This window comes from Phocoena phocoena, chromosome 8 (assembly GCF_963924675.1).
Source record: "Phocoena phocoena chromosome 8, mPhoPho1.1, whole genome shotgun sequence".
Lineage (NCBI taxonomy): Eukaryota > Metazoa > Chordata > Mammalia > Artiodactyla > Phocoenidae > Phocoena > Phocoena phocoena.
Genome location: NC_089226.1, coordinates 46,931,551 through 46,992,479, shown reverse-complemented (window position 1 = coordinate 46,992,479; position 60,929 = coordinate 46,931,551). Strand labels below are relative to the sequence as shown.

The following is a 60,929-nucleotide window of genomic DNA, read 5'->3' as shown; positions in this document are numbered from 1 at the left end:
CCTGGTGGCACAGTGGTTGAGGGTCCGCCTGCCGATGCAGGGGACACAGGTTCGTGCCCCAGTCCGGGAGGATCCCACGTGCCGCGGAGCGGCTGGGCCCGTGAGCCATGACCACTGGGCCTGCGCGTCCGGAGCCTATGCTCTTCAGCGGGAGAGGCCACAGCGGTGAGGCCTGCGTACCGCAAAAAAAAAAAAAATTTTTTTTAAATTAAAAAATATATATATATATATTATTGCCATTCAATTTACAACTTGGTCATTAGTAATCTTAGTGGAAATACTATCAGTAGAGCAAGGGAGGAGAGGACAAAGAAGCTTAAATGCAGTGGGTTGAAAAAATGAAAGAAATGGGGAGTATGTTTGTATATTGAGTTATTGCCCCCTTTTCTAGAAGGGTATTGGTTAAGAGAAACAAGTAAATTGAGGATATCATAGGGTTGAAAGTAGTTGGTGGGTTTTCCTGGTGGCACAGTGGTTAAGAATCTGCCTGCCGGTGCAGGGGACATGGGTTTGAGTCCTGGGCCGGGAAGATCCCACATGCCGTGGATCAACTAAGCCCGTGCACCACAACTACTGAGCCTGAACTCTAGAGCCTCTGAGCCACAACTACCGAGCCTGCGTGTCACAACTACTGAAGCCCGTGCGCCTAGAGCCCACGCTCCGCAACAAGAGAAGCCACCATAATGAGAAGCCCACGCACAACAACGAAGAGGAGTAGCCCCCGCTCACCACAACTAGAGGAAGCCCACACGCAGCAACAAAGACCCAGTGCAGCCATCAATCAATCAATAAAAATTTATTTTAAAAAAAGTAGTTGGTGATTTTTGTCCCAAACATAGGGTGCTTTGTGCAGAGTGGCAAGAACAGAATTAAAGGGACTTCCCTGGTGGCGCAGTGGTTAACCTGTTGTGATTTGTAGAAAATGACTATCATTTTGGAATTGAACTGGTGGATTTCTAAAGAGATTCTTGGTGTTTTGTGGTTATTTTCTGATGCAGAGCAAGACTTCAGATGAATAAAAGCAGACTCATTTCACCTTCCTTGCTTCAGTTACTCCAGGCTGATGTGAAATGTAAAACAGGTGATTTCTGTTATGTTTTGTGTAACGAGTGAGTGTGTATTTGTGTTTAATTCTAAAACCATTTAATCATGGGTTGTCAGAAAATCATTGTGAGTAATGTATAGCACTCTATTGGCCATTATTTGATTATTTTGATGCAAAATTACTTTTTAAACCACGAAAATTTTGTGTCAAAAAATGTTTATCATTCTGAAAGACTGATTGCAAATCAAGGTTTTAATAATCCCAGTTCTGAGTAGCTACCTATGTTGCTGTATTGTTTCCCTCAAATCCCTGAAAATAGCTGGCTGCAACAGGGTTTGTAACTCTTGGAAGTCAAAAAACCCTTTGTGAAGGGCCTTCTAAAATAATTTATTACCTTTACCTTAAAATGTGAGCTCCTAGTAGACAGGAGACAATCACTCATTTATACACTTAATTGGCCAGGTGTGCAAAGCATAGCATTCATTAGGTCCCTGTATAAACCTGTGCTTGCAGTGGTTCCCAGATGCTGGTCAGTGGAAAGAGTGAGTGCACCAGAATCGTGAGCATATGACTGATCTCTGGGCCCCACCCTGAGAGATTTGAATTCGGTATTTTTTTAAAAACTCACCCAGATGATTCTGCCGCACAGATGATGCTTATCTTAACCCAGCCCCATACAACTTTCCACAGTCATTTGAAACTTCCTCTCTGTGGCTAACTAGTACCTCTCAAACTCATGTTCAAGGCTACTGGTGGGAGTGGTGGAGAATTCTTAATACTTCTGTCTGTTGGGTCACCTCTGTGTCTGGGATTTAGCATTGTTTCTGTCCCAGTTCTCAGACTGGGGCCTGATTCAGCTTCCTGCCAGGCCTCCCCTCTTTCTACGGCCTTTCTCTGTAGTCTTCTCGGCCACAACCAAGATAAGGACATCCAAGAGAGACAGCTGTGAACAGACTGGGACTTGACAGGGACTGTTCAAGACCCGACATAGACTGGAGTCTCTTCTTCCTGGCCAGGGCCCCTCACTTAGCCAATGCCCTTTCTCTTTTCTTCTGGTGGCCTTGCCAGGCTTTGGCAGAGGCTTTCCAGGTAGCTGAGCTGTTTTCTGTATTCACATTGTAGGGGCTCAGTTAAATGTCCTCCGGAAAGAGTTTCTACGTTTCCCAGTTACTGCCTTTCTTCCACTTCCCTTCATAATATCTCTGGTAGAAACTCATTTTGGTATCCCACTGAAATGCGTGCACTGTTGTGTTTTCCTGTTATGAAATCAGTGCCAGAGTAAGAGCTATTGAAACACAGAAGTGTTTCCTTCTGTTTTTAATCTCAATCTCAACACACTGGCTCACAGTAGGCACTCAGTGGGATGTTGAATGAATGAAAAATGAGCTAAGAAATCTTTGCTTAGATGAATTTCTGATGGGTTTTGGGCATATGGACTACAAACACACACACACTATGAATAGAGAGATGAACACCACTAAGCCTTATGTAAAGTCCTGGGAAAAGGGAAGATTTGTGCCTTATTGGCCTTGATATTCTTAACCCCAGCACATACAGTTCCTGGCTTCTTATATTTTCTTTAGTAGTGTTTTCCAAATTCTAACATGCATCAGAATCATCTGGAAGGTTTGTTAAATCATGCATCGCTGTGCCCCATCCCAGAGTATCTGATTCAGTAGGTTTGGGGTGGGGCACAGAGAATCTGCATTTTTAACAAGTTCATGGGTCTGTTGATGACACTGGCCCAAGGACCATACTTTGAAGACCACTGAATTTTCAGTAGTAGTAGCTATACTATTAGTTGAGTACTGACCATTTTATTCCCTACCAAGGAACTATGCTAAGTTCCTTATATGAGTGATTTTATTTACCATTCAAGAACCTCATGAAGTATAAATTATTGTCCCAATTTTACAGAGGAGGAATCTGAGGACTAAAGCTGTTAAATGCCTTGCCCAGTGTCGTAAGTGGCAGGGCTGAGATTTGAACTAATTTCTAACTGCAGGGTCCCTGTTTATAGCCATGGTGATAGACGAAATAGTTTATGTGTCTTAAGTAAATACCTGACAATGTGCAGGCCAGTAACTTCTCAGATGGATGACCAGTCATATCTACCCCAGACAGCCACTAAACATAAGCTCTGAGAACAAGGGGCCTGATCATCCTTATTTCTTGTTTTATCTCTAGAGCCTAGAAACAAGCTCTCACATAGTAAGTACACAATAAATGGATAATTGTTAAAAAAAAATAGTGCATATTTAAAGTATCTAGTTTTGGCAAAAAACCCTTTTGTGAATGAAGGAGGAACATGTTCACATGTACAGACTGAGTGTTGAGATTCTTGAGTTGAGCTGGTGGGTATTCTTTCCAGCTTAAGACCTCTGAACTAGCAGAGCTCCAGTATGTAAGAGATTATACAGGTCAGTGTTTCTCAAAGTGGTTCCTGGACCAGCAGCATCAGCATCTCTTGGCAACTTGCCTAAGAGCTGTCAGACTTAAAGTACAGGATACCAAATTAAATTTGAATTTCAGATAATAATGCAATACTTGGGACATACTTAAAACTAAAAATTATTCACCATTTAACTGAAATTCACATTTAAGATATACGGGGCATCGTGTATTTTATTTGGCAACCCTAACTTCTTAGAAATTAAAATTCTCAGCCCTACTCCAGACCTACTGAAAAACTCAGGTGAGGCCCAGCCATAAGTGTTTTAACATACCCTACAGGTGATTCTGACAAAGTTTGAAAACCACTGCCTTAGGCAGTGCCTGTTTACCTAAAGCAGGGCTCAGCCAACTCTGGCCAGCTGTCTGTTCTTGTGGTTTTCTTTTTTTGGCTGCGTTGGGTCTTAGTTGTGGCACGTGGGATCTTCACTGCAGGATCTTTCGTTGCAGCACACGGGCTCTTTGTTGCAGTGCGCGGGCTTCTCTCTAGTTGTGGCGCACGGGCTCCAGAGCACGTGGGCTCAGTAGTTGCAGTGCACGGGGTCAGTGGTTGTGGTGTGTGGGCTCTCTAGCTGCGGCACACGGGCTCAGTAGTTGTGACACACGGGCTCTCGAGTTGTGGCTCGTGGGCTCAGTAATTGTGGCACATGGGCTTAGTTGCCCAGCAGCATGTGGGATCTTAGTTTCCTGACCAGGGATTGAACCCATGTCCCCTGTGTTGGAAGGTGGATTCTTAACCACTGGACTACCAGAGAAGTCCCCGTCTGTTCTTGTTAATAAAGTTTTTAGGACAGAGCCACAGCCATTCCTTTTACTTATTTTACTTATTCTTTTATGTATGTACTTATTAAGTTTCCTGCCCTCTTGGAATTTTTATTCTAGTTGTGGGTGGTTAATTATATCTTCAGCTATAATTAACAATGAAGCCAGCTAAAACTGGCTTAAACAATAAAGGAATATATTATCTTGCATAACCAGAAGTACAGAAGTAGGGCAGTCTCCCAGGCTGGTTGGTTCCACAATTCTTGGTGTTATAAAGGCATGTCAGCACAGAGACCTTATGGCTTAGGAAGCCCAAAACATGTACTATTTGGCCTTTTACAGAAAACATTTGCTTGACCCTGACCTAAAGAGAACTTTCTCTGTTTATAGAACATGTTCTCAGCTTTCTCTAACAGGTGCTGGAAGCTGGGACAGGACAGACACAGAGGTTCTGAATATGGAAAAGCCCCTTCTCCTGGGCTTCCCCATAGGCATTGCTGTGGTCTTTAGCTCCTTGTGGGGAAGGTGGAGGGGAAGGTGGCAGAGGAGAGACTGATGAGCCGATAAAGGAGAGTGCCTAGCGCCCAGAACACCTAGTTGTGTGCACCCCCTGCTGGAAAGTTGGCAGAATTCAGTATCATAGAACATTTATTCAACAAACGTGTAGAGAGGATCTACTGTATGCCAGGTACTTGGGAGCAAACAGAGTCCCGTTCTTGAAGGGCTCACAATCAAGAAGAGTCAGGCTCCCTAATTAGATGTTTATACTATCTAGTCAAGTGTCAACCGCAGATATATTTAATGATCATTGATATCCTTTCATTCATTCAGTAAATAACTATGAAATGCTTACTAGGGGGTAGATGCTGGGCTTGGCACTGGAGATACAGTAGCAAACAAAACAGACATGGTCCCTGACCTCTCGGAGCTTTTATTCTAGTAAGAGTTGTGTTAATTATAACATCAGCCATAAGTAACAACAAAGTCAATTAAAATTGGCTTAAGCAATAGAAAAAAATATATTATTTTGCATGACCGTAAGTACAGAGGTAGGACATTGGCTCCAGGGCTGGTTGGTTTAACAGCATAAGACATTAATAAAGACTCAAGTTATTTTCATCTCTTTGCTCTTCCTGAGTGTGCTTTTTTTCTTAGGTTGTTCTCAAGATGATTGCTACAACTCTAGGTGTCACTTTCAGATATATCAATGTAGAGGGAGAAAGTGACCATCTTTTCGTGTGACTTTCTTAAGACCAAGAAACCTTTCTCAGAAGCCCCCAGCAGACTTCCTCCCAAGTGCCACTGACCAGAATTGGGTTATGGGACTGATCCTAAACCAATCACTACCAAGGGAATGGAAATTTGTTGATTAGATTAAGCAGGGTCTTCTTCTGGGGCTCCTGAGTCTCATGGAGGAGGGGTGCCTTCCTGAACAAAATTGGGGTTAACAAGGAAGAAGGGGGGAAATGGATATTAAATAGATAACTACCGGTATTTGTTACAGGGAAGGAAAATTAATAAAATGTAATCACAGACAGTGAAAGAACTACACAGAAGTTAGCTTTTGCTGCATAACAAAACATCTCAAATTTATTTATCTCATGATTCTATTTGGGCTGAGCTCAGCTGAGTGGTTCTTCTGGTCTTGACTGGGTTCATTCATTCATGTGTCTGGTAAGCTTGCAGTCAGGTAGCTCCGCTCCGGGGGTTTGACTGGTTGTTGGCTGAGGCAACGGGGCCAGGTGTCTCTCATGATCCAGCAAGCTATCCTTGGCTTGTTCCTGTGGTAGACTGGCAAAGTTCCAAGGACTAGAGAAGCCACTTGCAAATATTTTTGAGGCCTGGGCATGGAAATGGCACAACATCACTTCTGTTGCATTCTTTTGGTCAAATCAAGTAAGAAGGCCACGAGGGTAAAGAAACAGAGTCCATCTGGAAAGTCACACTGCAAGGTCATGGACACAGGGAGAGGAAGGATTTGTGCTATTTCTGCAATCTACCACAAATGATAAGATGAGTAACAGGAGAAAGCCATTCAGATCTCCCTTCAGGACAGAACTATCATTTGGAAAGTTTCAAATCACCAATACGTCTTTTTCTGAGCTGAAATTCTTGTACCGTATGATTGTTATTGATGATTTTCTGACAGCATTGGTTAGAAGAGGATTTTAGCTATCTACACTTCCTCTTCCTTTTTTCCCATCTTCCTCTTTTTAAATTTATTTTATTGAAGTATAGTTGATTTACAATGTTGTGTTAATTTCTGCTGTACAGCAAAGTGATTAAGTTATACATACATGCATACATATATATGTATATTCTTTTTCATACTCTTTTCCATTGTTGTTCCATCTTCTTAATGTAGTTAAATAATTTCTAGTTAACCCACATTTGGAGTTTTTATTAAGATAGTGTTGGGAGGCTAAATAATGCCCTCCCCAAATAGTCAGGACCTGTGAATGTTACTTCATATGGCAAAAGAGATTTTACCAATATGATTAAGCTAAGGATCTTGAGATATGGAGATTATTTTTAATTATTTCGTTGGACTTTAAATGCAATTACAAATATCCTTATAAGAGGGAAGGAGAGTGATATCTGACAGAGAAGAAGGCAAAGTGAGGACTCAAGCAAGATGCTACACTGCTGACTTTGAAGATGGAATAAGCAAAGAACTCAGCTCTAGAATCTGGAAGAGGCAAGAAAACAGATTCTCCCCTAGAGCATCTGGAAGAAGTGCAGCCCTCATGGCAACTTGTTTGCAGCCAGGGGAAACTGATTTCAGACTTCTGAATGTGTACTGTTTTAAGCCACCAAATTTGTGGCATTTTGTTACAGCAGCCATACGGAACAAATACATTCATGTAAATATTGTTCTGTACTACGTCATTTTATTGGCACTGGCCTAAGTAATGGCCCCTTTTTTGGCTTTAGTTTGAATATCTGACTTAGGCTAAGTCTTCATCCATCCACCAGCTCCATGAAACACCTCTCTGTATAACTTTTGCATGTTGTCAGACACGTCAAATAATCTATTCGTTTTTTTTGAGGATTCCTGAATTGGGTGCTCTTTGCATTATTTCCTGGGACTTCTTTTTGCCATTACCTTTGAAATTCTATCACTCTCCTTAGTGGAATCTCTTGTGTTCTGAATCTTGTCTCATGTCTTCCTCTTTATTCCCTTGTTTGGAAGGAGCACATCCAGTAACTTACTGAGAAAGGACATATGGGAGGTAATTTTTTTTTCTTAGACTTTGCAGGTCTGAAAATATCTTTAGTTTGCCCTTTACTTGATTGTAATTTTGGCTGGATATTTAATTCGATATAGGAAATAATTTACACTCAGAATTTTGAAGGCACCTTTCCTTTGTCTTTCAGTGTTCAGTGTTGCTACACAGAGGTCAATTCACTTTGGCCTGCAATCATTGTACATAATTTTTTCTTTTAGCTTCATGGAATCTCTATTTAGTTCCATATTCTGAAATTGCATAAGGATGAGCCTTGGTGTGGGTTTTTTATTCATATTGCTGGGTAGTCCGTGAGCCTCTTCTTTCTAGAGACTCATGTTCTACAGTTCTGGGATTTTTTTTTAAAGAAAATAGTATTTATTTGACAATTTATTGTCCAGTGTTTTCTTTATTCTCTCAGGAATTCCCACTAGGTCAAATATTGACACTCTTGTATTGATCTTCTAATTTTATCATTTTTCTCTTCATTTCCCTTTCTTTCTTTCCCTCACTTCTCTGGGAGAGTTCCTTGACCTTATCTTACAACACTGTGGGATATTTATCTTACAACACTTCTAAACTCTAAAAACTGTCTTTTCAGCCCTCATGTTTTCAAGTTCCATGGGTTCTTTCTTGTTCTCTGATTTTCCTTTTATAGCATTCAATTTTTGTTTCAATGACACACTCTATTTCTCTCTCTGGATAATACCTACAGCGTTTTATTTTTTTTGCTCCTTGTACTGTTTTGTTTCTACTGAATTCATTCCCCTGCCCCTGCTGCCCCGACTATTTATTTGCCTTGGTCTTTCTCTTTCACGATAGTGACTTTCCTCAAATGTGTGTTGATCCTTAGTAGCATGTTCCATTTACAAGCAAACAATGTGGGGAATTCCATGATGGTCCAGCGGTTAGGACTCTGCACCCCCATTGCAGGGGACATGGGTTCGATCCCTGGGCGGGGAACTAAGATCCCATAAGCTGCACAGCACGGCCAAAAAAAAAGCAAACAAACTGTGAGGAGGCTGTTACTTGTGAATAGCATGTTTCACTATTATTAGGCAGCCTGTCAGTTTTGTCACTGGAGATTTCAAGATATCTGTAGCTCTGGGGTGTTCACTTTTTCCTGAGAAGGATGCTTCAGTCTCCTACCTGGCAAATATGAGCCTTGATGTCGTTGTTGTGGAGGAGGGGGAAGACTTTCATGTAATCTCCCTGTCCCCACTCCAGCACTACCCACTTGCTCATAGGTACTTTTGCATGAGTTGTTTTTTTTTTTTGATACTATTGTAAATGGTACTGATTTTAATTAATTAATTAATTAATTTCTTTTAACGTGAAAGAAGGTTTATTCAGGGAGATACATACTCCACAGACAGAGTGTGGGCCATCTCAGAAGGTGAGAGGCCAAATGGTACTGATTTTAAAAAGAGTTTTCTTGAAATATAATTCACATACCATACAATTCATCGAAGATGTATAATTCAATGGGTTTTAGTATATTCACAGATATGTGCAAACATCACTAGTGTCAATTTCAGATCATTTTCATCACCTCAAAAAAGTCTAGGGGTGGGGGAACAGGGCAATTGTTCAACAGGCGTAGAGTTTCATTTTACAAGATGAGAAAATCCTAGAGATCTGCTGCACGACAAGGTGATATTGTTAATACTACTGTACTGTACACTTAAAAAATAGTTAAGATGGTTAAAAACAACCATGCTCTTTAGCTATCTATCACCCCCACCTCCACATCCTCACCTACCCCAGCCCGAAGCAATCACTAATCTACTTTCCGTCTCTATAGATTTCTCTATTCTAAATATTTCATATGGGTGGAATCATATATAATAACATATGAATAATTTTCCATTGTACGATATACCACATTCTGTTTATCCATTCATCCATTGATGGACATTTGTCTCCACCTTTCGGTATTATGAATAATGTCGCTATAATCATTCATATACAAGTTTTTGTGTGAACATCTGTTTTCATTTCTCTTGAGTATATACCTAGGAGTAGAATCACAGGGTCATATGGTGGCTTTATGTTTATCTTATTTATTTTTTTATAATCTTTATTGGAGTATAATTGCTTCACAATGCTGTGTTAGTTTCTGTTGTTCTGGATACAAGTCCCTTATCAGATCTATGGTTTGCACATATTTTCTCCCATTCTGTGGTTGTCTCTTCGCTTTTTTGATGGTTTCCTTGGAAGAGTTTTTAATTTTTATGAAGTTCAGATGATCTATTTTTTTCTCTTTTTTGCTTATGTTTTTGGTGTCATATCTAAGAATCCTTTGCCAAATCCAAAGTCATGAAGATTTACCCATATGTTTTCTTCAAAGAGTTTTATAGTTTTAGTTTTTACATTTAGACCTTTGATCAATTTTGAGCTAATTTTTATATATGGCATGAGGCTTTTCTTTTGCACGTGGTTATCCAGTTGTCTCGGAATCTTTGTTGAAAAGACTCTTCTTTCCCCCATTGAATTGTCTTGGCACCCATGTTGAAAATTCAGCGGACTGTAGACGATATAATTTATTTCTGGACTCTCAATTCTATTCCATTGATTTACATATTTATTTCTGTCTCAATACTTCACTGTCTTCATTATCATTGCTTTGCAATAACTTTTGAAATTGAGAAGTGTTAATCATCTTAGTTTCTTCTTTTCTTTTCATTTTTTTCCCAAGATTGTTTTGGCTATTCTGGGTCTCCCTTCTTATACATTTTAGAATCAAGTTGTCAATTTCTACAGAAAAGTCAGCTGAGATTCTGATAGTGCATTGAATTGATAGACCAATTTAGGGAATAATGCCATCTTAACAATGTTAAGTCTGCAGACCCATGAACATGGGATGTTTTTCCATTTACTCAGATCTTTAATTTCTTATTTTTTATAGTTTCCAGAGTATGAGTTTTATGCTTTCCTTCTTAAATTTATTCCTAAGTATTTATTTTTTGGGTGCTATTATTAATGGAATTGTCTTCATATTTTTATTTTTGGATTGTTCATTCTAAGTGTTTAGAAATACAACTGAACTTTGTATATTGATCTGGTATCTTACAACCTTGCTGAACTTGTTTATTACTTCTAATAGTTTTTAGTGGATTCCCTAGGATTTTCTATATGCAAGCTCATGTCACAAATAGAGATAGTTTTATTTCTTAATTTCCAATCTGGATGCCTTCTCTTTTTCTTGCCTCATTGCTTTGGCTGGAAGCTCCAGTACAATGTTGAATAGAAGTGCCTGGAGAAGACATCTTTGTTTTGTTACTGATCTTAGGAGGAAAGCATACAACTTTCACCATTAAGTATGATGTTAGCTGTGGGATTTTTATAGATGCTCTTTATCAGGTTGAGGAAGTTCCCTTTTATTCTTGGTTAATAGAATTTTTTTTTAATCATGAAAGGGTTTTGTATTATTACATGAGTTTTTAAAAAGTGACCCTTATCCCTTGTGGATGACTTAATAAGAGATAACCCTCTCTGCATGGATGATATAGAAAAAGGCACCTCCATCCTCCAAGTGGATGTTTTAGAAAAGCCACCCCCACTTTGGGTGGCACAGTACTGTTAGTGTGTTTGAGCAGGTGAGCAAAATGCTCCTCTCTCACCCCAGCACTCTTATTCAGGACCTAATCTGTACATGGAGGCCTTGCCCCACAACCATTTTCTTTTTCAGTATCTGGTTTCCTAGTGCCTGGGGCCTCTCTGATTCACTTTTTTTCCAGAGATTTCATACCAATGGCTGAGGTGTTGATGAGAGTCAGACACAAAATCTTACATCAGTTTTAAGCAATCTACATGTTTCAGTCTACTGCCTTACCCCTGCCTTCTGTGGCTCCTGGTGTCTCCAATTCCTGAACTTCTCCGGTACTTATTATCTTTCTCTATAGGTACTTGAGTTTGACCTTCCTCTGCTCTGCTAAGTCACTTGTCTTTCTTCTATCCACTTTCCACTGATATCTTTGTGATTTGGAGTTATAGATATCACTTAGGTCAAAGAAGATAGAGTTTGTGCTCTTATTTCTTCTTTTTCTTAATTGTATTTAAAAATTTTTTTTAATTTAATTTTATACAGCAGGTTCTTGTTAGTTATCATTTTATACACATCAGTTGCCCAATTGCCCAATTCATCACACCCCCACTCCCCCAACCCCCCCCCACGGCTTTCCCCCTTGGTGTCCATATGTTTGTCCTCTACATCTGTTTCTCAATTTCTGCCCTGCAAACCGGTTCATCTGTACCATTTTTCTAGGTTCCACATATATGCGTTAATATATGATATTTGTTTTTCTCTTTCTGACTTACTTCACTCTGTATGACAGTCTCCAGATCCATCCACGTCTCAACAAATGACCCAATTTCGTTCCTTTTTATGGCTGAATAATATTCCATTGTATATATATACCACATCTTCCTTATCCATTCGTCCGTCGATGGGCATTTAGGTTGCTTCCATGACCTGGCTATGGTAAATAGTGCTGCAGTGAACATTGGGGTGCATGTGTCTTTTTGAATTATGTTTTTCTCTGGGTATATGCCCAGTAGTGGGATTGCTGGATCATATGGTAATTCTATTTTTAGTTTTTTAAGGAACCTCCACACTGTTCTGCATAGTGACTGTAACAATTTAAATTCCCACCAACAGTGCAAGAGGGTTCCTTTTTCTCCACACCCTCTCCAGCATTTGTTGTTTTTCTGATGATGCCCATTCTAACTGGTGTGAGGTGATACCTCATTGTAGTTTTGATTTGCATTTCTCTAATAATTAGTGATGTTGAGCAGTTTTTCATGTACTTCTTGGCCATCTGTATGTCTTTTTTTTTTTTTTTTTGTGGTACGCGGGCCTCTCACTATTGTGGCCTCTCCCGTTGTGGAGCACAGGCTCTGGATGTGCAGGCTCAGCGGCCATGGCTCACAGGCCCAGCCAGTCCACAGCATGTGGATCTTCCCGGACCGGGGCATGAACCCGTGTCCCCTGCATCGGCAGGCGGACTCTCAACCACTGCGCCACCAGGGAAGCCCCTGTATGTCTCCTTTGGAGAAATGTCTATTTAGGTCTTCTGCCCATTTTTGGATTGGGTTGTTTGTTTTTTTAATATTGAGCTGCATGAGCTGTTTTTATATTTTGGAGATTAATCCTTTGTTTGTTGATTTGTTTCCAAATATCCTCTTCTGTTCTGAGGGCTGTCTTTTCATCTTGTTTATGGTTTCCTTTGCTGTGCAAAAGCTTTTAAGTTTCATTAGGTCACATTTGTTTATTTTTATTTCCATTACTTTAGGAGGTGCATCAAAAAAGATCTTGCTGTGATTTATGTCAAAGAATGTTCTTCCTATGTTTTCCTCTAAAAGTTTTGTAGTGTCTGGTCTTACATTTAGGTCCGTAATCCATTTTGAGTTTATTTTTGTGTATGATGTTAGGGAGTGTTCTAATTTCATTATTTTACATGTAGCTGTTCATTTTTCCCAGCGCCACTTATTGAAGAGACTGTCTTTTCTCCATTGTATATCCTTGCCTCCTTTGTCATAGATTAGTTGACCATAGGTGCTTGGGTTTATCGCTGGGCTTTCTATCTTGTTCCATTGATCTATGTTTCTGTTTTTGTGCCAGTACCTTATTGTCTTGATTACTGTGGCTTTGTAGTATAGTCTGAAGTCAGGGAGTCTGATTCCTCCAGCTCCGTTTTTCTCCCTCAAGACTGCTTTGGCTATTTGGGGTCTTTTGTGTCTCCATACATTGTAAGATTTTTTTGTTCTAGTTCTGTACAAAATGCCATTGGTAATTTGACAGGGATTGCATTGAATCTGTAGATTGCTTTGGGTAGTATAGCCATTTTCACAATATTTATTCTTCCAATCCAAGAACATGGTATATCTCTCCATCTGTTGGTATCATCTTTAACTTCTTTCATCAGTGTCTTATAGTTTTTTGCATACAGGTCTTTTGTCTCCCTAGGTAGATTTATTCCTAGGTATTTTATTCTTTTTGTTGCAATGGTAAATGGGAGTGTTTCCTTAATTTCTCTTTCAGATTTTTCATCATTAGTGTATAGGAATGCAAGAGATTCCTGTGCATTAATTTTGTATCCTGCAACTTTACCAAATTCATTGATTAGTTCTAGTAGTTTTCTGGTGGCATCTTTAGGATTCTCTATATATAGTATCATGTCATCTGCAAACAGTGCCAGTTTTACTTCTTCTTTTCCAATTTGTATTCCTTTTATTTCTTTTTCTTCTCTGATTGCCATGGCTAGGACTTCCAAAACTATGTTGAATAATAGTGGTGAGAGTGGACATCCTTGTCTTTTTCCTGACCTTAGAAGAAATGCTTTCAGTTTTTCACTATTGAGAGTGATGTTTGCTGTGCGTTTGTCATACATGGCCTTTATTATGTTGAGGTAGATTCCCTCTATGCCCACTTTCTGGAGAGTTTTTATCATAAATGGTGTTGAATTGTGTCAAAAGCTTTTTCTGCATCTATTGAGATGCTCATATGGTTTTTATTCTTCAATTTGGTAATATGATGTATCACATTGATTGATTTGCGTATATTGAAGAATCCTTGCATCCCTGGGATAAATCCCACTTGATCATAGGGTATGATCCTTTTAATGTGTTGTTGGATTCTGTTTGCTAGTATTTTGTTGAGGATTTTTGCATGTGTATTCATGACTGATATTGCTCTGTAATTTTCTTTTTTATAGTATCTTTGTCTGGTTTTGGTATCTTTTTAATTGTATTTGTCTCACCTTTTAAAAATTTATTTGTTTGTTTATTTATTTATTTATTGGCTGTGTTGGGTCTTTGTTGCTGTACGTGGGCTTTTCTCTAGTTTTGGAGAGTGGGGGCTACTCTTTGTCGCGGTGCGCAGGCTTCTCATTGCAGTGGCTTCTCTTGTTGCTGAACATGGGCTCTGGGTGCGTGGGCTTCAGTAGTTTTGGCGCGCAGGCTCTAGACTGCAGGCTCAGTCGTTGTGGCTCACGGGCTTAGTTGCTCTGAGGCATGTGGGATCTTCCTGGACCAGGGATAGGAACTGTGTCCCCTGCATTGGCAGGTGGATTTTTAACCACTGCACCACCAGGGATGTCCCTGTGCTTTTATTTCTTGTTCTCCTTGTTTTGAAGAGAAAAAATATTTCTGCTCTTGAAATCAGAATTCAATGCCCTCATTCTAGAATGTGAAAACCTAATGCCTAACAGGATAAAATAAATTACTTCATCCCTAGGCTAGTTAATGGAAGAGTTAAAACCAGTATTCAGTTCGTGATTCCCTGGCCAAAACTGAACTATGATTTGTTCTTTCTCCACAGAAGCAAACGTAGTCTGAGAGCTGGTAGGTACCTTTGAGGTCCTAGGTAAATTTTCCCAAGTTTTCCATGAATCTCCTTAACAATATAAGTGGATTTCAGCTTTGGTTAAAATATCAATGTGAATGGGAGAATTCACTATTCTATATCTACCTATTCTTATTTCAGAGAGCTCTGATTATCGGAGACATATTTTCCTCTGAAACGCTTTTCTTCACTTCCATACATTGTATCTATTTCTGCTCTCTTTAGTTACAAAGAACTTTTGTATTTAAAAATAATATAGTTTGGTGAATAGAAGTCTGGCTTTCATAGTCTGGAGAAAGGTTACTAAACTCACCGCCTCCAATTCTTTGTCCAACCTGAAGAAAATATTTGAGCCAGTTGGGAGAATGTAAAAATTTCCAGGTGAATATTACAGGCAGATAAAACAAGTTGCATAAGCACAGAAAGGTGGAAAAATACAAGTTGCTCAGAGAATACAAATACATAGAATACATAGTTACAGTATGTAAAGGAAAAATCCCTGTCTTCTTCCCATGTTTCTCCTTTACTCTCACACTACTACTGTACTCACAGTACTTCTAAAACCAGATGTGTGTGGGTTTTCCCTACACTGAGCAATTCTGTGACACCAGCTTGGTGTCCTACAATTGAACTCAATCCTGACACTGTCAACCTGGAGACAGCACCTGGAGATAGCATCAGATCCCACAGGTTAAGGGCTCAGTCCCACAAGACTGCCCCTACTTCAGATGCCAATTGAAAGTAGTTAAGTGCCCAGGTTACCTACAACTTCTGTCCAACACAGCTATAATTGGAGGTTCCCATGACCTCCCCCCTTAGATTTGATTATTGGCTAGAACAACTCACAGAACTCAGGGAAACATGTTTACCAATTTATTAAAGGATATGATAAAGGATACAGATGAACAGATACATAGGCAAGGTCTGCGAGTGCAGGAGCTTCTCTCCTGGTGGAGTTGGGGTGCATCATCCTTCTGGTACGTGGATGTGTTCATCAACCTGGAAGCTCTCAGGTTGGGATTTTATGGATGCTTCCTCATGTAGTCGTGATCAATTAACTCCATCTCTAGCCCCTCTCCCCTCTCTATAGAATGTGGGGAGGGGCTGAAAATCCCAAGCTTCTAATCAGGCTTCATCTTTCTGGTGACCAGCCCCCATCTAGGAGCCACCCAGAAGCCCACCAGAGTCCCCTCATTAGAACAAAAGATGCTCTTAGTGCTCTTATCACTTGGGAATGTACAGGGGTTTCAGGAGCCCTGTGTCAGGTACATGAGGCAGAGACCAATATATTTATTTACTATTTCATAGTAAGGTGGGTATGAAGACATGAAAAGTTAGTCAGGAAAAGTAATAATGCTAAATGCTAACAGTTTATTAAGCTATATTCTGGCTACTACTTAGTACTTTACATGTAATAACCTTCATTACAACCTTATTATTATCCTGTTTTACAGAGGGGGAAAAGGAGGCATGGTAGTGTTAGGGTAACTGGCCTAATGTTATACAGCTAATAAATGACGGAGATGGGCTCTGAATCCAGGCAGTTTGTATGCCCCTCATGAAATGGTCTCATAATGAGTGGCCTTTTTATTTTGAAGATTCTGGCACTTCTTAGGTAGAAAGTTGGAGACATTGGTAGGAAGATCCTCTTCTATCTATTCATCTTTGGCTTTCTCAAAGGAGAATCTAAGACAAGATAAGTGGTCCAAGTTTATGGAGCCAGAGTGGAGACCAGAGGACTGTTCCAACATTCTGATCTTCCACATATAACCTGGGGTTAGGAGGACAGACTTGCTGGTGGCTGGTGGACTAAGCTCAGATATTTCAAGTTGGGCAGAGACCTTCAGGGAGGAGATATCTTACCTTCCTATCAAGAGGAAAGCGAACTGAAGCTGTGAAAGGGAAAATGAGTAGTGTTGGCAGTCAGTACTTGATGCCAGTTCTTCTTTTCTGCAAATGCAAAGAGGGAAAAAAAGACATTTTACAATTAAACAGCCATTAGTTAAGTACTGCCAGGTTCTAAGTGGTTGTTTATAAATTCATCTGAGCCTCACAGCAACCCTAGGGGACAGGCACAATTATTATTCTTATTTTACAAAAGGCGCCATTAAAGCACGAAGATATTATATAACTTGCTTAGTGTTGTTTTCGGCAAATAAATGGAGGTGTGAGGCTGGAAAGAACTACAATAAAGTTGTCATTAAGTACAAAACCAATGATTAAAAATCAGTACTTTTCAGCTACTGTGTAGCAGAAAGAACCCTGGATTTGAATCAGGATTTGGATTCAAGCCCCATCCCTGAGTGCTGTGTAAAGATTTGGGGCTGGTCACTCTGGGCAATTTTATCGCCTACAAAATGCAGATAATAATACCTACCTCCTAGAGTTTTTGTAAGGATCTAGCGAAATGACTGTAAAAGTGCACTGTAATCTCTAAAATGTTAGACAAACGTGAGAAACCTTTCCTCCGGGCTCTGGATTCGTAAATTTGGGCTACGGACTACCAGTCCCAACAGGCAAATCCTCCGCGTTCCCTTCCCGGAAACCCGCGCAGGCCCCTCTGGGACTTGTAGTTTTATACGGGATCTGGCCCGCCTTTCCCGTTTAGTAAGGGCGGTGCGGCGTGAGACCCGGAAGTACTCGTCGCCTGAGAGGCGTTCTGGTTAGGAAGGCGAGGTTAGAGGTCGCGGGTGCAGAAGGCGTTCCTGCCGCTGTCCTAGTCGCTATGTAGCGGAGGGGTAGGCACCCTCCGCCACGTTCTGGAAGGTTCTTGGGCTCGACTAGGGCAGTAGCCCCAGGATTTCTAGTCCCCGGCTTCGGGTCCTTGCCGGCTGAGCGGAGCCGCCGCCGCCATGTTTGGCTGCTTGGTGGCGGGGAGGCTGGTGAGGATGGGGCCGGGTGGTCTCGGGGAGGGGGCAGGATGCCGAGGGCGAGGCCCCGGGAAGGGGAGGGTGCGTCGGTGCGCGGGATGCGGGGAAACCTCCTCACCTCTAGTTGACTGCTGAGAGTGTGAGGGTGGGCAGTGGGACGCTGGGATGTTCGCTCTCCTTTCCCCACAGCTCTTTTCAGAGTAGCAGTCACACCATTAGCTGCCATTTATCGAGTGTGCATTATCCTAGGCAATGCACGCCTTTTGTCTGTTCCTAGTCATCTCAGCCATCTATGTAGCGCTTATTTGGCACTGCACACTTGACCGTAACTCGTGAGATGGTGGTTCTCATTCTCATTTTGCAGTTGAGGAACTAAAGCTCAGTTGGTAGTATAAATACTCGCCTGAGCTCATAAAGTGAGTTCGAGGTAAATGTGGTGTTTGAATCTAGTCTGTAGCGTCCTGTTTGTCGAAGATGAAGGTACTCGGGCAAAGTATAACTGCTGGGTCCTTTTGGAAGGGCCCTAATAAAAATATGCTTAACGTAATTGGAAATGGGCTGATAGAAACGCCTGAAACTTAAAGCGTGAGCGATATCTGTGATGACCCCAGAAGGAGGTGAGCAGTGAATTTCCTTATTGGTAAAAAGAGATTACCTTCCTTGATGAATTGTTAGGTAAATGAGTTAAGTACCTGGGATTGTCCGAAGAATCTGGAGGGTGAATCTTGCTTGCCTCCGTAGAAGCCACTCAGAAATACATTTCAGACCTGATTCCTTTCACCTAGAATTCTTTCTCTTTATTTTTTTCTCCCTCCTTTATTAAATGTTGCAGCCCCTTTGCTGAATTTTTTCATCAATTTTTGATAATGTAGATATCAAAAATTGTAGATATCAAAAATGTAGATATCAAAAAAGATAATGTAGATATCAAAAAACAGAGATAAATTGGAGATGGCTATCCTCAGAAGATTTATTGTCTGTCCCTTGAATGACTGGGAGGCCCCTTTTGGTGATGGTGGTAATTGATAATACTGGTGGGATAACTTTGTATTGCTTCTGCTCCGGATAGGAAGAATGAAAGGACCAGCCTGGGATTGAGTGTGGGACGAATTTCGTTAACGAACAACATTTAAAATGTGTGTGTTTTTCTAAAGAATAGAAAGGCCCTATGGAATCCGTGTTGTCTACTAATTTGGAAGGAATTTAGTTATAGCAGTGCCTGTGTCTATTTACCTAACACCTAACCTACATAATGGATATACAGTAGGGGTTCCTTCATGACAAGATTTTCTTTGACGGTGTTTGACTTTTTAATTCTGGAGTATTTGAACATGTTAACCAAATGAAGGGCAAATAGACCTAGCGATGCCTCAACGTTTAACTACATTATTCTTTGACTAGAAAAATTCACCAAATCTAAAGTTATGGACTCAGTAAGATGTACCCTTTTTCCTAAGGTCGAGGATTAGGGTGTCATAATACAGATTAACAAAATGTCTGGTGCCTTTGACAGTTGACATTTAAGAAATATTTATTTTACCTGATGATTATTTCAAGACTTGTAGATACCATGATTTTATGTGCCTTTTAAGATTATGCATGCCAAAAACTGGTAAAATTGAATTTAATACTAATAGGCATTTTGGTTTATATTTATGTTCTTCCTTCCTTTGTTTTATTCTCTGTATTTAAACTGGAGGGTTTAATAATTTGGGGGTTACAAATATTTTTCAGTGAGTAGGCAAAATGACAAATAATGAATCTGCAAATAATGAGGATTGACTGTAATAACTTCTGAACTGCTTACCCATTTTAATTACCCGAGGTTCTTTACCTTCAAACTAGAAGATAAAGCTTTGGTGGCATGGTGTTTTGAACAACCTTTCATTTTTATAACATTCTGAAACTGTAGTGATTTATTTATGTAAGTAAAATCCTTTCAGGGCACTTCTGAAATAATTTAGTTATGTTTTTGAAAGATTACATTCATTAAGTCATTTTAAGGCTAAATGTATATTTTTAGATTTTTCTATTAAAATAAGCACTCTTTTTGGTGTATTTGGTAATTCCATAATTAGAGTATCAGACTGATCCATTGTTATACTTGATATAATGACTATAATTGACTATATTTGGTAACAGAGCTTACAGCAATACTAAAAGGGCTATAGAAACTTACCAAACCATTTCACTAAGGCGAGTTTCTTATATTCTAGGTGCAAACAGCTGCACAGCAAGTGGCAGAGGATAAGTTTGTTTTTGACTTGCCTGATTATGAAAATATCAACCATGTTGTGGTTTTTATGCTGGGAACAGTCCCATTTCCTGAGGGAATGGGAGGATCTGTCTACTTTTCCTATCCTGATTCAAATGGAATGCCAGTATGGCAACTCCTAGGATTTGTCACAAATGGGAAACCAAGTGCCATCTTCAAAATTTCAGGTCTTAAATCTGGTAAGAATAATATATTAAAACAGTTTCATAATTAAACTTTTTTCTTAAATAGCATAACACAGAATGTGGCTTTTTAACTTTTCATTATATTTTTCTGATTGCTGAAGTAATATGTAACATTATTCAAAAAAAAAAAAAAAATCAGGGACTTCCCTGGCAGTCCAGTAGTTAAGACTCCATGCTTCCACTGCAGAGGGCACAGGTTCCATCCCTGGTCAGGGAACTAAGATCCTGCATGCTGTGAGCATGGCACGGCCGGAAAAAAAAAAATCAAATGGTACTGACACATTTGAAAAATGGTAAGTGAAGAGACTTACACTCCCATCCATCCTCTGCCTCTGGAGAGAACCACTCACTGTGGTTTTCTTTGTATGCTATATACCTTTGTAAAGGGATTTTTCTGAATTAGTGGGTGTTTTAATAAAAATGAGAGGAATCTTCTCATAATTTGTAATATGCACATCAGTGTTTAAATAAACAGATAAACCAAGGAGACTTGTATAGGAAATACAATGAGAGTCCTTTTTTTCTACGAAGATCTTTTGAGCTCTTAGATTTGATTACCCCTTCAGTGTTCTTCTGTTTGTTGTATTGACATTGCAGGTGTTATATCTTACAGGGACAGTCCTTGCTTTGATGCTTGAGGTATTTTGTTTAGAAATTGAGAATGATACTAGGTAGCATTTACTCCCATTGAATATCTGGTTCCTTTGAAAGTCTAGATAAAAGCAGACATGAAAAGTCTTAGATTATAAATATGTGTTCTCCTGGAAATAGTCTGTAAAGTCCAAGGCAAAGTTATATTTAGGTAACATGTTTATATATTTAACAAACATTTTGGTATCTACTATAATGATTAAGTTCTTGCCTGAGATCACTCATATTGTTACAAAGGAAGATAGTTCTATGGACCAATATTTAGAAGGGTGAAAAGTAATTGCGGATGTTTGTACAAAGTGCTGAGAGAGACTAAGTAAGGGACAATTAACTCTTAAGTAGGTTGGGGAAATTTTCTGGGAGATGATATTGGACCTTTTGAGAAGATAAGTAGGAGTTTGTCAGGCCTGTGAGAGGCCTATTGGGCAGTCTTTTCTAGGTAGAGGTAATATGGGTATAATGATTAAAGTTTGAAATCGTGGTATGCTCAGAACGGCACAAGGTATGGTGTATAAGATAGGCAGGCACGTATCATGAAAAGCTGAAAAGCTTATGTATCACACTGACTCATTTGAATTTAATAGGCTAGCAATTTTTAACATGCTTAAATCACAGACCTATTTGATAGTGTCATAAAAAGTATGTGTAATATAATATAAACATAATGTAAATACTAAAAAATTTGCATGTACTCTGAAGCCCATCCATGTGTCCCTCCCCATAAAGAACTGTCCCTGTATGTATAGAGGAGCCAGTGAACAATTTCACGTAAGGGAATGATATGATCAAATTTAATTTTTGTCCTGAGGACTGTGAAGAATGAACTGGAGCAGTTCTGGCCAGATGATGAACTGTTAGCTGCTGTTATTTATGTAGTTGGAATTCTACAAGAAGAAATGGGAAAGAGTAATATTTAAAGCTAAAAATTGTTGAGATTGATGATAAATACTAATCTCTAGATTTAAGAACCAGGACAGATTCTTACAGTCCTTCTCAGTGGGGGTTCCCTGAGTTAATTATCCCTAATCCCTAAGGCAGTGGTTCTTAAAGCCAGAGTCCCTGACCAGCAGCATCAGCATTACCTGGAAACTTGTTAGAAATGCAAATTTGTGGTAGGACCCCAGACCTACTGAATCAGAAAACTTGAATGGAATCCAAGTATTTAAATAGGTTCCCTAGGTGTTTTTGTTGCCTTCTGAAGTTTGAGAATCATTGTCCTAGGGCATCCACCGTATGTAATGAATTAATACTTGTACATATAGCATAGTATTAGTTCTGAATAGTTTTTGGGAGAATTAAGAAAACAGTCATTATCAAATCACTTTTTCTCTTTTCTGTAGCTGCGCCTAAATAGAAAAAATAAGTAGAAAAAAAATGTGGACAACTCAATACACTTTAATGAAATTAAATATAAAGAGAAAGTAATAAAGACACCGGAGAGGGAAGACAAGTCATTAATAACTGAACAGCAATGAGTCAGTTTAGCATATTTATCAACAGCATGAATAGAGGTCAAAAGTCAATAGATGAGTATCTTCAAAGTGCCAAGGAAAAATAAGATAATCCTCAAAGCTATCATTGTAAAGTGAAGGAGAAATAAATGTGTTTTCATGTGGAGATGTAGAGTTTACTACTAATAGCCCATTACTGAAAGAACTACTGAAGGTAGTTGTACTTTAATAGGAAGGAACTGAATCCCTGAATGTAGAAGGGTATGCCAGATTCAAAGTTAGCAAAGAAATTGGTAAACATATAGACAAATCAGGACAACCTGATTACATAAAACAATACAACAAATAAATGCACAAGAATTAAATACTGTACTGGAAAACAGTGCATATGACAGGAGGGGTAGTGATCTGAGTAAGCTTTCTGAGGTCCTGTGGTTTAGAAAGAGTAATAAAATTGATTCTACTTTCAAGTAATCCTGTTAAAATTTTAAGGAAAACTTAAAAAAAAGAAAGAAAAAGACGGAAAAATACATGGTATGTGAAAAACAAAATGAGATGGTAGAAATAATTTCACATATATCAGTTATCAAAATAAATCTAAACCAACTAAACTTACCAGAGAAAGCATGGAGACTCCAGGATGGGATTTTGTTTTTTAAAGGCAGCAAACTAATAATTATAGTGATGTTTATCAGTAACATGTCTAACACAAGGAACTCCCCAAAAAGCTGTCATAGGTGTGTTTTAGAAAAATGGGACTAAGGCAAAAGCATTATCAAGGATTAAGAGGTTCATTCACTAGGAATGAAATAATTCACTAGGAAGACTTAAATATTTCTCGGAAAAAGTGAATGTCATGAATTTGTGTGTATATAAAACATAACTTCAAATATATAAAAAAAATGACTTTACAATGATAAGTGGACAACCTTACAATCAATATTTTTTTTTTTTTGCGATATGCGGGCCTCTCACTGTTGTGGCCTCTCCTGTTGCGGAGCACAGGCTCCGGCTGCGCAGGCTCAGCGGCCATGGCTCACGGGCCTAGCCGCTCCGCGGCATGTAGGATCCTCCCGGACCAGGGCACGAACCCGTGTCCTCTGCATCGGCAGGCGGACTCTCAACCACTGCACCACCAGGGAAGCCCACAGTTAATATTTTAATATACCTCTTGATAATTAATACATCAAGTAAATAAAATACTAGTAAAGAAGGAAAATTTGAATAAAGAATTAACAAGCTTGAGCTAATGGACACTGTAGAACCCTGAAACTAATAATTAGATCATACACACTTTTTAAGTACACAGAACATTTATGAAATTTGACCACATGCCAAGTCATGAAGCAAGCTGTAGCAAATGGAAGATTATCAGTATGCAACCCACAATGCAGTGTAATTACAAATCAAAAGATAAAACATTGCCATGTTTAGAAATTCAAAAATATTTTAACTAATGGTTCATAGAAGAAATGACTGTGGAAATTAAACTTCCACAGAAACCAAAGCAAAATAAAACATCACATATCAAACCTTTTGAAGGCAGGTAAGGTAGTACTAAAGAGACTAACTCTTAGCCTTAAATGTGTGTATATGAAAAGAGATTGAAATGAGTGGGTTAAGTATTGAACATAGCAATGCAAAGAGAGTAGATGAAAAATGGTAATGCTAAGAATAGAAATTAGTGACAAAGCAAAGAAATGATAGAGGGCCTTAATGAAATAAAAATTTGATTCTTTGAAAAGACTAATAAAATGATGAGCTATTGAAAAGATATATTTAGGAAAAAGAGAAGACAATGTTATTGAAAATGTGAAAATGGAGACATGACTATAACTGTAGTAGAGACTAAGTAAAATTTACAAGAAGTTTTATGCCAATACATTTGAGAACAACAAAGGAACTGATGAAATTGGCTATTTCCTGGAAAAATATACTAAAGAAAACTGACTCAAGTAAATTTAGGGCTTCCCTGGTGGCACAGTGGTTGAGAGTCCGCCTGCTGATGCAGGGGACACGGGTTCGTGCCCCGGTCCGGGAAGATCCCACATGCAGCGGAGCGGCTGGGCCCGTGAGTCATGGCCGCTGAGCCTGCGCGTCCGGAGCCTGTGCTCCGCAACAGGAGAGGCCACAACAGTGAGAGGCCCACGTACTGCAAAAAAAAAAAATTAAAAAAAATAAATTTAAATCATGAATAGATACAATATCAATAAAGAAATTAAAATGAGTAATTAAAAATATACCTCTCCCGATGTGAATGGACCTAGAGTCTGTCATATAGAGTGAGGTAAGCTGGAAAGAGAAAAACAAATATATATTAATGCATATATGTGGAATCTAGAAAAACGGTACAGATGAAACTATTTGTAGGGCAGGAATAGAGATGTAGACGTAGAGAACGGACATGTGGACACAGTGGGGGAAGGGGAGAGTGGGACGAATTGGGAGACTAGGTTTGACATAAATACACTACCATGTGTAAAATAGATAGCTAGTGGGAACCTGCTGTATAGCACAGGGAGCTCAGCGTGTGCTCTGTGATGACCTAGATGGGTGGGATTGGGGGTCTTGGGAGGGAGATCCAAGAGGGAGGGGATATACATATACATATAGCTGATTCACTTCATTGTACAGCAGAAACAAACACAACATTGTAAAGCAGTTTTACTCGAATTAAAAAAAAAAAAAAACCTCTCCCTTTCACATACAACTATTAGACCCAGATGGTTTACAAATTTCCACTATACCTTTATGAAACAGATTGTTCATATCTCATATAAAGTGTCAGAGAATAGGGAAAGAGGCAGAGTTACCCTAAGTTTAGATTTTGAAGCTAATATAACCTTATCAGAAAGGACAAGGACAATATGAAAGAGGAAATTTGGCCTAAGCTAGTTTTATTTATTTTGGATTTTTATATCTTTGTACATATACAAGTTAAAAAGTGAATTTAATAAGATATCTTTATTTTTAAAAACTTCATTATAGAAAATTCAAGATGTACAAAAGCAGACCAAATGGAATATTGAACCCTTCTCTAGTCATCACGCAGCTTCAAAAATGACCAACTCATAACTGAATCACTTTGTTGTACACCTGAACACTTAAAAACAAATAATTTCTTAATATCGGATTGAACATTTAATCAGTGTTCAGATTTCCAGTGGTCTCAGAAGTCTTAATGTTTATATATTTTAAAGTTTTAAAATATTTTCAGTCAGCACCTGAATAGTAAAGTCCCTACATTGCAATTAATTGGTTGATAGATCTCTCAAGTATCTTTTATAAAAATCAAAGATTTAATGTATTCTGTCTGTATTTCCAGTAAATTATCTGGATTTAGAGGTTTGATCAGATTTCATTCGAATGCATTTTAAAAATTTTTTGGCAAGTTTATTATAGGCAATGAATGGTGTGTTCTTTGATCAGGAAGTGTATTTTATATATATGTATACACACACACATATAGTTATCTCTTTGGGAAATTAGCAGCCATTTATATGCAATGCTTAGATTCGCTAATTCAAAATGATAATATTCTAATTGTCATTTATTAGCTGTAAAGAGACATTTGCTATGGGTAGCGTCATTATAAGGCAGGATAAATGCTTGATTGTTAATATATCAGTGTTCAAAAAAATGAGTTGATACTCTAACGTACTCTGGAAGTAATAAGGTTTTTTTTAAAGAATTATATCATTGATGTGTGTGTGTATTTATTTATATTTGACGTGTTCTAACCATTTGTGTATCATCAGAATCCATTGGACCTAATTTTAATTTTTCAGTTTCTCTTTTAGGCAGATATTGGTATTTCATGACTTTTGTTCTTTCTAAAGAAATCCCCCAAAGAACAGAGAAAGTTAAGGTTTTTTTTGTGACTAACAATTTTAATAGCTTTATTGAGTTATAATTTACATACAGTAATCTGCATATATTTAAAGTATACAGTTTGGTAAATTTTGGTATATGTATACATCTGTAAAACCATTACCGCAATCAAGATAATGAACATATCCATCATCCCTAAAAGTTTCCTAGTGCTCCTTTGTAATCCCCTCTCCTATCTCTTCCTCCACCCCAGGAAACTACTGATCTGCTTTCTGTCACTATAAAACAGTTTGCATTTTCTAGGGTTTTCTTTAACTCAGCATGATAACTTTTACAGTCATCCATGTTGTAGTATGACTCACTACAATAGTAATTATTTCCTATTTATTGTTGGGTAGTTGTGTGGTATACCACCATTTGTGTATCCATTCACCTGTTGATGGACATTTGGATTGTTTCAGTTTTGGGCTCATAAAAATAAAGCCGCTGTGAACATTTGTGTATAAGTCTGTATGGACATATGGTTTCATTTCTCTTAGATAAATATTTGAGAGTGGAATGGCTGGTACTTCTGTGTTAAACTTTTTAAGAAACTGCCAAACTATTTTGCAACGTGGTGGTTCCATTTTACATTTCAGTCTGCAGTATATGAAAGTTCCACTTCCTCCCTGTCCTTGTCAACACACGGTCAGTTTTACATGTTCTAATAGATGTATAGTGGTATCCCATTAGGTTTTAAATTTGCATTTCCCTAATGACTAATGATACTGAGCATTTTAGTTTTTGAAGTGCTTATTTGCTTTCTCTGTATCTTCCTTGGTGAAGTGTTTATTCACATCTTTTGCCATTTTCTTTAAATTGCGTTTTCTTATTGAGTTTATTTTTTTATTTTATTTTTTTGGCTGCGCTAGGTCTTCGTTGCTGCTCGCGGGCTTTGTCTAGTTGCTGCAAGCCGGGGCTACTCTTCGTTGTGGTGCACAAGCTTCTCATTGCGGTGGCTTCTCATTGTGGAGCACGGGCTCTAGGCCTGCGGGCTCAGTAGTTGCGGCACATGGGCCCTAGAACATGTGGGCTTCAGTAGTTGCAGCACACAGGCTCCAGGGCACACGGGCTTTAGTAGTTGTGGCTTGCAGGTTCTAGAGCACAGGCTCGGTAGTTGTGGCACATGGGCTCAGTTGCTCCACGGTGTGTGGGATCTTCCTGGACCAGGGATCGAACCTGTGTTCCCTGCATTGGTAGGCAGATTCTTAACCACTGTGCCACCAGGGAAGTCCCCGCTTACTGAGTTTTGAGAGTTCTCTATGTATTCTTTTTTTTTTTTTGCAGTACGTGGGCCTCTCACTGTTGTGGCCTCTTCTGTTGCGGAGCACAGGCTCTGGACACGCAGGCTTAGTGGCCATGGCTCACGGGCCTAGCCGCTCCACAGCATGTGGGATCTTCCCAGACCGGGGCACGAACCTGTGTCCCCTGCATCGGCAGGCGGACTCTCAACCACTGCGCCACCAGGGAAGCCCTCTATGTATTCTTGATACAAGTTATTTATAAGATATGTGATTTGACATGTTTTTCTAGTTTTTGGATTGTCTTTTCTCTTTATGTCTTTTCTCTTTATGTCTTTTATAGAGCATATGTTTTTGTGTGGTTTTTTGTTTTGTTTTTCTGCAGACATCTTGTATATTGATTTGTTCCCTTGCATCTTTTTAAAAATATTTTATTGAAGTATAGTTGATTTACTTAGAGCATGTTTTTAATTTCAGTGAAGTTCAGTTTTTCAGTTTGTTCTTCTCTGGATTATGCTTTTAGTGTTGTGTCTAAGAAATCTTTGCCTAACCCAAGGTTACAAAAGTGTTCTCCTAGATGGTTTTAGTTTTAGATTTTACATTTGTATCTGGGGTCCAATTTGAATGAATTTTCGTATTTAGTGCGAGGTGTGGATTGAAGTTCGAATTTTTTTTTTTTGCAAGTGGATATCAAACTGTTCCAACACCATTTGTTGAAAAGAGAAAGTAATATATAGATGTTTATATGAATATATATTGATTTAAAAATGAAAGAGAAATGGAAATAGATACCGTTATACAGTTTTTTAATCAAATTACTAGTTGGAAAGCATGCTAGAAAATTAAATGGGTACTGGTAGATATTAATAGTAATAAGCAGTATAGGCGGAGGAGCAACTAACTTGGGACAAGAGAGAGAGATTTTTGGTTTGGGTGTGAGGAACCTTTGGAACACGATAGCAATGCCTTAAACATAAAGTGGTGGGTTTTGTTTGTATAGCAATAGGCTAGTAGCCAGCCAACTATTAACCTTTGCATAGTTGGACAGTGCAGGCTTATTTTGTACCCAGACTCATATGCATTGATTAAGGTTAATATTGGCCACCATCTAGTATACCAGGACCCACTGGTTGTTTTTGGAGACATACTAATTAAATTGTCAATTTAATTGTCCTTACCTTACCTTACCTTCTCTTCTCTTTGCTCTAGCTTTGCCAACATTTTGAGTAGGGAAAGGGGTGCAACATCTCTTTTTCATTTATGATCATCACTATATTCTGTGAAGGAGATGCCTTGGAAATAGTGAAAAGTGCTTTCTTCTGTCATTTTTGCACTGCCTTTGGCTGTCTTTTCCCTTTTCTTTGTGACACCCAAAAGGTTGGGGGCAGTGGGCATAACATTCTGAGATCATAAAAACCCAGACATTTCCTTATTGTGTTATCTCATCCAATCTGGAGAAAATTCAGCAATCAAAAATGAGTTAATACAGTTGCTCTAACCAAAACTTTAACAATAATAATTACTCAGTGACATATTTTCTGTGGAGTTAGCTAAAACAGTCCAAAATCCAGTCCCAGAGTGATATGTAATCCATTATGGGAAAATGGATTTATTTCCATTATGAAAAAAGTAATTCTTTTATTCTCCTGCCTTTAAAAAAATAATTTCTCATCATTTCCATTATAACATGGCTTTTGATAGCTTTTATCTATGAAAACAAAATGCAATTTCAAGGCAGTATTTTTAATGAGTAAAGCACAATGCTTTATTAAAGGAAAAACAGCTTAAAATATTTAGAGACTTATTGATTATCAACATTAAACAAATGATAAAATGCTGTTAAAATGTTTTGGGTGGTTCTTTCCTAGTGTGTTTGGACAATGCGCTTTTCGGATGTTTAAAGTATTAGAATTCTTAATTTATATAGAGAAGATTAGACTTTTTATTCATATTAGGGAATTTTGTATTATTGAAATATAAGAATAGGTGGACTTGTAATGGATTTATATTTTTGAACCTTTGAGATGCCCTTTATAAGTTTTATTACATTGAGCAAACCTAGCTAACTAGCACATCAGGGTGGAAGAGAGACTTGCTGAAGTAACTTTAGGCAGTTGTGATTGAACTGAGAATTTATTAAGTAAGAAATCTAGAAGAAATTTATGGGAGTAGGGAGGGTAGACGGTTAGTTGAAGTGAAGCAAATTTCATGTTAAACTTTGGCAGTGTTTGGTTTTCTGCTGGTTCGTGAACAGATTTCTTAATTTTGCGCAGAAAGGTTTTGGTCAGAGAGGGTCAGGACTGCTCTCTTGAGAGAATTGCAGTTGGTAGGACATCTTAAAACAAGTTACTGTGAGTTTTATTTTGTTTGAGAGAAGATTCTTTGTAACTCTTGGGTTTTGAAAAGGAGTTATACGATGAATATACTTTTCGGCTGATGATGGAACAATCTGGGGTGATGGTTGAGAATTAGGATGGGACTAAACTTGAAAATATAGAAGGGAGGGTTTGATGTTAAGAAACAAGAAGAAACTTCCCTTCTTCCTTCCTCCCTCCGTGGGATCTAGAAATCCTAAAAAAAGTAAATAAATAAAAGGCACAAGCTTAGATACAGTTTGGTGGTTAGAGACTTGGGGAAGTTTAAATGAGTCTCTTGCAATTTTTATCTTTAGATGCTGTGCTTGCTGTTTAGTGTGGAAGAGACATTTAATCAAAAACTTAGTAAAAATCATGAAATACTGGGAGTATTATATAAAGAGATTCTTTGCTTTACAGAAATTGTATGCAAACTCAAATTAGCACATAAAAGGGAATATTAACAAAATTAAAATTTGTTTGTATGGAACTTATATTTTAAAAAGTGGGTAACTATATGTCTTTTGCTATATCATGATTTTTAAGTTGTCTGTTTACATTGTGAATGCTTGGGAAATATACTAGAAATTACATTTCCATTAAACAAGTTACAGAAGAAAAAAGTACTTGCTTATGTAAAGACTTTGTTGTATATCAACTTCATTCTTAGCACATATATTTCAAATTGATGATTACTTTCATTTAGGGTCTCTGTATCTGTGTATGAATATTAAGATCACTCCAAGACAGTATTCAAAGGAAGCAGGTTACTGAGCTGAGATAATTGAAAGTGGCTCTATAGAAGATTAGACTGGAGCATGAACCTGAAGTATGAATAGGTTTGGATGGGATGGAAGTGGGAGGATGGGAATTGCATTTGGAAATCATCAGTCATGAAAGTAGTAGTATACACTGCACCTTCAAGTGACAGTGAGGAGGAGACTTTTTTTTTTTTTAAATATTTATTTATTTATTATTTATTGTTGGCTGCTTTGGGTCTTCATTATTGTGCGCGGGCTTTCTCTAGTTGCGGCGAGTGGGGGCCACTCTTCATTGCAGTGCACAGGCTTCTCATTACGGTGGCTTCTCTTTGTTGCAGAGCAGGGGCTCTAGGCGTGCAGGCTCAGTAGTTGTGGCACACGGGCCTAGTTGCTCCGCGGCATGTGGGATCTTCCTGGACCAGGGCTCGAACCCATGTGCCCTGCACTGGCAGGCGGATTCTCAACCACTGCGCCACCAGGGAAGTCCCGAGGAGGAGACTTTTAAAGGTAGCTTGATAGACTTCTATTTGGGACATGTGGGGCAAGGGGTAAGGTTTAAAGGTAAAGTGGAGCTGTTGTGTGCTGGTTATGCTATGGGGGGTTTACTTTTTTTCTGGTAGGCATGTGTTTGAGCAAGAGAATGATATTTTAAAAAATGATGTTTTAGTAAAATCATTGTCTAGGATGGGTTGGAGAATCTTGTTGAGATTAGAGCCAGAGCAGACAATTAGGAAGATTTTATAATGTTTGAAGGATGAAGGAAAGGGTAACATTGAATATCTGCTCATGCAATGCATTGTACTAGGCTTTCATGTGTATTATCTATTTAATCTTTATTATTAGCTTCTGGTTTTCAAGAGACTGGATTTCAGAGAAATTAAATACTTTGCTAGCATTTGGTGTTGTCATACAATTGATTTTTGTATATTGACTTTGTATCCTGGAGGATGAAGGAAAGGGTAACACACTGAATATCTTGCTAAACCCCCTTATTAATAGTTCTAGTTGCATCCTAGAATTTTCTATATAGATGATCATAACATCTATGAAAAAGACTTTCATAGATTGGAAAGACTCTCTTTCCAATTTTTTGCCAAATTTTATGTCTTTTATTTCTTTTTATTGCCTTATTGCACTGCCCAGACCTTTGAGCATCATGTTGGATAGAAGTAGTAAGGGTGCAGTGAGGCAAGAAAAAGAAAAGAAACATAACAGTTGTTCTCTCTTCCTCTGTTTTATGCGTGTCTAAGATTGAAAATGAATTGCCTTTCATCAATATGAAATACCCTTTATTATGGTAATGCTTCTGTCTTGAAGTCTACTTTGTCTAAAATTTATGTAGCTTCTCCAGGGTTCTTTCTCTCCAGTGTTCACATGCTATATTTTTCCTGTATTTTTACTTTGAGATAAATCTATGTATCTCTTGTAAACAGTGTATAGTTAGGTGCTGCCTTTTTTTTGGACCTCTGTCTTTGCCTTTTAAATGAGGTGGTTAGACCATTAATATTCAGTGTTACTGATATGGTTAGGTTTAAGTTTTTATCTTGGGTTTTTTTTTCCACCTTCTTTTGGATCGAGTATTTTTAAAATCCATATTTCTTCTATTGGGTTTTTACTTTTACCTTTGCATTTTTTTTAGTGGTTCCTCTATGGATTATTATATGAATCGTTAACTTTTTACACTGTACCATGAATTAATATTAACAAAATAAACATCTGTATTTGACAACTATGAACCTGGATTTGGTCATTTTTATAGCGTGTCATCTCCACTTTTCCTTGCTATGTCAGCCCACTTAGTGAAATTCTGAATATAACAATGAAAACTTTAGGGCAAAAATCACATTTTGGTAATTTATTTTGAATTAAAAATATTTATCTCCATTCTCATCATCTTCATACTGAAGTTAAACATTGCATCTCTTAGTAGCATGTGGGAGAATCAGATATGTGTAATAGGAAGCCAAAAGATCTGTTATAAATACTCTACATTTTTTCCCCAAAGTTCAGAATTTTCACATCCTTCAGAGTTGAATAGCAGAGGCAAAAGGATTATTTGCTCACCTTTGCTTTGTCTTAATCTCATCCAGAGAAACATTTCATGGTTTGTACTGGGAATTTTCTCAGTGGACTGCATCTTTCATTTTCTTAATGAAGTCTTTTGGGAGATAGGCTGCTTTTTTGATGTATGTCCATTTTTGATGTATGTCCATCTCGTTAACACAAAAGGTATCTGTAATTAGAATTAGAAACTCATTTTCCACATAATTTTAGTATTTCTTTCTAGTTCTATGATATTAAGTATTATCAGGTCTCACAGTACTTTTTGAATTTTTTTCACAGTAATTTTGGAAAGTTTTTCTTAAAATGTCTTACCTGAGTTCTGAAGTTGATATCCAGCCTTAGTAGCATTATTAAACTGTAAGATGCACAAAAAAACTCAGCATTCATATAGTAGGTCAGCTGAGTGCTGGTGTTGACTTATAACTTAAACATCTGTTAAAACCTGTTATATATGAATAATGAGATGCCAGGTAATGTGAACATGAGCACACTATCTTTTAAATTAAGGTTTAAATTTTTAATTCTGAACTTGGAAGGTGGAAGCAGTTTCTTTTACCAAAAATATGTAACTGAAAGAATTTATATTATTCATATTTATACATGTTTATATGCATATGTCTGTCAAAGGTAATTATTTGTAGAGTTCATATCCTATTTGAAGAGTTTGTTTAAGCCACATCCACATATTCTTTCATACACATACTTAAGTTCAACTTAAAACCTTCCTTTTCTCTGTAGGTTAACTATTTTAAAGTGTTTCAAGATACAATGAGGAAATGGCTCAATGCCTCAGTCAGGGAGAATTCCAGTGACATCTACAGTGGAGAATTATGTGGAGAATGGGCAACGGAAGAGGCCAAGATTGGAAGAGCAGGTGGGGGAGTAGGACATTAGGTCAGATATAATAAAAACACTTATGTGGAACTTAAATACTTTTTTGTGTGTCTTTAGCACTTTAGTATGTGATTGTACTTAGTAGAAGAAAAAGAAATAGTTGATTAAATTTCCTGTGCTATAAAGAGGGATTATATATTTATATGAATAAAATAGAGTAATGAATGCAGTAGAGCTTTGTAGAATACTCTTGTTATGAGAAAAGGCTGATACTTTGTGTTTTAGGCACCTGAACTATGCACCTTATGGTGGGGTTTTACCTTTTTTTTTGTTTTTTGTTTTTTATTTTTTTGGCCAGGGCCCTACTGTGAGGTAGTGTTAATTTGGAATGAAATTCTAAAAGTATCACTTCTGATACTTAAAAAAATTTTTGCATTAGGGAATGAGAGCAACTTTATTTTGAAATAATTTTAAAATTAGAGAAAAATTACAAGAATAGTGTAAAGAATTTTTTATATTCTCCCATATTCATTAATTTCGTTACTCTTTATCATTCTTTGGATATTTTTTTTTTCCTGAAACTTTTGAGAATAAGTTGTAGATATCATACCCCCTTACTCCTAAATACATCAGCATACATTTCCTAGAACAAGGATATTCTTTTATAATCACAGTATAATGATCAAATTCAACAAATTTAACATTAATACAATACCTTGTCTGATATACATTCTACATTAAAGTTTTGCCAGTTTTCCCAATAATGCCTTTTATAGCAGTTTCCTGCTCCCTCCATCTAGGATCCAGTCAGTATTGTATGTTGCATTTAATTGTCACACTTCTTTAGTCTTTAATCTGACACATTGCTCAGCCTTTCTTTGTCTTTCATGGCAGTGACATTAAAAATATCTATGAAAAGAAGGCTTAGCACCAAAAAGGAATTTTTAAGAAATGTTAAAATTAGAGTTTGTCATAAATCATCACTTAACTTTCTTCTTTATAGTTCTGCTCTTTTCTTTTTGGGTTTGCTGCCATATTTTAATGTCATTGCTTTGGCTTCTACACATGACATATACAGTCTCTCATTTCATCTAGCTCAGTTGCCAAGAAGAAACTTTTAAACTTATTCTAGTTTTCATTTTAAGATTGGGTTGAGCTTGTCAAGGGGATTAGAAAGGACAAAACAACACCTCAAGATACTACGATTAGTCTTTTTGCATGCGGTGGAACTAGAGCCAGAATGGGAACCTTTTACTTCCTGATGTTTCTTGATTTCCTTTCTTGAATGGCTTATTGTGAAGTAAGTAATGAATAAAAAGCAGTTAAGAGTTCATACTACAGAATTTGGTGTAAACAGGTAGGATAATGGATGGGAATGAGCATCAACCTTGGAGTTTGCTAGACCCGTTTGAATCCCAGTGGTACTCATGACTAGCTGGGTAGTCTTGACCAAGTTCTTTAAGCCTTAGAAGAGAATCCAGGTAAAACGGGGATAATAATACCTACAGTGCATGTGTTTTGCGGAGCATTAGAGATAATGCAAAATGCATAATAGTGCCTGGCACGTAGTTGGTGCTCAAGGAATGGTTATTACGTTTTTATAAAATCATAGAAAGACAGCTGTACGAGGGATCTTAAAAATCACCCGGATAATGAAATCTATTCAGAAAGGTTAAGTAATTGTTACTGACTTATTAGAGTGTAAGCTCCTTGAGAGTACGGACTGTTTATGTATCTTTTACCTTGTGTTCTTTAGAGTGTATAGAGCACAGTGATGGACTTTAGATACTCGGTAAATATTGATAGTTTAAATACATTTCAGACAAACAAATTCTAGACATATTACAATGTCAGGTAAGTTATTTTTGTCTGGTTTAAAGTACTTATTATTGATAGACCTTTGGAAGTCACATAGCTCTTAGAATATGCATGAGTAAAAAATGTAATTTCAGGCTTGTCAGGCTATCAATAGAAATAAAGCAGCGGTTTTAAGGATATATATACATATATATGATTTCTAAATATATTCAATACTAAGAGGATTTTCAGCAGACATAATTAAGTTGTTTTTCTGTAGCTTTTTAGCATATGTCATGTTCAAATGCCACTTCATAGTGAATTGCTTATTTTTGGCATAACAGTTTTCTTTAGTCTTCATCCCTGCTGCTGTGCACACCAAAAGTATCTTAACCAGTGGACTCACTTTTAGTTTTTTGGTTTCTTTTTGGGGGCTTAGAAAGATTGATATTTCATGAGTTTTATTCTTCTGTAGAGGTCTTCCAGAGAAAACATTTACTTATATATTTTTTAAACTCATTCTATCTTGCAGTTACCATATGGGTCCACTGGACCATTTTATAAATTTAATGTGCTTTTGAGGATATTAGTGATCTTATTTTGTCTATATCTTGAAACATTTTGCTGTTTCATCCAAGGAATTATTTCATCGTTTCTCATTAATTCTCAACTATGGAAGAAAAGAAAGGCTGAAACAATAAGAAAAAGGAAAAATGATGGAATTACTTGAAGCAGAGGTTGGCAAACATTTTTGTAAAGCTTAAGATAGTAAATATTCTAGGCTTTGTATACTACATATGGTCTCTGTGACATATTCTTCTTTAAACAACCTTAAAAATGTGAAAACTATTGTATGACCTATCCTAGGTCATACAAAAACAGGTTATGGGCCAGATTTAGCATGTGCACCTTAGTTTGCTATTGCCTTATCCTATGGTTTTCATATTGCATTGTCCAAAGGATTATGTCATGTTTCAAGAAGTATAAAAGGAGACTGGAGATACCATCTTCATTGTCTGCTTTTTGCTTTTATTGGACAGAATTAGGAATTAATAATTTTTCATATTTTGTTCATGATGGCAAAGAGAAGAAAATTGACAGGGGAACAAGTTTCACAATTTTGTGTGAATCAGAAAATGAATACAGGGACTTCCCTGGTGGCACAGTGGTTAAGAATCTGCCTGCCAATTCAGGGGACACGGGTTGGAGCCCTGGTCTGGGAAGATCTCACATGCATGCGGAGCAACTAAGCCCGTGAACCACAACTACTGAGCCTGTGCTCTAGAGCCCGCGAGCCACAACTACTGAGCCCGTGTGCCACAAGTACTGAAGCCTGCGTGCCTAGAGCCCATGCTCTGCAACAAGAGAAGCCACTGCAGTGAGAAACCTGCACACCACAACGAAGAGTAGTACCCACTTTCCGCAACTAGAGAAAGCCTGTGCACGCCAACAAAGACCCAACACAGCCAAAGATAAATAAATAAATTTATTAAAGAAAATGAATACAATGAGGCAGATAGCAGCATTCTACAATCATGATGGTGGTGAAGTTGATCATATAAGCAAAATCTCAAGATTGAATCTTCAGATGATGGTCTCTTAGGTGAATTTTCTCAAATAAAAAAATTGATGATTGAACAGTATATTTCTAAGGGCCAAAAGAAAGTATGGTATTCTTATCCATTTAGTCATCCAGCAAGGAGGAATTAATCACGTAGTATTTTGTGACAAAATCTTGGACATGTGGTAAAAGGATGTGTGCTGGTATTCTTTCATCTCTTACGTTTGGTCTCCAAATTTGGATACAGTTTGTAAGTGGATATTGCTGAAAGTGGGTGTGTATACAAAGGTGATGAGAAGATAATGTAGAAATGAATGAAACTAATTGGATTGATTATTCTAAATAATGTTTATAAGTCTAAAAATGACAATGTTTTGCAAATTACAGATCAAAGAAGATGGCCATTCTTTCTTCAATAAATCATGAGCCATTAAAAGTTTCAAAATTTCAAGGTTTCAAGTATTGCACTTTGACAATGCAACTGCCAGAAGAAAGACCAGAATTGATGATAAGCTTGAATCTATTAGAGATCCACATTTATTAGTGACACTTGAGGAACAGTTGTATTCAGAGAACGTGGCCCATTTTGGCTATTTATAACTTAAAACCAGGCAAATGTGGGAAATCTGGAATGGATGTTTGAGTTTGCTGTACTTTAGTACTTACTAAAATTCTAATAAAGTTTTTTAATATCTCTTCATTCTTTTGAACATTTTTTGTGAAAGGAAGTGTATATAGTTTTAAAAAGAGTCACACCCAGATAGTAAATGATGATGACTGCTTTTCCTTGTATACTGACAGTAAAGCACTAGTTTCCTATAGGATTTTCTCCTCTGAGTTGTGTTAGTCTAGTGAAGAGGGATACTTTGAGAAACAACCTTAAAAGATTTGCTGCTTCTTTTACTATTGGAATGTTACTGAGAACTTTTTGTAATGTATGTTTTTTTATAAAGACCAGGTCAGATGTTTTACTTTCCCTGCTGTTTTTGTTTTTTAATTTTTTGGTTATAAGACTCAGTGTAACTGATCATGTTTTTCTTTTTACTTTGGCTGTCAAGAATTCATATCCAAAATTAAACACTCACTTTAAGTTTGTACATTATGTTCCAATGTTTCTTTCCAATATTTTATGGTTTGCAAACAAGAACCTTTGTACTTGGAAGGTACCAATTACTGTGTCAAGCCCGTTTTGAGAATAAGATTGACTAAAGGAATGGTTTAACTGCACAGTGGATTTCTTTGAAAATATAGATTAAAGATTACTGAAGACTGAGGGATTTTTTGTTTTTCCCATCTTAAGTTGTCTTAGTCCCAGAGAGCTTTAAAATGAAAGAGTCAGAATATTTCCTTAGCCCCAGTTTTTACAACAGATCTTAGAGAGTTTTCCTTAGGGCTTCACTTATTTGCCAAGAGCTTGTATGTGATAAAGGATGGAGGTTAGAGATGACAGGGCTTTCTGCTTGGGCCGATTACTCTCTGGGTAGTTACAACTAAGGCAGTAGTAGGTTGTATTGACACTACTTTCCTTGATTGAGATCATTGGAGCCTGTTATACAGGCAAATAGCAGTACATTTGCTGGACTTAGCATAATTCTCGGCTTAAAACAATGGAAAGGATGGAGTAAGGAACTCCAGAAGTTCATCCCTCCATAAAAGCAACAACAGCAAAAACTGGCAAAAACTCTCAGAATCAACTTTTTCAGGACTCTGGAAACTAACCAAAGGCTTGTCGCAACCAGAGGGACATTTAATCAAGAAAAAATACTGAATCTCTATAAGAACGGTGAGCTTTGTGGTAGTTAATCTACCCTGCTCCCAACCCTTGTCCCTCAGCTCAGTGGCAGCCTTGAAAATAACAGACCATGTTCTTGGTACTGGTACTGCTACCAGAGGGAGTAGAATGGACCTTATTCACAATTAATTGTAATTAACTTGTTTTGTTCTGTGGTTCCCTGGAAGACTGATTTAAAAGGCTCACCTTTATCTTTTTTAACTTGGAACTCTTCCACTGCTAAAATGACTTTCTGCATATGTTTGTCAAAAATGTTTACAGGTAAATGTATTAGTCACTGCTGCCTGAGGCAGTGACAACAGTTGGGGCAAATAACAGACTAACCAAAAAGCTTGGAAGGAAAGGCTGGGAATAAGATACTTTGGGGAACAAGGGTTTTGAAATTCTCCTGGAGATTCCTGGGAATCTAAAAGACCACATCGGTGTCCAGGGCTGTGCACATGCTTGGGAAAGACCTAAGAAGGTCCTAAGCTCTTCCTGCTGGCTGACCTTGAAGGCATGAGTATTTTTTAAAATAAATTTATTTATTTATTTATTTATGGCTGCGTTGGGTCTTTGTTGCTGTGCAGGGGCTTTCTCTAGTTGTGGCGAGCGGGTGCTACTCCTTGTAGTGGTCCTTGGGCTTCTCATTGCAGTGGCTTCTCTTGTTGCAGAGCACAGGCTCTAGGCGTGCAGCCTTCAGTAGTTGCGGCATGTGGGCTTCAGTAGTTGTGGCACACGGGCTTAGTTGCTCCGTGGCATGCGGGATCTTCCCGGACCAGGGCTCAAACCCGTGTCCCCTGCACTGGCAGGCGGGTTCTTAACCACTGCACCACAAGGGAAGCCCGAAGGCGTGAGCATTGAAGGCATGTCTCAACACACAAAGCCCACCTGCAAACACTGGGAGAATTTTTTGGTTCCAGGCTTCTAAGGAAATCTCTTTCCATTCACTAGCTAACCACTAACCTAATAGAACAGAGACTTCAGTGGTCACAAATGACAAAAAATACAGACTTTATAGTATTAGTTCAGAAAAATCATTAAACAAGGAAACAACCACAATGAACAGTAGCAATAAACCCTAAGGAGAGGTGAAATATCTGATTGCTGGAGTTGCCACATTATTCAATATCCAGTTTTCAACAAGATGCTATGAAGCATGCAAGAAACAAGGCCCTTTCACAGAAGAAATGAATAGAAACTGTTTCTAAGAAGTATAGACATTGGACTTAATAGTCAAAGACTTTAAGGAAGCTTTCTCAAATATTCTTGAAGAGCTAAAGGAAATCAGGAGAATGATGTATCATCAAATAGAAGATACCAATAGAAAAAAATTTTAAAGGAAATAAGTTACGGAGTGGAAAAGTACAGTAACTGAAATGAAAATTTGACTAGAGGGTTTCAGAAGCAGATTTGAGTAGGTGCAAAAAAGAATCAGTGAATTTGAAGATAGGTAAAATACCTAATTTGAAGAGCAGAAAGGAAAAAGAATGAAAAATGAACAGAGCCTTAGAGACCTGTGAGACACCATCAGGCATGCCAACATATGCATAATGGGAGTCCCAGAAGAAGAAGAGAGAAGGGGTAGAAAGAATATTTGAAGAAATAATTGCCCTAAAACTCTAAATTTGATGAAAAACATTAATCTACACACTTAAGTAGCTCAACAAACTCGAGTAGGATAAACTTCACTCCAAGACATGATAAACTGCCAAAGACAGAGCATCTTGAAAGTGGCAGGAGAAGCAGCTCATCACATACAAGGGTTCTTACTAGATTATGGCTGATTTCTCATCAGAAACATTTAGACCAGAGGCAGTGGGATGACATATTTAAAGTACTGAAAGAAAAAAGGTCAATCAAGAATTATCTAGCCATCAGAAATGGAGAAATGAAGACATTCCCAGATAAACAGAAATTGGAATAGTGGCTAGAGGACTTACCCTATTGGAAATGCTAAAGGGAGTCCTTCAGGCTGAAATGAGAGGACCTGGGATAGTAATTCGAATTCATGTTAAGTAAAAAAGAACACAGCTAAAGGTGACTATACAGGTAATTATGAAAGCCTTAATACATACTTTGTAACTTTGCTTTTTTTCCTATGTGATATAAAAGACAATGGCATAAAACAAAAACTCTTAAGTCTGCTTATGTGCATACTAGGTATAAAGATGTAATTAGTGACAATAACAATATAAGGGAGAGAAGCAGTTACATAGGAGCAAAGTTTTTATATACTATTGAAATTAAATTGGTATTAATCCAAACTAGAGTTGTTCTATTTTAAGATGTTAATTGTAATCCCCAGTGCAACCATTTAAAGACTATAATAAAAAATATATATATAGTAAAGGAAATGATAAGGGAATTAAAATGGTACACTGGCACATATCTATTTAACATGAAATTCAGCCCTTCAATTAAAAGGTAGAGATTTTCAGAATGGATTAAAAAACATGATATAGCTGTTGATTCAAAGATAAAAATTGGTTGAAAGTAAAGGATGAAAAAAATTATGCAAACTGAAACCAAAGTGTCACTCTATCAAAAAGATACAATTACAAACTTTTGTGTACCTAATAGAGCCTCATGAAGCAGAAATAGAGTTGAAAGGAGAAATAATCAGTTCAACAATAATAGTTGGAAACTTCAATACCTTACTTTCAATATGGACAGAACAACTAGACAGAGGATCATCAAGGAAACAGAAGACTTGAAAAACACTATAAGCCAACTAGACCTAATAGACTTATGTAGAACATTCCATGCAACAAAAGCAGGATATACATTCTTCTCAAGTGCCTATGGAACATTTCCTTGAATAGCTGTATGTTAGGCCACAAAACAAGTCTTAGTGTATTTTAAAGGATTGAAATCATGCAAAGTATGTTCTCCAGCCACATTGATAGAAATTAGAAGTAACAGAAGTAAACCTGGAAAATTCACAAATATGTGGAAATTAAGTAAAACAAATAATTTAAAAATACCAAAAATATCTTAAACCAGTCATGTTTAGTGAAGTGTGTGTATTTTTAAAGCACAGAAAAATACAGTTATGTTTGTATTCATATGCTTGAAAATTTAATGAGTCTTGATACTTGCAGTAAGTGTTCTAGTTATTAGGGATGTGTGTTGTCCTAGAGTTCTGTAGTATTTGTTTAGACATAGTCATATAAAAAGAGCAGATAAACCAAAAATCTATTCATTGTATGATTTTTTTTTTCTTAGACTAACTTTTCTGATTATGTCTTATGTGGATTAATAAAACTGGTATATTTTTTCATGTATAAGTTAGCTGACACTTAGAGGCTCAGATATATCAAATATACATTTGATATATTTTATATATTTATGATGTATTATATATTTTACTTGTAAATAAATATATTGTAAAGGCGAAAATTACTATTTTCTGAATAAGCTGCAAATTTCTTTATTGCCTATTTGATAACAGATCATCAGGGGTTGAGTGGGGTGATTTATGACATTTAGTAAAATATGCCATGTCGTTATCAGTATTAATGGCAATGAAATCTCTTTCTTTAGTGGAATAATCAGAAAATATTAAAACTAATTCTAAAAATTTTTAAAAATATCCTTCCCTCAGAGTTAGCATTGAGAATCTGTTATCTAATTAATGCTCATTTATTTATTTTTCTCTTAATTTCCATTTCTAGCTGCAATAATTTTGTAAGTTTTAGAAAAGTAATAGCTATTTTTCTGGTGAGGAAAACTTCGGTTTTCTTAATTATTTGTTAATATGGTAAAAGCTAGGCATCCTTTTACATTTATCTGAGAAGAGACAAACTTTCATGTAACAGAACTTTTTAGTGCATATAAATCAAGGTTCTTCACATATTTATATATATATTTTTTTTTAATTTATTTTTTGCGGTACGCGGGCCTCTCACTGTTGTGGCCTCTCCTGTTGCGGAGCACAGGCTCCGGACGCGCAGGCTCAGCGGCCATGGCTCACGGGCGCAGCTGCACCACGGCATGTGGGATCTTCCCGGACCGGGGCACGAACCCGCGTCCCCTGCATCGGCAGGCAGACTCTCAACCACTGCGCCACCAGGGAAGCCCCACATATTTATAAAGGAATTTGTGTGTATACAAGTTAAATTTAAAATATGTGGCACATGTTAATTTTTTTCAGGAGAAGGAAGCCAGCACCCTTTTGGAGCCATGAATATTGTCCGAACTCCATCTGTTGCTCAGATTGGAATTTCAGTGGAATTATTGGACAGTCTGGCTCAGCAGACTCCTGTAGGTAATGCTGCTGTGTCTTCAGTTGACTCATTTACTCAGGTAATGGAATGTACATTTCATTATTTTCTAAAATAATTTTAAAATCACATTCTGTACTTTAGAAATTAGCTTGGTGGTAGAATTCATGTAAAAATGAAGGTAAACACATATGATATAAGTTATTGGCTTCCATGTATATTTTCAGTTTGTCTTCCTCTCTATAGGTATTTTAAAATTTATAAATGCTTTGATGAGACTTAAGTTTTTATAGTGATAAAATAGCTCAAAGTGATTTTTTAAAATGGGTTTAAATATTAACTTTACCTCTTTTCCTCCCACAATTAGTATGCTAGGCTGTGAGTATACAGTTGTAAACCTGATGAGCAAGATCCTTGTCCTCGTGGAGCTTAAAGTGACACAATTCCATAAGGGTTGACTTTTAACCTGTCTGGCAGAGGCCTGAAGGGGAGAATGATCTAGGCAGAGTTATAGCTATTACAGAGGCCCTGTTATGTTTGAAGAATAAAGTGAAACTTTGTGTCTGGGGTAGAGTGAACAAGGGTGAGAGATGGGAAATGAGGTTGGAGATGATGGGGGACGTGGCTGCAGGATAAATCATATGTGACCTCATTGGCTTTTGTAAAGACTTTGGCTTATATTCTGTTTGGAAGAGAAAACATAAGAGAGTTTTGAGCAGGAGAGTAATATGATCTAACTTACATTTTTAAAGGATCACTTTTGCATCTTTGGAGAGAAACTGTAGTGAGGCAGAGAGGAAAGGAGGAAGATCAGTTAGGAGGCTCTTGTGAAAATCTAGGTGAGAGGTTTTAATGACTTGAACCAGGAAGTATGGGGAAGTAGAAATGGAGGTGATGAAAAGTAGTTGATTTCTGGAGATAATTTGAAGATGGGGCCAATAGTGTTTCATGGTGTGGATCACATGTGAGGTCTGAGATAGAGACATCAACTATGGCTCCAAGGGTGTTGGATCCAGGAACAAGAACACAGGAATATTGTGAAAAGAACAAGTATGGGCTGGGAGTGGAATCAGGAGTTGTATTTTGATTGTACTATGTTTGGGATGCCTGTTAGATATCCAGCTGGGGAAGACAAGCTTAGAGTTCAAGAGAAGTAAAAATTTGGGATTCATCAGTGTAGAGGTGGTATTTAAAGTTGGGAAGGGGATGTGATCACTGAGAAGTAACTGTAAATAGAAAAATTGGCCAGTGACAGAGCTTGGGGCCATTTCAAAGTTGAGACGCTTAAGAGATAAGGAGAAATGAAAGGAGCAGCCTGAAGTAGGAGGAGACCCCAAAAGTGCTGTTTTGGAAGCCAAGCGAAGGCTGAATTTTAAGAAGGAAGAAGTGATTAATAGTATTCACTGCTGATGGGTCAAGTAAGATGAAGGCTAAGAATTAACCATTGGATTCAGCAAGGTAAAAGTTATTAAAGATTTTGACAAGAGTTCATAGAGGTGGAAAGGGTGTTTGCAGCAAGGTTGAGTGAATTGGAGAGGAAGAAATGGAAACAGTGAATATAGATGACTCTTGACGAGTGTTGTCATAAAGGACAGCAGGTGAATGGTCTGGTTGCTTGAGGGGGCTATGGGGACAAGGAATTTTTTTTTCTTTCTGTTTTTAATCGGAGATATTATATCATGTTTGACAGGAATGAAGCATTAATGAGAGAAAAATTGATGATGCAGGAGAGTGGGGAGGCTTGTGAAAGTGGTGTCCTTGAGTAGGAAATAAGACCGTATTGGGAGGTTTTCGATAGGATAATGGACAGTGTTTATAGTAATGGATATATGGGCACAGACAGACACAGGAGGTTGGTAAATGTGCTGATGAGAAGTTGTGCAAGTTCTCTCTTAATTCCTTCTCTTTGCTCAGTGAAATAGGAAGCAAGGTCATCAGCTAAGATTGAGGGGAAAAGAAGTATTGGAAATCTAAACCAAAAGGATTATTAAACAAGTCCTCTAGGAGAGGAGGAGGGTGAATGGACTAGGGAAACCTTTTGGGCTTGCTAGGAAGCACATTTTTGAAGATTGTGGCCATGAATTTAAGCGCCGACTTGTCATATGATCTCTTGAGAATGGGCCAAATTAAAGAATGGCAGAATCTGGGTGTTAAAAATTTTGTCAGTAATTTAAAAAATAAACTATACTGAAAAAAGCAAGTTGTAAAACAATACTTATAGTGTCCCATATAGATTGTATTTGAAAAATGTCTGGAAAATACATGACAAAGTGATGTTATCCCTGGGGAGGGGCAAGAAGACTTTTTACTCTATAATAAGTTATTTGAGCTTTTTAATGAAGCATATTTTTTTTATTAAATGTTTTATTATGAAATATTTTAATATATAGAAAAGTGCATTCCACAAATACTTATTGTATACCTATTGTGTGCGAGGCATTTTTTAAGAACAAACAGATAAAAGTAGGTAGACAAAATAAAATAATACCCATCCTTACAGAGCTCTCTTTATAGTGGGGTATATTTGAAGACTTCCATATGTCTTCCACCTAGATTTAACTGTTAACATTTTGCTATATTTGCTACTAATTAAAAAATTATATAAAGTGTTACAGATACAGCCCACTGCTCTCTGCTTCTCTTCTTCCCTTTCCTCTCCAGGTAGCTACTCTTCTAACTTTATATATCTTTCCTATCTGTATTTCAGTACTTAAAAAAAAATTTCATATTTGTTCACAAAACACGTATAGTACTATTTGTATGTGTGTTTAAATGTGTTTCTAATTTATGCTTAGTTATTCTTACTTCACTTTAGTTTTTATCAGTAGTACATGGTTTAGAAAGTCAAATAGTTTTACATGTAAAACAGCTGTCCTCTATTATACCTTTTATATTCTGCTTTATTCTGCCTCTCAGCAGCAGTCACTTTCAACCTCCCCCTCATTTTTTTTCCCTCCTTCTCCTTGTATTTATTTCCATGTGTCAGAAGAAACTTGCTTAATCTTTCTTTATTAATTTATTTATTACAGGTATTTTCCATTGACTTACCGATACATAACATGATTTAGCTCTCTTAATCCTCTGTTCTCCAAAATACACAGATATCTTTTCTCCCCACCTTTCCAGTATAGATTTTCATTAAGTTAGTATTCAAAGTTTTCAGTATTATGACCTGGTAAATGTTTTTCAGAACTGAGCCATGTGTAGTGGTATGATTATATTTCTTGTTCTGTATAACTTTTCATTTATCCTGGTTAATAAATTTCTCATTTTTTTCCTTTGCATGGATTTCTGTATTTCCATTTCTAATAATTTATGCCCAAATTCTGCCAATTGTAAATTCCCATTCAATATATTTAAATATAGCAATTTAAAATTTGTCTTGGAAACATTTCTCTTGGAACTCTCTTTTTTGTTCCACTGTGGACTGATTATTCTCTGGGTCTGTTGCATAGCTGTTGTTAAGGTATGGTTTTCTTTCACCATTACTCCAGAAATTCCTTTTATTTCTCTTCTGTGTTGAATCCCTTTTTTTCTGGTTCTTCTATTTTTACTTCTTGTTATTTACCCTTTCGTATGTTTTTAAAATGGATATAAATGTTTGTATCATACTGCACAAACTTCTACAACTTACTGTTGTTCACTCAGCATTATTTTTAAAGATTTATCTGTGTTGATACATAGAATCGATTTAGTTTGTTTTAATTGTCATATGTCATATGTACGAATGAGCCGCAGTTTGTTTTTCCATTTCCAATGGTAGATGTTTTTATACATTCTTAGTAATATTTATCAGACCTTAAATTTTTGCCAAACTTGATAGGTGAAATTAGAATATTACTATTGTTTTGGGGTTTTTTTTGGACTGTTGGTGAAGTTGAGCATTTTTTCAGATTTTTGGCCTGCATTTGTATTTTCTTTTATAGGACTTGACTGTTTATATAATTTTCCCCAATTTTCTGTTGTATTAATTTTGGCACTTTTTAATTTTAGCTTTTTGGGAAAAGGCCTTTATGCGTTCTGGATAATAATCCTTTGTTGTATATGTTGTGAATTTTTTCCCCTACCTTGTCTTTTAGTATTGTTTATGGTGTCTTTTGCATACAGACATTTTTCTGTAGACAAGTTTTATCAGTTGTTTCCTTTATGATTTGTGGGTTTTTTGTATTTGAGAAATTCTTCCCTATGCTGATATGTAAAGATGTTACGTTCTCTTATAGTTCTTAAGGCTTTTAACGTTTTACTTTTTGAATTGTGTTTGTGTGTGGTATGGGAAGGGATCTAAAGTCATTTTCCCCCCTATGGAAAACTAGTTGTTCTAGTCCCATTAAATGAATAGTTAGTCCACATTTTTTTTTATTGTGAATAATAGCATCTTTGTTATATATCATGTGTCGCATATGCTTAGGTTTGTTCCTGGGCTTTCTCTTTTATTCCAGTTAATTTGTCTGTTCCTCTGCCAGGAAAAATCTTAATATCTGGAAGGCCAAGTCCCTCCTCCTAGTCATCAAAATAGGCTTAGGTATTTTTCATAATAATTTTAGTATCAGCTTGTCAAGTGCCATGAAAAATCTTGTTGGAATTTAGTTGAAAATAACATTGGATTTATAGGTTTAATGTGCCTTTATCACATTAAGTATTCCCATCCGTGAACATATTGTATCTTTCCACTCGACATGGTATATAAGTCCTTTCATTTGTTTTCTTTCTTATCTCTCAAGACAGTCTTAAAATATTTTCCACAAAAGTCTTACTATTAGCTTGTCTTAGCATTTCCCCTAGGTATCTTACAGACTTTGTTTCTGTCATGAATTGGATCTTCTTAAAGTTACATTTAAAATTTTTTCTTGCTTGTATGGAGGGTTGCTGTTGATTTTTTTTCTCCTGGTACTGATCTTTTAGTTAGTGATCTTATTGGTTCAACTCTGATATTGGTTCAAGTACCTTAACAGTAGAGTCTCTTGGACTAAACTACCTCGATATTATTAAATAAACAAAAACCCTAATAAGATGTTTCTTCCATGTAGAAAAGAGACAGCAAGAACCTTCATGGCTAGTTTTGTGTTTTGGAGAAAGTGATGTTGGGAAGATTATTTTTGAGTGAATAAAAGGTAGTATTATCGTTAGTAGTTCATTAATTTTGGGGTTTAGTGCTTAAACCCATTTGATTCTCAAGAAATGTGAATCAGTTTACTTCTTGCTTCTACAAAGGAGTCTTGGAGGATGTTAGTGGATTTGCCCATTTGAGGGTCAGTGAGAACGAACAGACCAGGAAATAGAAATGAAATAGTGTTACCTTTCTCTTCTTTGTAATTGATTGTGAGTAACCAGTTGTTCCTTTTTTATACTTAAGTTTTTATCTTTCTGGTAAGAAAAAGACTTCTTGGATATGGTTACTATTTTATATGAGAAAATAGGTTGATTTGATGAGGGTGGTATTTGAGGAGAGGGGCATCTCCAAAGGTGGAGATAAAAGAAGATATTTTGGATGAAAAAACATTTTTTCTTTTTTTTTCCCAAACTGAATATGTTATAAACTTTAAAATATTTGATAATCATAGAAATTCTTTGAGATATAAAGAAAGTACTAAAGGCAGATTGTTATGATTTTGTGGCATAATGTCATTTTATGACTTGCCTTAATGTTCAGCATTAGATTGTCTCAGAACTCACAGTCCTTAAACCAAGTTAATATGACAACATTTTAAATTAAAAATATTAAGGTATAAATGGAGTGTTTAGTATAATCCATTAATCTATTTATTATTAACTTTTAGTTCACACAAAAGATGTTAGACAACTTCTACAATTTTGCTTCATCATTTGCTGTCTCTCAGGCCCAGATGACACCAAGTCCATCTGAAATGTTCATTCCGGCAAATGTGGTTCTGAAATGGTATGGGGCATTTTGTAGCTCTCATATTAAGGCTTCTAGTAGCCTACAAAAGATGTGTGTTTTTTGCTTGTGAATGTATTTCTTCTTTGACATTTAAACATATTCTTTTATTGTGGACATCAGAATACATTAACATTTGCATGCAATTAAAAAGTATGTATTTTAGAGTTCACATTAGGAATAATTTTTACCCCAAATAATATTTTGTTATATAGTAGCCATTTTGGCTTTATAAAGACAGGAAAATAAAATTGCTTATGTTTTAGGGACCACAATTAAGGGCTGTACATTTTTTTATATTTTGAATTGTAAGTACTGTATATGAGGTTTGAAATATCAATGAACTTTTTTTTTCACTAGTAGAAAGTCTTGATCTAAAATAAACATGTATGAAACATCAGAGTGGTTTATACTGCACCCTGTACATGAATCTATTTCTTCAGCTTTTCTATGTTTCTGTTTTATAGATATTTCTTTTCACTTTGAATATCCCAGTGTTGGCGAGATACATAAGGAGAGTTTGCTGAGAAGTGGTAGCATGGTATAGCATGGATTGTACTAGAATGTATTAGGTTTGAGCTTTGTAATAATGTAGCTATGTGACCTTGAGAAAATTATTCTCATCTATGAAACGAGGGAGAAGGAGTTAGATTTCATTTTTTCTTAGGTCCCTTCTAGCTCTCAGATTTGCAAAAGATAAAAAAATTAATAAAATTTATTATGATTTGTGCTTTCTGATACAGCCAGTTAAATCACTATGCTTGCTGTCTGTTATAAATTAATAATTAAACTCCCAGATTAACTTTTAACTTTCTAAGTTTTTAATCTTAGCATTTTAGAAATGACATGTAAAGTTATTTGCTTTTTGATGAGTCATTTGTCACATTATGAAAGATTCTAATTAAATTTCTTATAAATATGTTTTTCTTTTGTAGGTATGAAAACTTTCAAAGACGACTAGCACAGAACCCTCTCTTTTGGAAAACATAATTTGAATAAAATAATTTTTAATGGATTCTGAAATTTGTCATGTTTTGAAGATAATCATTCTATTTGAAAGCATGAAGTCAAAAGGATCATGAAACCCAAGTTTAAAAACTGCTTAGTGACTATGAAGGTTAATTAAAATCTTTATAAATATTAAAAACACTGAAAAAATGTTCATCATTAATGACTTTTTTCCCTTAAGCTGGAAATATTCAGAGGCAAAACATTTTGTTTTGGCTATGATTCATTTTTTACTTAAAAATAAAGCATAGTCACAATATTGTGCCACATGCATTGCATTTATAATCTTTCATTTATATTTACAGTGGTTTGCTAGAATAGTTAACTTAAAATCAACTATATCAAAATTTGGGGACTTTTGGAAAAACATATCAAATATACATTTTTACATATGGAGAAATTATTTTCAGTTAGTATTTCTTTAGATTAAAAGTTTTTTCAGAGGAATTCCCTGGCAGGCCAGTGGTTAGGACTAGGCGCTTTCACTGCCGTAGCCTGGGCTCTATCCCTGGTTGGGGAGCTAAGATCCCACAGGCTGCGTGGTGCGGTCAAAAAAAAAAAAAGTTTTTTCAATTAACAGATTTGTTGTCACTTTTTATATTTGCAAATTCATATGTTTTTTATTAACAAAATTGCCATAATACTGATCAGGTTTTGTTTAATATTGGTAATGTTACACATTTGTGTATAGACTATAGGATTCATTACTTCTTTGTATGAAGGTAAAGCCTTTGTGTCTCATTCAAAGGGAGCCCTTTGACTTTTACTGGTGATGCCCATTGACCAGAAACCCCAAGGATCTCATCTGTCCAATGATCTTTATAGAGATACAACAGGAAGTATTAACTAAAAACAAAGTGTCCCTTGGCTTGCCAAGAGGATATAAAGACAGTGTGATTGTTCATGACAGTCCTGGGTAGTGGTTTTTTTTAAAAATTAATTAATTAATTATGGCTGCGTTGGGTCTTTGTTGCTGCGCACGGACTTTCTCTAGTTGCGGTGCACGGGCTTCTCATTGTGGTGGCTTCTCTTGTTGTAGAGCATGGGCTCTAGGTGTGCCGGCTTCAGTAGTTGTGGCTTGTGGGCTCTAGAGCACAGGCTCAGTAGTTGTGGCACACGGGCTTAGTTGCTCCGCGGCATGTTAGATCTTCCCGGACCAGGGCTCGAACCCATGTCCCCTGCATTGGCAGGCGGATTTTTAACCACTGCACCACCAGGGAAGTCCCCTGGGTAGTATATTTAAACTGGTTTGTTGGGCTTTCACAGCAGAGGATGAGGCAAAATTTGGACCACTTTTCTAATTGTATTCTTGCTGCTGGAGTAGTAGTCTTGCACAGTATGCATAAAGAGGTTCAGTTATCACTTCTGAGAGCTCTCCTGAGCAGCCAGTACCTACTTCATTTTGGAAGTCTCTTGTTACCCTTCTAAAGGATACATGCTACACTGGAGAGAAAAGGGCTTTAAATATCAGAAAGCCTCTTAATTATCCTATACACCCAAGATAGGTTTGGGTGTAGGAGGTGGGCAAAAGTCTGATTGTTGTTGGAATTCCTGGTGAGTTATAGATAATATCAGGAATATAGATTTTTATCTCTATTTTATTACAACAGGAGTAAGCCAATAATTGTTTCCTTGTGGTGGGCACATTCTCAGTGGAGCTTAGTTCCTTCATAGACGTCTGGAAAATCTTGGAGAAAATAACCAGTACAGTGAGAATAACTCCAGCATTTGTTCCTCCCTTGGTGATGTTGGTTCTGCTGACAGTGCTATAATGATTATAGCAGAAGTATTTTGTTGACCTGGAGTAAAGTTCCAGTTTTTACAATAATGAAGACTGGGGCTAATGGTATGAGGAAAGCTCAAATATTAGAAGGAGACTTTGGGAGGAAATTTGTCTCAGGAGTTTAAAGGAACAACTATTAAGTCTTCTGCAGTGGAATTTAGCAGGTTCAGAGTCAAATTTCACCGTAAAAGATTTAATATCTATTCTTTTAAACTCCTAGGAGACCAATTTTCTCCTAAAGGTCTGTCCCTTCTGCCATGTGAGGATATACGGAGACCTCTGTGACCTGGAAGAGGGCCCTCAGCTGACCATGCTGACACCATGATCTTGGGCTTCCAGCCTCCAGAACTGTAAGAAACAAATTTCAGTTGATTATGTGAGTCTGTGGTATTTCGTTATAGCAGCTTGAAGGGACAAAGGCACATTGAAGCATTTTATTAACAAATTTTACTTGCACACAGTTTAACCTAGGAAGGCTAAACTCTGGATTTGTCAATCTCTTTTTCTTTTAAGTTTGATTTTTAAAAAGGGCTTTTAGAATAGTTTTGAATTTATTAAAATTTGGAGAATGCCAAACTTAATTTTTCCTATTATCATTTTTTCCATAAAGTGAAGGAAACTCAAGAGAGTTTAGGCAAAAAAGACATCTTAACAGTTTTATTATGCCTCAATATGGGAAAGGCAAAATCATAGTGGTCAGAGGAGACAAGATATGAACATGAGTGAAAAATATCCAAAGGCAAGAAATAGTCTCAGCCGATATCTGTATTTAGTATACTGGGAAAAATAGTAACACCATTTACCATCTGTGCCCAATGGATCCACTTTTAAAAATGCTTCTGAGTCACTTTTTGAATAATTTACTAAACAAAAAAAAAGGATAGTAAGGGACTTTATTAGAATGTTAAATAATGAGAAAATAGCAAGCTCAAATATGTGTTTCATAGTTTCATGATATTTGTACCTGATAAGGGCATTGTCTTCTGAATTTAACTAACTATACTTGAGTTGTCATGTATGAACCGGGAACATATCCATCTTGTAAATGCTGATTCTAGATTTCAAGTACATGTCTAATAGGTTCTACCTTATTACGTTTTGGTTCTTGTATTGTCAAAATGCAATACATGAAGAATTAATTGAAAACTGACAGCCAATAATTTTGTTGAAAAGAGGATAGCTGTCTTAGGTCAATAGTTGTAAGCCATTTTCATTTTTAGATTTGTGGATTTATTAGAATGATCAAATAATTTTTTATTTCCACATCTTCTATTTCCATAACTTTTCTATATATACCTGCTTTCAGCATTTGCCTGCTTACAAATCTTATTAAGATATAATTCACATAACATCAAATTCACTCAAAGTGTACAATTCAGTGTTTTTTAGTATAGTCACAGGATTGTGCAACCATCATGATCTAATTTTAGAACATTTTCATCCCCTCAAAAGAAACTCCATACCCATTAGTATTTAATCCCCAGCCTCCAGAAGCCCCATCAGCTCTAAGCAACTATGAATCTACTTTCTGTCTCCATGGATTTGTCTTTTCTGAGTATTTTATATAAATGGAATCATATAGTATAGTGGTCTACTATAAGGCCACTATAGTATAGTGATCTACTATCTAAGACCACTGTAGTATAGTGGTCTTTAGTGACTCACTCCCTTTACTTAGCATAATTTTTCAGGATTCATCCATGTTATAGCATGTATCAGAGCTTCATTCCTTCTTATTGCTGATAATACATTGTATGATTATACCACATTTTATCCATATATCAATTGGTGGGCATTTGGGTTATTTCCAGTTTTTGGCTATTATGAGTTATGCCCATATGAATATTCATGTATCAGTTCTTATGTGGGTATATGTTTTCATCTCTCTTGGGTAATATACCTAAAAGTGGAATTACTGGGTTACATGGTAACTATGTTTAACTTTTTGAAGAATTGCTAAACTATTTTTCAAAGCTTTTACTTTCCCATGAGTGGTGTATGGGGGTTTCAATAGCTCCACATCCTTGTCAACACTAGTTTTTTTCTTTTGATTGTAGCCATTCCAGTGGGTGTAAAGTGGTAATCTCCTAGTTTTGATTTGCAGTTGTCTAATAACGATATTGAGTATCTTTGTGTGTGCTTATTGGCCATCTGTTTATGTTCTTTGGAAAAATGTCTATTCAAATCCTTTGCCCATTGTTTGGTTATTTGTCTTTTTATTGTTGAGTTCTAACAGTTCATTATATATTCTGGATACAAGTCCCTTGTCAGATATGTGATTTTGCAAATATTTTTCCCATTCTGTGAATTGTCTTCATTTTCTTGATGAGAGTAATAGTCGCAGCATAAAAGTTTTTAATTTTGGTGTAGTCTAATTTATCTTTTTTCTTTTGTCACTGATGCTTTTGGTGTCATATCTAAGAAAAGATTTTTTCTGTCAATCTGTAAAGGTTTATTCCTATGGTTTCTTTTAAGAGTTGTATAGTTTTAGCTCTTACATTTAGGTCTTTGATTTATTTTGAGTTAATTTTTGTGAATGGTGTGAGATAGGGCTCCACTTCATTCTTTTGCATGTGGATATCCAGCTGTCCCAATACCATTTGTTGAAACATAGTCTACTTTTGTTAATTTTGATGCATAAGCATAAAAGATGAAAGAGTATGTGACTGAGATTATTAGGAACTTTAATATTTTCAAAAGTGGGGAACTGTTTTCAAAAATGATTTGAGTATATCAAAATGTTCAGAGTGGTATTCTTTAATAATGAGAGAAGACAGCTCTCAGCTGAGCACAGAGATAGCTTTGCTGTTTTACCAGAAGAAAAAAAAAGTCTAAATTATAGTTTTACTCCTTCTGTTTATCTTCTATGTAACAACATCTAGTAATGGTTTCATGAGCCTATCTTTGTGAATACATTCATCATACTTAACCAACTTTGTCAACAGTTTTAACATATTTATTAATCATTCCAACCTATTATTTGTAGCTCATTATGAACCCAGACAAAGTTCACCCTTCAAACGTTCTACATTTTCTGTATACTCTTAGATTTGTCTTTACAAAAAGTACTCTTGTATTCTAGCACAACCAGACACTTTTTGTTTTAAGACAAAAAAAAATTTTTTTTAATCTAGGTAGAAAAAGTGTTTATTACTCTGCATGGACATCCCCTTACCTACACAAAATCTTTTATATTCTTTCAAAATGTATATGCATACCAACATAATATAAGGGCATCTGAATATCCTTTTGAACCTGGTAGCTAAGAGCTACTCCAGTTATTAAATAAGAGCACATGTATAGTAAAATTATATTGTCTCTTTATCCAAGATTATGTTTCAATTAAATTGATGTTCATTAATACTCTTAAAGATAACTAAGGCTCTGGAAATTACAAATTAGGCTGACAAAAGAAGTCCTTATGGCAGTCTTATGGAAGCATAAGAATTCCACAAATTTAAAACCTCTCAAAAGACACTTATGGGGCTTCCCTGGTGGCACAGTGGTTGAGAGTCCGCCTGCCGATGCAGGGGACACGGGTTCGTACCCTGGTCCGGGAGGATCCCACATGCCACGGAGCGGCTGGGCCCGTGAGCCATGGCCGCTGAGCCTGCGCGTCCAGAGCCTGTGCTCCGCAACGGGAGAGGCCACAGCAGTGAGAGGCCTGCATACCGCAGAAAAGAAAAAAAAAAAACCCTAAAAACATTGTTTCTTGAAAGTATATTGTGATATCATTTTGCATTATATTGTAGCCTTGTAGAGTTAGATGTGCTCAGGCATTTTTTACTTCCACTGATTTTTTAGCATATATTCCAGACTGATATTCAGTCCCCTTGTCCCATTCCTTTTCTATCACCTGTACCAGAAAAACCTGAGTTCTGAATAAGTTCAACCACATGTACTTTTTTTTTTATTATTGGTAAAAGGCCACTGAGTATTGCATTAAAAAAATCCTGTAACCACAATCTCTAACTTCACCTTGGTTGTCAGAGCTGCTCAGCAATCTTATGTTTTTTGATAAGCTCTTCCATCTCATTCACCACAACTGTTGTTTTTCCCCTCTGGGTGCCTTTAAGATTCTCCCTTTGTCTTTTATTTTCAACAGTTTGAAAAATGATTTGCCTTAAGTGGTTTTTGTTTTTTAATCTTACTTGGTGTTTTCTGAGCTGTTTGGATCTGTGATTTGATGTCTGTCATTAATTTTGGAAAATTCTTGGTGGTTATTTTCTTCCAGTTTTTTTCTGTTTCATTCTTTCTGTCTTATCTTTCTTTAATTCTAATTAAATGTATGCTTGACCACTGATATTGTGCCACAGCTCTTTTATTTTATTTGTTTTCTTCTTCACATTTTTCCCTCTTTGTGTTTCAGTTTGATTATTTTCAACAGACCTATATTCAAGTTCACTAAATTTTTCTTTGGTTGCGTCAAGTCTACTGATAAGTTGGTGAAAGCATTCTTCATCTCTCTTACTGAGTTTTAAAATTTCTAGTATTTTCACTTGATTTTTTTTCTTATGGTTTCCATCTCTCTGCTGAAATTACCTATCTGATCTTACATGTTGTCCATCTTTTCCATTAGTGCCTTTAACATATTAATCATGGTTATTTAAAATCCTCTATCATGGGCTTCCCTGGTGGCTCAGTGGTTAAGAATCCGCCTGCCAATGCAGGAGACATGGGTTCGAGCCCTGGTCTGGGAAGATCCCACATGCCACGGAGCAACTAAGCCCGTGCGCCACAACAACTGAGCCTGCTCTCTAGAGCCTGCGAGCCACAACCACTGAGCCTGGGCGCCACAACTACTTAAGCCCGCGTGCCTAGAGTCTCTGCTCCGCAACAAGAGAAGCCACTGCAATGAGAAGCCCATGCACCTCAACAAAGAGTAGCCCCCACTCGCTGCAACTAGAGAAAAGCCCGCGTGCAGCAACGAAGACCCAACACAGTCAAAAAAAAAAAATCCTCTATCAGTTCCAACATATATATGTCATATCTGAGTCTAGTTCTGATGATTGCTTTGTCTCTTAGGAATATGTTGGTTTTTTTCTTGCCTTTTCCCATTCTTTGTCATTTTATTATTGAAAGCCAGACATCTTCTTTAGGTCTAGAGTCTGAGGTAAATAGTTTTTGTGCTAGGCCTTTATTCCAGGGTTAGTAGTTGGCCTGGGTTTGAGGCTTTGAGATTACTGTCACTGCACCACAGGCTTAAAATTTCCCTAGCTATACCTTGTGTTTTAGGTGGGGGTAGTTTGCAGAGGTTTTCTTTTTAATGTTTGTTTCTCCACCCTCACCTTTAGATTTTCCCTTTGTGTTGCACCTTAGAGAGGGTCTCTCTTGCAAGTTGCTTATTGCTTGATGCTAGTTAACTGGCAGTAGGGATTGGGGGTTGAGGGGTGGAGATGTTCTCTGTTTTAATGAAGCCTCAGTCTTAAGCAGTCATCACGTTCCTGGGTCTTGGAGATGTGGTCTTATTGCTCCTGCCTCTGCCAACATAGTTCTGAGCCCAACACATATTTCTGCCTCTGCCCTTGGGAACAGATTTTTATTCTCTCAGCCACAGTGAGTTTTCACCAGTTCCCTAAAAGTGACAGCTTTTGTCTGCCACAGATTAAGGCTTTTTTTCCCTAGGCAGGTAGGAGTGAAGAGTCCCAGCAAAGTATTTTCTACCTCCAGCAAAGACTGTTGTTTCTGTCCCTGAGTTTTGCACAATGAGGACTTTTCCAGTACTCTCAAAATCTTTTATGTGAGCACTCAGTGGGATTCATGAGGAAAAAGCCTGCACCAGGGTGGAGACTCTCCTTTTTTCAGTAGCGGAGACTTCACCCTTTTTGCCAGTCACCCTAGCTGAACTATTCTTTTCTTTGTACACCTATGCCTTGTCTATGTAAGCCACTGTCACACCTGTTTCCTTGGTTGGTTGCCCTACAACCTCAACACTTGGATGGATTCAAGAAAGTTGTGAACTTGCTCTTTTTGCACATTGTAAGTTTGGCAGCATCTGTTTATCCAGCTTTCTTCATCCCTAAAAAGAGACCAAACGTCCCACAACAGTTTAAAGAATCCCCTTGTTCTCTTTTTATAAAATTCCTGCACACTACATCCCTCTCATCAGGTGGCAGTTGGTCACTTTCTGAGAAAGTAGACACTATCAGACGGGAATGCTTTCCACTTCCTGCATCCCAGCGTCTATACCTATCCTCTTCTCCATTCTTCCGCCTGTCACTGTGGATGAGGTATTTGTTCCACCTATCCAAGGCTCATCTCTGTACTAAAGGCCATACTGAGTTAATTTCTCAGGGATCTCCCTTTATCAGTATTCCCTTTCTCTTGTATATCGTATCCCTCTCTTGGCACCTTTCCAACAACATTTAAACAGATTCAAGCCTCTCCTCTCAAACAAAAAGCCCTCTATGACACATCTGTACCCTTTCTTGGTCCACTCTTCTTCGTAGACAGATTTTTCAGTGGAGTTGCTATCTCTACTTCTTACAGCTCAGTGACTCTTCAACCTCTTGCAATCTGACTTTAGTCCGCATACTTAAATTAATCCACAAAGTCATTATTGGCCTCTTTGGACACTTCCATCTTAATTTTACTTAGCATTACATGTTTAATCATATCCTCCTAAAATGATTGAGCTTTGTTTTGACTGTCTACTTATGGCATCCCTTGGAAACCCATGGAATTCTATCCTAGTCCCTCTATGTTTCACACTGTATACTTCTAAAGCAGTGCTTTCCAATATAAATATAATGTGAGCCATGTATATAATTTAAAACTTTCTAGCAGCCACATTAAAAAATAAGTGAAGTTAATTTTAATAATATATTTTTAATCCAATATATGCAAAAAATTACCATTTCAACATGTAATCAATTAAAAAATTAATGAAATAGTTCACTTTTTTTGTACTAACTTTTCAAAATCTGGTGTGTATTTTGTATTTACAGCTCATCTCAGTTTCGATTCCAAATTTTCAAAGGCTAAAGTGAAATGTAGTATTACCAAAACAATGAAGTTGTATTTATGGGAAAACATGTTACTCTGCTTTAACTTTTAAATTTAAATTCATTAAAACCAAAATTTAAAAATTCAGTTCCTCAGCCACACTAATCCCATTTCATGTGCTCAATGTGCTAGAGGCTACCATATTGGAAAGTACAGTTCTAGAGTGATCTAATCTATTCCAACACATTTTGATGATTCCAGATCTCTTTTCTGAACTCCTGAAGAGCCTCATGTCCTATAAGAACTTCAAAATCAATATATACAAAACAGAACTCATCTCTTTCTTCTGCCTCTTCCCATATCCCTTATCTTAGGAAATGACATTAAGGAGTTCCCTGGTGGTCCAGTGGTTAGGACTCTGTGATTTCACCACGGAGGGCCTGGGTTCAATCCCTGGTCAGGGAACTAAGATCCCACAAGCCGGGTGGTGCAGCCAAAAAAAAAAAAAAAAAAAAAATGGAAATGGCATTAATTTCTATCAAGCTAGTTGCCCACAGCTTAAATATCACTATTGATTTCTCATTCCTTCCCACCTTATCCATTCAATGATTATGCTAAGTACAATCACATCTCGCTCCAAATAGTTCTTAAATTCGTTCACTAGTCTACTTCTGCATCTACTAGGCAGTTTAGGCCAGTGTTTCTCAAACTTTACTGGACCAACTAATCATTTGGGGAGCTTGTAAGTGTAGATTCTGATTCAGTAGGTCTGGGGTGGGTCTGCACTTCCAGCAAGGTTCCAGGTGGTACTGCCATTGCTCCTGCTTCTCCATTAACCATATTTTGAATGGGAAAGGTTTAGCCTGTCCTTGAAAGAGTCTCTTCAAGAATCTCTTTGCTACTTTTTTTTTTTTTTTTGCAGTACGCGGGCCTCTCACTGTTGTGGCCTCTCCTGTTGCGGAGCACAGTCTCCGGACGCGCAGGCTCAGTAGTTGTGGCTCACGGGCCCAGTTGCTCCGTGGCATGTGGGATCCTCCCAGACCAGTGCTCAAACCCATGTCCCCTGCATTAGCAGGCAGATTCTCAACCACTGCGCCACCAGGGAAGCCCCTATAAACATTCTTATACAAGTTTTTACAGACATTTGCACTCAATTTGTTATTTGGGGGAGGATATACTTAGGAGTGAAACTGCTGCATCATAAGGTAGATGTATGTTTAGCTTCCTTTTTTAAGAAGTTCATGTTCAAGTATTTTGCCAAATTTAAAAGCTTTCTTATTGATCTGTAGAGTTCTTTATATAAATATTATGGATATAATCCTTCATCAGATATATCAGATATATGTATTACAAATATATTCTCTCAGTTTATGATTTGCCTATTCAACTTTCTGCTGATGTGTTGTGATGATAGAAGCTCTCAATTTTAATGAAGTCAAATTTATCAATTTTGTCTTTAAAGGTTTGTGCTTTTTCTGTCATGTTTAAGAAATCTTTACCTACCCCAAAATTGTCAAGTTGCTCTCCTGCATTTTCTTCTAGAGCTTTATTTTTTTAGCTTTCATGTTTAAATCTATGATCTACCTTGAATTAATTTTGGGGTTTGATGTGAGGTAGGGTTTATTGCTTTTCCTATATGAAATTGTTGAAACACCTTTTAATGAAGAAGACTATCATTTCCCTGCTGAATTGCAGTGATACTTTTGTCATAAACCAAGTGACTCTATAGGTATAGGTGTATTTCTGAACTCTGTTTTGTTACATTGGTCTATTTGTCTATCCTTGCACTAATACCCCACTGTCTTAATTACTGCAGCTTTACAATAAGTTTTGAAACTCTGATAGTATAAGTTCTCCAATTTCATTCATCTTTAAGATTATCTTGGCTATTTTAGGTTCTTTGTATTTCCGTATAAATTTAAGATTCAGCCTGTCAATATGCACCAACTATTCATGCTGGGCTTTTGATTGCATTTACATTGAATCCACACATCAAATTGGGGGAAACTGAAATCAATATTCAGCCTTTTGATTCATAAACATGATGCAGCTCTCCATTTATTTAGGTCATCTTTAATTTCTTTCTATGGTAGAAACTTGCAATATTTTGTAGTTTTCAATATTAGCTTTATGGAACTTTTCTTAAACTTGTTTCTAGATATTTGATTTTTTTCATTCTACTATAAGTGGTTTTTTTTTTTTTGCGGTATGCAGGCCTCTCACTGTTGTGGCCTTTCCTATTGCGGAGCACAGGCTCCGGACGCGCAGGCTCAGCGGCCATGGCTCACGGGCACAGCCGCTCTGCAGCATGTGGGATCTTCCCGGACTGGGACACGAACCTGAGTCCCCTGCATCGGCAGGCGGACTCTCAACCACTGCACCACCAGGAAAGCCCGAAGTGGTATTTTTAAAACTTTCATTTTCTGATAGTTTCTTGCTAGTATATAGAAATATGTTTTTTTTGATATGTTAACCTTATATCTAGAGAGCTTGTTGCTAAATTTACTATTGATTTTAACTGTTGATATATTTTCAGTTTTTCTTTTTTTACAATCA

General features: G+C 37.0%; 1 protein-coding gene across 2 annotated transcripts; it reads left to right on the top strand.

Annotated features, from left to right (window-relative positions):
• The first annotated feature begins 17,456 nt into the window (after positions 1 to 17,456).
• HIKESHI (heat shock protein nuclear import factor hikeshi) lies at positions 17,457 to 49,912 on the top strand. Of its 2 annotated transcripts, none has more exons than XM_065882407.1 (5): positions 17,457 to 17,712; positions 19,917 to 20,154; positions 42,672 to 42,823; positions 48,519 to 48,637; positions 49,573 to 49,912. In XM_065882407.1, the coding sequence occupies exons 1-5, from the start codon at positions 17,683 to 17,685 to the stop codon at positions 49,625 to 49,627; spliced, it is 594 nt and encodes a 197-aa protein (XP_065738479.1). In that variant the 5' UTR covers positions 17,457 to 17,682; the 3' UTR covers positions 49,628 to 49,912. The 2 variants fall into 2 exon arrangements, with proteins under 2 accessions (XP_065738479.1, XP_065738480.1); XM_065882408.1 differs by having other exon boundaries at positions 17,683 to 17,712; positions 48,579 to 48,637; positions 49,573 to 49,652.
• Positions 49,913 to 60,929: the final 11,017 nt, after the last annotated feature.

Bases quoted from the DNA above. Each gene is read 5' to 3' on its own strand.
- HIKESHI (XM_065882407.1), top strand. From the start codon at position 17,683: ATGTTTGGCTGCTTGGTGGCGGGGAGGCTG. The intron at 42,824-48,518 runs GTAATGGAATGT...ATTAACTTTTAG, and splicing joins CAGTTGACTCATTTACTCAG to TTCACACAAAAGATGTTAGA. The intron at 48,638-49,572 runs GTATGGGGCATT...TTTCTTTTGTAG, and splicing joins GCAAATGTGGTTCTGAAATG to GTATGAAAACTTTCAAAGAC.